This window comes from Miscanthus floridulus, chromosome 15 (genome assembly GCF_019320115.1).
Source record: "Miscanthus floridulus cultivar M001 chromosome 15, ASM1932011v1, whole genome shotgun sequence".
In the NCBI taxonomy this organism is placed as follows: domain Eukaryota; kingdom Viridiplantae; phylum Streptophyta; class Magnoliopsida; order Poales; family Poaceae; genus Miscanthus; species Miscanthus floridulus.
Genome location: NC_089594.1, coordinates 27,616,176 through 27,688,264, shown reverse-complemented (window position 1 = coordinate 27,688,264; position 72,089 = coordinate 27,616,176). Strand labels below are relative to the sequence as shown.

Sequence of the window (72,089 nt, the reverse complement as noted above, 5' to 3'; positions counted from 1 at the left end):
TTCTTCTCCCCGGCGCTCTCTGTTCTTAGCAACCGCTCGAGGGCAGAAAGGTCGAACGTATGCAGGCAAGGTAAGGAGGGGAGGGGCGAGGCTCATCACATATTTATGAGGGAAGGGGGTGAAATGGATGGGCAATGAAACTAGGAAAGTTTCCATTAGATCTAGCGCAGTTAATCTAGATCCGATTAAACCACCCACGCATCCACCTTTTCCTTATTAACCGCGCGCGCACAGTAACGTCTCATCCGCAGACATTACGTCGCATCCAACCACAGCGATGGCAGGCGTCATTCTGTCTCCCCGAGAAACCGCCTCAAAAGGCGCACCCGTCGTTGTCAGTCGATGGGAGGGGAATATCCCCCACCTGATTCCTTTCAGACTAAGGAACTGGGCACCAAGCCCGTTACGGTCCAGGGGTTCGAAGGCTGGGCCCCTGAGGGTCTCGACAGCCGCCCTAGGACAAACAGAGTCAGGGATGACTATGGGTGAGCCCGTACATGGCCAAGGCCCAAGCAAGCGACTGCTTGGGATGCCCTAAGTCATGTCCAAGACCGGCAGGGAAGTCTCTGAATGGGATCCCACCGTAGGGAGGCACCGAGCCCCCGAGGCCAATTGAACGACCCTAGGACCCACTAGAGAAGCCCTCTGGTACTTTTGGAGTGCGTCTCTGAACCACCAGCTGACCCCTATCGAATGGGGCACGGGCCTCCACTCGGACTTACCCGATAACAGCTCACCGGAGGTGTCACTGCTCGCGCCCACCGAGGGTAGCCTGGCATACTCCACCCCTCCTTTCGAATGAAAAGGATGTGCGAGGGCCGCACAAAAAAGACAGGGAAACTCCTGATCGCCCTCTTGCTCCACACAGAGGCTTGGGGGCTCTTCCTGCATACCCGCCGAGGCCCAGCAACCCGAACTCGCACTCGAGGGCTCAGCAAAATGCGATAAAGGGCATCGAGCTCGTTACGGTCCAGGGGTTCAAAGGCTGGGCCCCCAAGGGTCTCGATAGCCGCCCTAGGACAAACAGAGTCAGGGATGACTATGGGCGAGCCCGTACATGGCCAAGGCCCAAGCAAGCGACTGCTTGGGATGCCCTAAGTCGTGTCTGAGACTGGCAGGGAAGTCTCTGAATGGGATCCCACCGTAGGGAGGCACCGAGCCCCTAGGGCCAATCGAACGACCCTAGGACCCACTAGAGAAGCCCTCTGATACTTTTGGAGTGTGTCTCTGGACCACCAGCTGACCCCTATCGAATGGGGCATGGGCCTCCACTTGGACTTACCCGATAACAGCTCACCGGAGGTGTCACTGCTCGCGCCCACCGAGGGTAGCCTGGCATACTCCACCCCTCCTTCCGAATAAAAAGGATGCGTGAGGGCCACACAAAAAAGATAGGGAAACTCCTGATCGCCCTCTTGCTCCACGCAGAGGCCCGGGGGCTCTTCCTGCAAATAAGCCAAAACCCCGCGACCCAAACTCGCACTCATGGGCTCGGCAAACGTGATAAAATCCCTCGCTCAACATGAGAAAAGCCCCTAGAGGAATAAATCCACTCCTCTAGGGCCTCGGGGGCTACACCCGACGGGTACACTCGTGCGCACCCACCGAGGCCTCGAGTACGAAACACCATCCCGCCAGGAGCTGCCGCAAGCCAAGTCTCGTCAAAACCTCAGGGAGAGCGCTCACACTCTCCCTGAGGCTCAGGGGCTACTGTCGGGTACCATAAAAAGGGGTCCCCTAAGCAAGAACCAAAAAATCGCTTAGACCTTGTAAAAATCAAAGCCAAGAGACAACTACCGGCAAACCCCCACCTTATCCGAGGTTGGGCTGGGTCACCCGGCCCACCTCAGACAGTATCCCGCCTCGTCCAAGGCCCCGCATGTAAGGCCTTGGATGAGGTACCAATTCTCCGCCTCGCCCGAGGCCCCGCCCGTAAGGCCTCGGACGAGGTGCCGATTCTCCACCTCGCTCGAGGTCCCGCCCGTAAGGCCTCGGACGAGGTACCAATTCTCCGCCTCGCTCGAGGCCCCGCCCGTAAGGCCTCGGATGAGGTACCGATTCTCTACCTCACTCGAGGCCCCGCCCGTAAGGCCTCAGATGAGGTACCGATTCTCTGCCTCGCTCGAGGCCCCGCACATAAGGCCTCGGATGAGGTACTGATTCTCTGTCTCGCTCGAGACCCCGCACGTAAGGCCTCAGACGAGGTACCGATTCTCCGCCTCGCTCGAGGCCCCGCATGTAAGGCCTCGAATGAGGTACTGATTCTCCGCCTCGCTCGAGACCTCGCACGTAAGGCCTCAAACGAGGGACCAATTCTCTGCCTCGCTCGAGGCCAGCTCGATAGCTACCCCATCATCGCCGCCTCGATCGGGACGTCACGTCCAACTAACACGACCAACCACTCCCACGACGTCAGCCGAACGATGACTTGACACAACGGAGTGACCGACGAGATGGGAGTCGCATCAACGCCTTGCCATCTAGGGTAGGATAGGGTAGGGGTTACTGGCCGCTGTGCTCAGCACTGTGCCCACGACTAACACCCATGTGGCACTGTGCTGCCTAACCCCACCTGCTCCGAGGACAGTGCGGCGTGGGGAGTCATGTCCAGGTCCCTGTAGCCTTGGAATCAGCATAAAAGACCAACTGCTCCCTCCGAGCCTTGGCTACCCGCCTCCACACCCCTATAGCCTTGGGATTCGCACCCACCGAGCCCCCCCATAATGGTTCAGCCTCTGCACCGATGGGGCCTCGACTCTCTACGCTATCGACATACAGCGACTGGCACGTCGTCCACAGTCTGCACCATGCCCTGCGTCAAGCCATCATAGGATCCCCCCATGTCGCACAGGATCGAGCGTGACCAGCGCGTCGCTCCAGTGCACCGAGGACAAGACCGCTCCATTGACCATGCTGCTACAGTGACAAGCACAGGGCTCAGGCATACCGCCTCCGCTCACAAAATGCCATGTAGTGAACACATGTATCACTCCTGTCCCCCCCCTTCAACTATAAAAGGGAGTGACCGAGCCATTTCTAGACAGGTGAACGCACAGATAGGCACAGACGGACATAGACTCACACACACACACACGCTCCAGCGACGCTCAACACTCTGTAATACACGCGCTCCCTCACTACAAGAGATCAACATCTCAAGCAACTCACGCCACTCTACGCAGAGACCTGGGACAAGCTCCCTCTCTCGCCCAGCTTGTAAACCCCTACTACAAGCACCTCGGTGCAAGGAATACAAGATCGATCTCTCAGACTGGACGTAGGGCACCTATTGCCTAAACCAGTATAAACCTTGTGTCTCTTTGCATCACCATCCAGGATTAGGGGCACATAGTACACTTTCACTAGTCGGTTGAGGGCCTGCCGGTCCAAAACACCGACAATATCTCTCTATATTCTCTTGATAGTCAAGTTTTGTTTTGTAGACCCATTTACAGCCTACTGTTTTGGCTCCTTTAGGAATTATTTCCAAGTCCCAAACTTTATTGGCATTCATAGATTTCATTTCATCTTCCATGGCCTCAAGCCACTTTGATGAATGATCACTTCTCTTGGCTTCTTCAAATGAGGTGGGATCATCCTCCATTTGAAATTTCTCAGTGTTGTATACTTCATAGTAGTAGGAATAGCTTATTTTCTAACTCTTTGAGACCTTCTAGGGGCCTCCACATTTGGCACATCTTCTATTTGAGGCTGTTGTTGCTCCCCCTCATGTGTGACAATAGGTTCTATAGGATCCTGAAGAACATGTTCCTCATCATCATTCATTGTTGCCACAGGCGGAATAACAACAGGTGCTGGCACCACAGTATCTTGCACTGTCGATGCAGCGACAACAGGTAGTGAGAAAAATAGCTCATGAATCATCGGAGTGGGCGTATACACCTACTTCTCTTCAAGGTCAATTTCTCGAGCTACCATGCTCCCCCTCATCATTTCATCCTCTAGGAAGACAGTGTGTCTCATTTCCACAAACTTTGTATGTCTATCTGGACAGTAGAAACGAAAACCTTTTGACTTTTCTAGGTAGCCAATGAAATGGCAACTTACTGTTTTGGGATCTAGTTTCCCAATGTTTGGGTTAAATACTTTAGCCTCAGCAGGACTCCCCCACACACGTAAGTGGTTTAGTGAGGGTACTCTTTCTATCCACAACTCATACGGTGTTTTGGGCATCGACTTACTTGGTACTCTATTGAGAATATGAATGGCGGTTTTCAACGCCTCCATCCACAAGCTCAATAGTAAGGTGGAGTAACTTATCATACTGCGCACCATATCCATTAGGGAACGATTGCGCCTTTCAGCTACTCCATTTTGCTGAGGTTCACCCGGTGTAGAATACTAGGCTACTATGCCATTCTCCTGTAAGAACCTTGCAAAAGGTCTAGAAACTTGGCCATATGGGGTATGCCGACCGTAGTACTCCCCCCATGGTCGGATCTGACTATCTTAATCTTTAAATTGTGATGGTTTTCAACTTCTGCCTTAAATATCTTAAATGTATCCAATGCTTCTATTCTTTCTTTAATTGGATAAATGTAGCCATAACGGGAGTAATCATCTGTGAATGTTATGAATGAATCATAACCATCCACACTCTTTACAGAAAATGGACCACAGATGTCTGTGTGAATAATCTGTAAAATTTCTGCGCTTCGTTTGGCATCTTTCTTAATTTCCTTTACATACTTTTCTTTTATGTATTCTCTGCATTGTTCTAAATCTGAGAGCTTTAATGGAGGAAGAATATCATTCTCAACTAGTCTTTCTATTCTCCCCCTCGAAATATGGCCTAAACGATAGTGCCATAATTTCGACAACGCATCGTGAGCTCTCTTTCGTTTTCTGTTTACATCCGCAGACGAGGATACATTCTCATTGTCGCACGCAACGTTCCCATCATCGCATACAACATTTACATCATCACGTAGTGATAACAAATAAAGCTCATTTTGTAAGATAGCAAGACCAACACATGCATTATTAAATGTTATCTTACATTTGCCATTTCCAAAATGACAATCATATCCATCATTGTCCAAACATGAAACACTAATCAAGTTTCTCTGTAACGAGGGAACATAAAGAACATCTCTAAGTATAAGTGTGAAGCCATCAGCAAGCTCTAAAGAAAGATTGCCAACGGCTTCAACATCTGCTCAGACTCCATTTGCAACGTTAACGTGTCTTTCGCTTCTTTGCGTAATCCTCGTCGAACAGAATTCCTGTAAAGAATTAGCAACATGAACAGTTGCACCTGAGTCAATCCACCAAGTAGATTTCAAATACTGTACATACAGGGATTCATTTATGAATGTAATAATGTTCTCACCTTTCTTTGCCATGATCATCTTTAAGTAATCGGGACAATCTTTCTTATAATGTCTTGTCTTTTTGCAATAGAGACATTGATCTTTCTCTGTTGTGAACTTGTTTTGCTGAGGCTGATGCAGAGTATTTTTTTTTCTTATTGTCTTTCAAATAATTGATAGTGCCACCATTGGCAGCTTTCATTCTCTTCACCTCTTGCACACATATAGCCATGAGCCTTTCCATGTCCTATTTCTCGGGATGTATATTGTAGTTGACAACAAAAGTGTCAAACTCTTTTGGCAAGGAAGCAAAAATCAGATGGATAAGGAACTCTTCCTTGAGAGCCAGATCCATTGGTTTTAGCTTGGATGCCAAATTGCTCATCCTTAGTATGTGCTCTTTTATGCCACCATTACCTGAGTACCTCTCTGTCATTAGCTGCTTTATCAGCTAGGTAGCATATGTCTTTGAAGAGCCAGTGAACTGACTCTTTATTCTTTCGAGGTACTCGGTGATGGTGTCACACTCTGGGATTGAGCCCACAATTGCAGGCTCAATTATGTTCTTTATCACAGCCAAATATTTCTTGTTGGTAGTGACCCACTTCCTATGCTCAAGGTCATAAGACATTCTTTGGGATGCAAAATCCCTCTCTTTGGTTGCCCAGGCGGCATCAGCCTCATTTGTCTCCCTCACCGGTGCCACAGGTTCAGTGGGACACGGTGAGGTGACTACCCAGTCCACCTCAGCCAAGATGAAAATCAGGTCAATCTTTTTCTTCCACTCCGTGTAGTTATCACCTTTGAGAGTGGGGATCTCTTTGATACAACCCATCAAGTTGTATCTGCCTTAAAACACAATTCATATAGAGTGAGAACATAAATAATAACAATAACAATTGCATGCCTTAGTTCCAACGTTGGTCAAAATTAAAACATACAATTGTCTTCTACACTAATTCTACATCACCATTGGGCAGAAATAGAATTAATGCTTGACAAAACTCATCATAATATTGCCATTAATCAACGTTGGTTAGAATAATAATAATATTATAATAAGCTAAAAACATATTTATTTTTCAAAATTAAATTCTCCCGTTGGTTCGAATTTAATGATGAAAATAACAACTTTAAATACGCAGTGGAAAAATGAACTCATTTTCTTGAATTTTACCCACAGGGAAAATTTTTTTTTTCTATTTTCTTTTGAGCCATTTCCATTTTTTAATTTTTTCTGGAAAAAGAAAATTGGAAAATGCGGGCTCATTCTGCCTCTCTCGGCCCAAAAACGGCAAAAGCCGGCTCGGCCCATTGCCTCCGCGCCCGCGAGCTGCCGCCCAGGCCACAATGTGGGCCTGGGCCGGCAAAGCGCCGTGGCGCCCTCGCCCGCCTGGGCCACGATGCGGCCCGTGCATTCGGCGTCGTTGGATTCAATCGGATGACCGAGCGGTGAGATCGGGTGAACAAAAACCACGCTCGCCGGCCTCCTCCCGAACCCTAACCCTCATTCGCGCCTCTCCTTCTCTCTCTCACTCTCTCAGCCGCATTGAGCGCACCGAGCGAGTGAAGCAGTGGAGCGGGCAGCCATGGCGCTGTCGCCGGCCCCCTCGCCGGCGTGCGCGCTCCCCAATGGGTGAGCGCGCCGCCGTCGAGCAGCCTGGCTGCGGCGCCCCCTTGGCCGAGCCCGGCGAGCAGCTCCCCGGCTCGGCCCTTTCTTCTCCTCGTGCGCCGGCGAGGCAGCAGCACTGCGCAGCGGCGAGGTAACCAAAACGGCTCTTCCTCTTCTCCTTTTCCCCTTCTTTCTTCTGGGATTAACCCGATTTGGGGATGGGGTCAAAAATTAGGGTTAGGGTTTTGGGATGGGCACTGTTCTTCTTCCCCTGAGGGACTCTATGGATTTTAGGGTTCGGCATCGTGTACCGAGCCCTCCTGCTCTTCTTTCTTTTACCCAGTTAGGGTTAGGGTTAGGAAAACCCACTTTCTTCTCAGATCCGAACTGGATCTGATCGGTTCTTTTCTTTCTAGTCTGATTCTAGACCCTGTCGTGATCTACACCTAGCAGAACGGCTCCGATACCATTGTTGTGTCTATAGTATCACTAGGATCATAGATCTAGCCGGTAGAGTGATTCTATTCGGGATAAAAGACGCAGTACATCCTAATACATGTAGAACTTGAGAGACGGAGAGGGAAGGGAGAAGGTGTTGCACCTGACACTGCAGAGGGGGAGAGTTCAGAGGACGCCATCACGTTCGTCGGTGTAGTCTGCGCATGGGCAGTGGCGGTCGGTGAATAGGGCGGTGAAGATCTCGACGTCGATGGAGCGGGCGGCGCGGCGGGTGGCTTCCCGTCACTGGCTACGCCCCTTTCTAGATCGGGTTAGGGTTTGGGTGTCAGTGAGAAGCTCAGCTCAGACGAACCTCGTAACTTGAGCCGCCGGCCCCTACCTCTATTTATTACGCAGTGTGATAGGGGGCCTCCAGCCATAGTGGGCTGGGCGCCCCCGATCAGGGCGTGGATCAAAGGCCCAACTGGGCCGTTGGGCCCAGTTTGGAATTGAGATCAATCTAACCTGAGGATCTGCAACTAAGGATCATGTGGCTTAAATACAAGAAGGCCCTGGGGATCTTACTAAACTGGGAGAGAGGTAGATATCGACACGTTATTTGTTCCTATAGAAAATTGCAGCTTTGCATGCGCCATGCGGTAGGTGTTTACACAGAGAGGATTGGTTTGGTTTCAGTTGTTTATGGACTATGGTGAGCAAGAGTCAGTTTGTGGGCAGGGGCGAAGCCAGTGATGAAATGACCCTGGTGCACAGCTCAAATGGCATATATAACTCTCTTGAAATATATGATAAATTTGAAGCTGTTTAGTGGTAAAACTTTTTTTTACCCTGGTGCCTGGGCACTCGGCAAGCTGAGCCTGGCATAGCCCCTGTTTGTGGGCCTTATCCACATTTGTCTTGCTCTGTTAAAAAAACAATCTACCTCCAGTGGATCGAGTTCACCTATGGTGAATGTCCGGTCTCCGGTGCTGTTTTCCCTGCGTGCTCGTTTCTCTGGCCTCGAGATTGCCTATCCTGTTATGAGTCAAGAACAGGCAGTAATAATTAAAAACCGTCCAGGCAAAATCCTCAAAATGCTAGCTCAATGATCCAATAGGATTGTTCTAGATGGTCCAGAACTCAGATCGATGGTTTTGGTAACCGCTAGCGCTGCTTTATTTTTCCTCACCAGCCGTTCACTTCCTTCAGAAATGTCATTTCAATTGTTGGATAACCTGGGCTAAACAGTACATTTTGGCCCAAAATGTACTCATATAGTACTATATATATATATATATATCAGCCACTCCAAAATAATGCTAGGTCACCCTTCTTCTTTCTTCTTTGATGTTTTAGGGGCATGCAATCTTGGAAAAGGGCATGATGTATGGCATCCTCAATGTTCTGATTTACTTGACGGTTCTGATCCACCACAGGTACTAGTGCCTCCTGCAAACACCTACAGTGATCAATATATATTTGGCAATTGCTACCTTTTATTCTAAATTATAAGATGTTTTGACTTTTCTAGATACATGGTTTTTGTTATGTATTTAGTTTTTTTTTACTATATATGCAGACATATCTAGTACATAGAAAAACTATGTAGCTAGAAATACCAAAACGTCTTATAATTTGGAACGGAGAAAGTAACAATAAATAAAGGAGAAGAAAACTTCCCTGTCATCAGTTACCGACAGAAATAATTTCCTTAACCGTGAACTGATTGGGAAATATCGACCAGACTAGCTCAGACTGGGAAAGTACACCAACAAACTAGTTACCCACTCCGCAGTATTAACCAAAGCAACTGCAAACAATATATTGACCATATTTGCCTGTAACTGTTGAAAATTGTTTAGCCTTGTGCTATGCTAGACCACCTTGATATCATATAACGTATAGAACAAGAAATGTAACATCTCAATACTGGAAACCGAAATATAGAGAAAACTATGGCGTGTGTTGAATTAATCGGATATACTTGGACAAAAAACTCAAACCTCCAAAAGGGATAGCATCCCGTAGTGGAAAACAAAGCACGGAGTATCTACTGCGTGGCTGTGAGGCACAAGGTGATGGAAACAGACAGCAATAATGGAGCCTGAGCCTACGTGGTGGCAGCTAAGGAAAATTCTCCTCAGAGCGATGAGCATGAGGGGGTTCAGTTCAGATGCGTGCACGTACGGTGATCTGAGCGATCACGATCGAGTTTCCTTTGTGTCCCCTCGTGAACACGGGCAACCCTAGCTAGCCAGCTCGCGTATTCACGGCAATGGTTTTCCTTTTGATTTGGTCATCGAGTTTGTTCGTTTATGCCGTAGTCTGTTGTTAGTTTACCATTGGCCAAGCTCATACTAACAATTGCCCGGGTGAAAAAAGTCCATCCTACGTCTGAATTTTGCGACCATGTTATAAAAAAAATCCGGATGTTTTAGATCAGTTTCACACCCAAATTAGATGTGTGTGTGGTAAGAATCAGGTGAAATGTTCCTTTCCTACGCCTAAATTTTTAGTTACACCAGTCCCATCTAGAAAGGGGAGAAGATTTTTATTTGGGGTACGGAGTAAACAAACCCATATCAATTCAAATCCAGAATTGCTCAAAAGAAGATGATCTACACCTTATCTATCTGAATATTATGTAGAGAGAGTGCTCTCCGTCATTAGACTTTTTTCACCTGTCGTATTTACCTTATCTCTCACATGCAAGCCAACATATCGAAGCACATTCCTTATATCCACACATGCACTCTCCACTGCAGCTAGCCGTTGCCCGTCACATCCACCGTTAGGGGCACACTACTACAGGAATCAATTTGCGCAGTGTGGCCAAAATGCGCTCCGTGGCGGGCACCTCTTTTGCCCGCCACGGTTAACCGGTGGCCGGCCAGCGAGGCCGGCCACCGGGGCGCCCGCTGCGAGAAATTGGTTTACCGCGGCGGGCAACCTTACCTGCCCGTCGCAGGAAATAGTTATTTACCACGGCGGGCGGTATGAATCGCCCGCCGCGGTTAATACGGTTTACCATGGCGGGCTCTTTAAACTGCCCGCCGCGGTAAAGAGTTGATTTACCGAGGCGGGCGTTTTATGTTGCCCGCCGCGGTAAAGCCTGTACAAATACACAGCACAGACCCTCCATCTTCTCCACGGGTCTTTCTCTCTCAAAACTCATGGGGGGAGGCTTTGCCCTAAAATTTTAGGAAACTTTTGATTTGAGTTGAAGGGCTTGGATTTGAGGGAGGAGGACATCATGAGAGGTTCATAAAGGCTCTCCCTCTCTCCTTCCATCCTCTCTCTCTATTTCCATCACCTAGAGTTCTCTTTAGATCTAGATCTAGATCTAGATCAATTTTAATGGAAAAAATGATGTCATGTATTTTTTTAACTTTAGATTCATCATAGATGCGTGCTTCATCTTTCATATCGTCATTTCCTCTCTTTTTCATGATTTTGGACGTAAAAATCATCAATTTCTCCTAATTCTTCTTTATTTAATGTTGATTGTGATGGATAATGTTCGCAGATATGATGGATAGATCGGAATGGATGTACCGGATCGATAGAATGAATGATCCGCGGTACCTCTTTGAATTAAGGAAGTTTATTGCGGTTGGTAAAGCTCACCGTGAGAGACTGAAGCGGATGACAACCATATGTCCATGTTCTCGTTGCAAGAACCTGAAAGCCCACCGAGACAGCGAGGTGCAAACTCATTTGATCATGTATGGTTTCGTCGAGGGCTACACAGTCTGGACATTTCACGGCGAAAGAGTTGGTGCGAGTGGCGGTGCATCTAGAGTGAGCTCTTCGACGCCGACAACGACAGAACCACCGGTGAATAAAGATCCTTCCACAGCAGTTGCGCCAGCCGATAGTGACAACAGTTGTCGTGATTACATCACGGTGGATGATCTAATGCAAGACATGGCCGACGAAGCCGACGACGGTGGTGATGGTCAGGATACTGTGAGCCAACCCGAGGATGTGCAGCTTGTTGAAGATCTAGTCAAACACTTCGATGAAGACGACGTTGTGTTGGGTTACCCAAAGTGGTTGGAGAATTTTAGAGAGTTGAAGCAGGCGGCAGTTGATCCTCTCTATAAGGACGGTGGCGATTGTCCAAAGGAGTGCACGGCGCTCCGTTTTAACCTCCATATGTTGATGTTGAAGGCTCGTCATGGTTGGTCTGACACTAGCTTCAATGAGTTGTTAAGCTACCTTGCCACCACGTACCCAACGGCTAACAAGGTGCCCGCCAATACTTATCGGGCCAAGAAGCTGATCCGGCCAGTGGCGATGAAGCTTAGAAAGTTTGATGCATGCCCTAACCACTGCATCCTGTATCGGGGCAATGAGTATGAGAATTTGACGAGTTGTCCGCACTGCGGCTTTAGTCGGTACAAGAAAAATGCTGGTTGTCGCGTGGATGCAGAAGACGAGGGAGGCTTGCGGGGTGGTCGGAAGAAGAACAAGAAGGGGGCAAAGAAGAGTAGTGTGGCCAAATAGATCTTGGCTCAGCAGGACGATGAAGAAGAGGGTTACACGCACAGGAAAAGTCCAACACTGTCGGTGTGGTACCTACCCGTGACCGATCGCCTGCGTGCAATATTCGGGAACCCAGACGATGCCAAGCTCATGTCCTGGCATGCATCAGCTGACCGCCTGAACGACGATGGCAAGCTACGGCACCCATCCGATGGCAAGCAGTGGAAGGATTTCGACGAGGCCTACCCGGAGTTTGGCAAGGAGCCCAGGCATGTTAGGTTCACGCTAAGTACCGACGGGATGAACCCGTTCGGTGAGCTTAGCAGCTCGCACAGCACTTGGCCCGTCATGCTCACCATGTACAACCTACCTCCCCATCTATGTCAGAAGCGTAGGTACCTTATGCTGACCATGCTTATCTCCGGACCGAAGCAGCCCGGCAACGATATAGATGTGTTCCTGGAGCCGTTCATGGAGGAAATGAAGATACTATTTGATGTTGGGGTCCAGATGGTGGATGCATCCCGCAAGGAGAAGTTCACACTAAAAGCAATCATCTTTGTCACCATCACTGATTACCCCGGTCTCTTCTCACTGTCGGGGCAGATCAAAGGGAAGACCGGCTGCGTAATTTGCATCGACGGGACCTGCTACACTTACCTTAAGGGATCTAATAAGATGGTGTACACGAGGCACAGACGGTTCCTCGCAAAAAATCACAGGTATAGAAGAAGTATTATGAACAAATACTTTGACAATCAGGACGAGCCGCAGCGTGATCAACTGACGCAGACTAGTTGGGGGACAAAGGTGTATGAGATGGTCAAGGACATGGATCAGGTGGAGTTTGGAAAGAAGAAGAAGCCGCCTGAAGAGGGGAGTAAGCAGACAAGGAAGCGAAAGCGGGACCAGACGGAGGAAGTCCCCGCCGCCATTCCTTTCAAGAAGAAGTCAATTTTCTTCAAGTACCTGTCGTATTGGAAATCACTGAATACACCCCATGCCATCGACTGCATGCACCTAGAGAAAAATGTCTTCGAAAGCACGATCGGTGTCCTGCTGGACATCAAGGGCAAGACAAAGGATGGTATCAAGTCACGGACGGATGTTGTCAATCTGGGCATCAGGCCGGACCTTCACCCGGGACCACCTCAGAACGGTAAAGTCGATATCCCGGGTGCGGCCTGCAACCTAACGCAAGACGAGAGGATAGCTTTTCTTAAGTTGCTTAGGGGTATCAAGGTGCCGACTGGTTTCTCTTCCAACATCAAGAGCCTGGTCTCCATGAAAGACCTCATAATGACCGGCTACAACTCACACGACTGCCACATCATGCTAACGGTGTTCCTACCAATTGCGATTAGGGCTATCCATCCAGAGTACATGAAGATGGTCATCACACAGATGTCATACTTCTTTAATCGCATCACCCAGAAGGTCATTGATAAGGCTGAGCTGCCTACCCTGAAGGAGTTCATCACGGAGACCCTTTGCCAGCTCGAGATGTGCTTTCCACCATCTTACTTTGATATTATGCCACACCTAATGATGCATATGGTCGATCAAATCCATCAACTAGGCCCTGTGTACCTACACCAGATGTGGACATACGAGCGGTTCATGTCCACCCTCAACAGATACGTCCATAACCGCGCTTACCCGGAGGGCTCTATAATCGAGGCATACACAATGGAGGAGGCCGTGAACTGGTGTATGAGGTACATAAGAGATGGGAGGGTGATTGGGCTGCCTGTCCATCACCACGAAGGCAAAACCTCAGGGATGGGGTGCACAGGCCGAAAAGTGCGCACCGATGTGGCAAACCGAATGGTGCAAGAAGCTCATTACAGCATCCTTCATTAGTTAGTGAGCATGGAGAAATATATTGAAAAGAACCTAGAAGAGATCCGCGCCGCTAATGATGGACAACGCACGGAGGCATGGGTCTAGAACCATCACAAGAGCAATTTCATAGAGTGGCTCAAAGAGCAACACATACCCCTTGAAGGATGCCCTGATGAAGATACGGAGACCGTTAAGAGGCTTGTGTTAGGCCCATCCAGCCAAATCACCACGTGGCAAGGGTATGACGTCCAGGGCTACAGGTTCCACACGAAAGACAAGGACAAGAAGAGCTCGGCACAGAACTACGGTGTTCGATACGAGGGCGAAGAAGAGTACACGGGCCAGAGGAGGCAATACTATGGGCAAGTCAAAGAAATATGGGAACTTGACTACGGCCAGAACCTACGCATAATCGTCTTCCGTTGCCAGTGGGTCAAACCGAATGCGGTTGCAGTGGACAGTTATGGGCTAACCACCGTGGACCTCAAAAGTATCGGCTACAAAGATGACCCGTGGGTACTAGCAACCAATGTCGCACAAGTGGCCTACTATATATATGCAGAGGACCCAAAAAGGCATGTGGTTGTGTCCGGAAAGCAGCGGATTGTGGGAGCTGATGGGGTGCAGAGTCCCGAACAATACAACAACTACGCAGAGCTCGAGCTTTTTACCGATCATCCAAAGAAGATCAAGGCCGTCGAGGACCGATTCAACAAGTCCAGGATGATGCCGTGGGCCCGCCCCGATGGTGAGAAGAGGACGGTGAAAGCACCTGCACCAAAATGATTTATGTATCCCAGAGACATATATATATATATATGTAATAATATAGTGGACTCTATATGTATCCCAGAGACATATATGTAATAATGTATCCCAGAGACTCTATATGTAACAATCCCAGATACTCTATATGCATGCATCAATCTACTACCACTACTCTACTACTACTACTAGTACTACTACTCGCTCTACTACTACTACTACTCGCTCTACTACTACTACTACTCGCTCTACTACTCTAATACTACAACAATCTACTACTGAATCTACTACTACTACTCAATCTACTACTCTAACTGATGCTACTGAAATCCTGAAATATTGAACTACTACTCAATGCTACTGAACTGCTGCTACTGAAATTCTGAACTGATGCTACTCAATGTTGCTGACAATCTTTACCGCGGCGGGCATATAACAGAGCCCGCCGTGATTAATAGATTAACCGCGGTGGGCAACGTAACCGCCCGCCGCGGTAAACATTTCCCGTGGCGGACTGTTACGTTGCTCGCCGTGGTTAATCGCAACCTATATAAGCCATCCCCACCCTCAAAATTCTAAGTCTTTCGCGCGGTTCAGTTTTACCCCGAAGGGCTGCCAAAATCTCACGCCGTCGTCGCCATCTCCACCGCTAATTGAGCTCCTCCGCACACCGACCCCCGCCCCCGTTCTCCTCCCCGTGCCCGGTCCACGCCCCCATCCTCCTCTCCCTTGCCCGTGCCCCGCCCCCGTGCTCCTCCGGCGCCCCATCACCGGAACCCTAGCGCCGGCCACTGAGAAGTCTCGCGCCGCCGCCGAGCTCCTCCACGCTGGGCCCCGTCCCCGGAACCGTTGCTCCAGCCACTGAGCTCCTCCGCGCTGGGCCCCGTCCTCGGAACCCTAGCGCCGGCCGCCGACACCGAGGGCCACCGTCGCCCCTGCTGACCTTGGTCGACCACACCGATGCATTTTGAGGTTTCAGTTTTTCCCTCATTCTCTCTTGATATTGATTTGTGGGGAACCTTGATTTTCTAGTCATGGACTATGTTGGATTGGGTGATCTAGTCTCTATTTTGCCTTGGTTTGTGGGGAACCTTGATTTTCTGTGTGAGATCACAGGCACAGGCCGTTTGCAGGCTGTCCTCTCCTCTGATAACACATGCATGGTATTGGTATGTATGGTCATGGAGTTGGAGTGGATAGGAGGAGAGTTGTTGAGGGAGGCAAAGCAATCAGTCCTACAGTACAATTTTTAGAGAGAAGGGAAGGGGAAGGAGGGACAAGGACATGCATGAGCTTGCTGCTTTGCCTGCCTCTCTTGCTTGTCATTGGCAGTTTGGCATTGCCAATTGCCATGATGGCCGGGCTAGGGGCATATGAGCAGTCCTTTTACTCACAGCACAGGCCGTGCCATTTGATGTATGCCCCTCATCTGGGGTGAACTTTGCCATCCCCATCGACACTGTGGTACAGTCGGTACCGAGCCTAATAGTATACGGGACCTCTGTGAGCAACAGGTTTTAACTCTACTGTACATTAATCCACTGCCTACACTCTACTACCTACACTCTACTGTCTACTGCCTACACTCTATAGCTTGATGCAAATTTTTTGATTTGTGAAAGTTTTTTGAGATGGCTAGCTACTACTTATCCCCTTACTGGTACTCTACTGCTTGATGCAAAATGGTACTTGTATTACCTATTTCTCTCTACCACTGTTGTCTTACTACTGCTGCTGCTACTCTGAATTCAACTGAACTGCTATACTACACTTGGTGAATTTTGAACTGATATACTACTGATCTATGATGCTTTTGGTGAACTGTAGCATTTGAATTCAATTCTTTTTGCTGCCTATGATGCCAAAGAAATTTATGACAAAGTTCTGAGCATATGCCACTGCCTATGATGCACCTTGCCTTTAAACTAATTCTGAGCTAAATTTGTGAGAATTTTGAGATGAATTGATCACTCTGCTGCAATTTTGCCAAATTTGATATAATTTGTGAGAATTTTGAGATGAATTGGTCACTCCCTCCTATACTACTAGTATACTACTACTACTGCCTACCTCTACTCCCTCCTATACTACTACTAGTATACTACTACTACTGCCTACTACTTTCTAGTAGTATACTACTACTAGTATACTAATACTACTGCCTACTACTACTCCCTCCTCCTCTACTCCTCTACTCCCTCCTATAATACTAGTATACTACTACTACTGCCTACTACTACTCCCTCCTCCTCTACTCCTCTACTCCCTCCTATACTACTAGTATACTACTACTACTGCCTACCTCTACTCCCTCCTATACTACTACTAGTATACTACTACTACTCCCTCCTCCTCTACTCCTCTACTCCCTCCTATACTACTAGTATACTACTAGTACTGCCTACTACTACTCCCTCCTCCTCTACTCCTCTACTCCCTCCTATACTACTATTCTACTACTGCTTCTCCTGTTTTTGATTTATGAAAGGTTTTTGTTTAATGGGGTTGGTTCCTTTTTTGGCATATGCAATGATGAACTTTTAAACTTATTGCTGAGGCAGTGGCATATGCAATGATGTGAACCCTTCTATGCTGAGGCAGCGGCAATGATGATCGAGTGCCCTCGCTAAACTAGGATGGCTTGTATACTAGATACAAGCAACCAGTTTAAAAGCGATGTGATGACAATGGGGCAAATCTGAGCCAACTACTACTACTTTACTACTCTACTACTACTCTACTTTACTACTCTATAACTATGTCTATACAACTCAAATATGTATTCATTGTAGCTTTCCAATGGCGGAGGAACCGATAAGCGAATGGCGTGACCCTACCCCTAGTGCATCATCATCAACTAGCCTCGAGAGCCAAGTGTCCGTGACCCCAAGGCCAACAAAGAAACGTCGTACAGAGGACGAAGATGATCCGACCTACCAACCGAGGGACGACAAAGTTGAAAGTGCGCGGTCTCCAAACCCTGAAGAGATGTCGGTGGTGCCTCGAGAATTGAATTTCGAGAAGGAACAAGTCAGTGACAAAGAACCCCCCGCTCCATCTCCAACCACTTCAGGCAAGTCTAGTGGTCAGAGGACAAAGCTGAGAAGGGGGGAACACGGGAGGCACTGGAGGGAAATCCATGGCGAAGTCCATGTGATCCATGAGGTGGGACCAGAGGGAAACCCGTTGTCGCCACCCACGGTCCTTACCAAGTTCAGCAACCAGGTGGCATGTATAGTCAAGGACAAGGTGGAGATCACTTAGGAGGAGTGGAACAATGTCCCGATCGACTACAAGACACATATCTAGGGTGAGGTGACGAGGAGCTTCCATTATCCCAAGGACGCCGATCTGAACAAGTGCAGGGAGTGGGTCATGCACGTGGTAGGAAGAGCCTTTAGAAACTTCAAGTCCATGCTGACCAAGTACTACCTGAAGCTAGGCAAGTCACCCTGTGTCAAATACACTATGGTGAAGGAACATCACTGGGAAGAGTTCTGCAAACAAAGAACAACAGAAGAAGCAAAGGCAAAGAGCATCAAGTTCAGCGCACTCGCGAAGAAGAACCTGCACCCCCACCACTTGGGCATGACTGGGTTTGCTGGTAAGAGGCCCCAGTGGCAGGAGGAAGAAAGGGCTAGAGCTACCGTCGGGCTTCCTGATCCGTACGACAGTGTAGACTTGAGGGCTAAGGACTTCATTTATGCCTGCAAGCCGAAGAAGCTCAAGGAGGGCGCGAGCAAGTTCAATGAGCCCAAGTTCAAGGAGGTGGAGAGGGCTCTCATCGAGGCCGCTAAATCCAAGGACAGCTTCGAGGTTTGCAGGGGCCAGGACTTGCTGACCCTGGCGCTGGGAACCCCCGAGCACCGTGGCCGTGTCCGTGGCATGTCATCGAAGATGAGCTGGAACTCAGTGAAGTCATGGCAATCCAACGCTGCCACATACCTGTCAAGGCAGAGGTACAAGGAGGGCATCTTTCAGAAGGGCTATGATCAAGGCGTGGCCGAAATGATCAGTCGGTCCATAAAAGAAGCCTTCACGAGCAATGACCCAGATATGGTGTCGATGAGGTCACAGATGCTTCGCTAGGCTGGCGTGGCCGTGCCACAAGTTCCACAAGGGCAGACACAAGGGCAGCCACTGCCGATGATCGAGGATCGCCCAAGGCACCCTATCGACGACATCCGGCAACCCATGCACGTCCACCTCAACATCCCGTTCGGCAGGGCGAAAAAGTTGACCGTGGGTGAGGGTTACATGCACCCCAAAGAAGATATCAAAGATTTCAACCAAGACCAGATCTCTGCCAACTATGCTGCCGTGATACTTACATGGTATGCGACCCAATACGAAGAATTTGAAATGGAATATCCAATTGCACAAGGGGTAATGATCCTTGGAGCTGCCATTGGTTCCGAAGTCCTATGGAACAAGGACGACATAGAGATCATTCTCTCGACGCCGACTTCTACGCTGATGGTGACACCAGCATCACAACCATCTATTGCCGGATCTTGTCCCCCCGATGATCCGGATCACGGCGACGGCGATGGCGAAGGCAATGGCGAGGATGACAAGGGAAGGAAGTCACCTCGAGGCACAAGCCCTCACCCTCGTTCTCCTCCTCCAACAACAAGTCCACCTCCACCTCCCGACAGTCCGTCTAAGGGCACAAGCAAAGGACCGAGAGGCACGGAGGAACCGAGGGCAAAGACACCGCCTGCTGCCATTGCGAGCACAAGCCACTGTCCTCCACCGCTGGCGAAGACTAAAGGCGACCAAGGGCATCTCACATACTCACTTGAGTTCGAAAGGTATGGTAGCGGCGAGCATAATTTGCTAATAACTTTTCTTTGCCATAATATGGTACTAACATTTCTATCCTAGGCCGAGATCACCTTTCCATCTATTTCCTGAATCGGATGACTGCCCTGGCCATTACGAGCATGGGAAGTTCATGATAACCAAGGCCCAGCTCGTCGACGAGGAAAGGTGGGAGACAAGGAGGTTTCATCTCTGGTACATGTGGCAGAACCTCCTAAGTTATAGGGCCCACATGCACCTGTCACTGTCCGACGACCTTTGACAATTATGCATATGTTTCTAATAACTTAAAAAGACTGTCGGGTGTCCTCGGGGAACCCCGAATCATCCACGATTTCCGAGCAGGATCACGTTACAGAGTCATTGCAGTATTACAACATTTATTCAAATATATGCATCAGAGTAAAAACAGCGGAAGTCTTACAATAACATAATTTACAAAACAGTAGTTTCAAACCTCGCAACTAGGTTCGATGTTTATTACAAAACGAAATAGTGGAGTGGCATTATAATATAATACAAAACACACAAGGAGATTGCCCTGCCCAAGGGCCACACATTTACTTCTCATCGTCATCACACGGTACAACTGTCATGCAGCACGATCCAAAACAGATCTGCTCATGAGGCTCACCAGCAACAAGGGTCAACGAACCCTGAGTACAAAAGTACTCAACAAGACTTAACCGAAATAAGAACTGATAACTCAGTAATGCAGGCTCAAGGATTCAAGGTAAGGTTTTAGCAATAATCAAAGTTCTTTTGCGTAAAAGCTCTTTAACAAAAGTCTTTATATAGAAAGCTTCATAAAATCATATACAAAGCTGACACGATCCATGATGAGATCATGAAACTTCATATCCAACACATTCACAAGTTCTAGTTTGAGTTCCAGTTATTAGTACTACGATGATGAACAGTGAGTTGAGTCTCCATAACCGAGGAGCAACGACGATTCGAACCGATTATAAACCCAGCTGGGAATTCCAGACCACACGACATATGTAGGTCCCTGACCTACATATACCAACCTACCCTTGGATCCTCTAAAACAAGAACGGGTCCGCGCCACCCGAGAATACAGTACTCCACCATTCCAGCCCATGGCCACGTGGGTACACGCTATTCCCGCCATCTCTCCACTCCCAGTGCGCGAGTAGCCATTCTCACAACAGAATCGCCAAGTTCAGGCTTACCGGAGTATGTGGTTAGTACTACAAATTCTCACCTCATGCAATTCAACAACGGACGTGCCTTAATCGACACAGGCGGAAAGAACCCGCTCACAAGACCTCCATGTCTTGTGGCTCACACACACCGAGTCCGCCCGGTCTAGATTTATTACTCCACATTCCCATATCACATGATAACATAAGTAACCAATGTTCCATTTAAAACTTGCAGGTGACAGGTAATCACCCGACTTTCATCGTTCTACGCATAGCTAAGCAAAACTAGGCATATACGAGTTTAAAACTGGTAATATGGTAAATATGGAATAACAAGGATGGTAATGCACCAATTAGGCTCTTACTTAACTCCTAATCACTTAATGCAGTAACGGAAAGCAAAAGCGAAATTAATTTGTAAAACACAAGGTAGGGTTGTATGCATCCGGGGCTTGCCTTCGTTGATGGAAAAGTCCGATTCCTGCGACGTCACACAAGTATTCGATCCGATCTCAACAGATGGATTAACCTCCTCAACAGCTTGATTAACTACCACGTGATCACCTTCGTTTACTACACGTAATAACAATGCCATGTTTAACATGATGCGGAATACGAAATATGATGCTCGATGATGGATACAAAAATTACCAATTTGAATACAACTTTCCTTCGCGGTACAGTTGCAAGTCAAACAAACTAAATCTTTTTCGTAACACATACATCAACTGCCAAGGATCATTATCAACAAATGACCCAAGGACATCACCCAATCAAAAATTCAATCAAAACCTAAATCATTAAAGGTTACTATTTGCTTTTATGAATTAATTATTTAATTAAGAATTATGAAATAAATCAACTTATTCCAATTGGGCTCAAAATTTTTGTAAATGTTCATTACATGATAACTAAGTGGCAAAACAATTTTCATAATTTTTGGATAATTAATTAAGCCTAGAAAAATCATGGAAAGTCATTTATTAATTAATTGAGCAATTTTTATCATACCCCAAAAATACTTAAAATCAATATTTCAAATTTTTGTCACATAATATACATCACAAAGAAGTCACACAAAAATTTTCATAATTTTTGGAGCTCTAAATAAATTTACACAAAAATAACAAATTCCAGCACTATTCATATAAATCTGAAAAACAGAAAACTCATTTGAACGCTGAGTCACTGACATCGGACCCCACATGTCATCTTCAACCTTCACGCGTTGACTACGACGACGACGGCGCTGACCGGCGCAAACTCGCCGACGGTGAATCCAAAGGCGACGGTCAAGGTACCAAAATGACCACATCATCACGGCGCATCGATTGAAGGCACTAGCTAGACGAATTACTACGAGCTACGAGCTTGGCATCGGCCATGGCGGACGCGGCGGCTCGGCGGCACTACGCCGGCGACAGGAGCTCGGTAGCGATTAAATAAACGGTACAGGAAGCACCAGTAGCTCACCACGAACATGACGGAGCAGAGAGCAAGGCTGGAGAAGCAGCGTAGACGCGGGTCGACGTGCACAGCAACGGCGGCGGAGCAAGGATCGTCGGTGATGGTGTGCCGGTGACTGTGGTGATCAAAATGAGCAAGCAACAACGGATTAAGCATCACAGCATCGAGACGAAGCTGGAGCTACGCTAATCAGAAGCAACAGCTCACCGGAGGGGCCTGACCACGGTGAAACGGGATCACCGAAGCTGTTGCCGGCCGCGAAGAAGAAGTACGTTGCGCGGCGTTTCCCGGCGAAATCAGACTAAATTGAGGGGTTAGCTGGACGCGCAAGGAGTAGGCGGAGCTGGGACTAGCTTATCAGCGACGGTGGAGCACGACAACGACGGCACGGGCTCGCCGGAGATGGAGCAGCGACGACGGGAAAAACAGAGGGCGAAGAAAGAAGAACGACGGCGGCTCCAGAGCTTTATAGGGCAGCCAAGGAAGCGCAAGGAAGCCACGACGACGCCTTTCCCACGCCAGCGCGAAGCCAAGACCGCCACGCGCGCGCCTGGAACGCCAAAGACGGTCGCCGGCCATGTAGCTTCGGCGGTGGACACTGTTCACTCAATTTACAGAAATGCCATTCGCCAAAATTCACAAATTACTCCCAAATTTGTATAACAACTCAAAATTCTCCAAAGATAAAAGTTGTTCAAAATCAAAAGTTCTACAACTTTGCTTTTATAACCATACCCAAATTCTTTCTACATTTTGAAATGCAACTTTGAATTCAAATAGTGGACATTTAAAGAATCACGCCTTTTCAAATTACTTCAAATTTTTCTAAACAACTTTGAAAACTCCAAAAATAAACTTTGTATAACATGCCAAGCTCTACACTTTTGCTTTAAGGCTCAACCCCAAAATATGCTTAGATTTTGAAATGGATGTTTAGGGTAGGGTCTAAATGTCGAAAAGCGGGGTTTTCTCGAAAAATTCAAAACCCAGACAAACTTTGAACTTGATTCAAACAATACAATTCAACACTCATTACACAAATGTAAACTTGTTTTAGTAGATGCACATCAAGGTTTTCACCAAATGCCAAATGCTTTGCAATGCATATGATGACATGTCAGATTTTAATATTTAAACACCCGAGGTGTTACAATCCTTCCCCCTAAAAGAAATCTCGCCCCGAGATTCAAAGCCATAGGGTAAGTAATGGAAAAGGAAATGTGTCGCAAGAACACATACAAACTATGTCCATAAAACAGCTGAGGTCCCCTTTAACAAAACACAACTTGTACTACCGAGCTCAACTAACATTACTCGATTCTATATTGACGCTAAAAATTCTGGAAACTTTTCTAACAAGTAATCTTCTGATTCCCAAGTAGCTTCCTCTTCTGAATGTTGATTCCATTGTATTTTATAGAACTTGATTGTCCGTCTTCGAGTAACACGATCTTTCTGATCTAACACTCGGATAGGATATTCGGAATAAGTTAAATCCGGTTCTAGTTCTACTCCTTCAACTTCAACTTTCTGTTCAGGCACTCGGAGACACTTCTTCAATTGAGAAACATGGAACACATCATGCACAGCTGCGAGATGTTCAGGTAATTTCAAACGATATGCTACTTTTCCATACCTTTCCAAAATTTGATATGGTCCAATATATCGAGGTGCCAACTTTCCTTTAACACCAAAACGGTTAACTCCCTTCATTGGTGATACTTTTAGATATACAAAATCTCCTTTGTTGAATACCAATGGTCTCCGTCGTCTATCCGCATAACTCTTTTGGCGGGACTGAGCTATCTTCAGATTACTCTGTATTTGCCTAACCTTGTCTTCTGTTTCTTTCACAAGGTCAACTCCAAAGAATCTTCTCTCTCCAGGCTCAGACCAACTTAATGATGTTCTGCATCTACGACCATAGAGTGCTTCAAATGGAGCCATTCTAATGCTTTCCTGATAACTATTGTTGTATGAGAACTCGGCCAAAGGTAAGCACTCATCCCACTTATTGGAATAGTTAAGGACACAACATCTTAACATGTCTTCAAGTACTTGATTGACTCTTTCAGTCTGCCCATCAGTCTGCGGATGATAAGCTGTACTATACAGAAGTTTGGTACCCAATGAAGAATGCAATTGTTTCCAAAAGTTGGAGACAAACTGTGTACCCCTATCTGACACAATAGTTTTGGGTATTCCATGGAGACTCATGATTCTTGCTAAATACATTTTGGCATATTGGATCGCAGGATATATTGTCTTGACTGGAAGAAAATGTGCTGACTTAGTGAGTCGATCTACAATAACCCATACTGAGTCAAATCCCTTTGATGTCTTGGGTAGACCAACAATAAAATCCATACTTATATCCTCCCACTTCCAAGATGGAATAGGTAATGGTTGTAATTCACCAGCAGACCTCAAATGTATAGCTTTCACCTTTTGACAAGTATCACACTTTGCTATATATCTAGCAATCTCTATTTTCATTTTAGTCCACCAGAATCTTTGCTTCAAGTCATGGTACATCTTGTTACTTCCCGGATGGATTGATAACCTAGTTGCATGTGCCTCATCTAGAATCGACTGCCGCAACTCAAGAACTTTTGGTACCACCAGGCGATCCTTGAACCACAACACCTCTTCATTGTCAATACTAAAGCATTCCGCTTTTCCATTCTTGACTCTTTCCTTGATATGGGCTATACCCTTGTTTTCCTTCTGAGCAGCAATAACTTGATCTTGAATAGTGGTTTCAACAATTATGTTGGTCAAACTTCCTTGTTGAATTACTTCCACATTCAACTTTTCCATTTCTTGACATAAATTCAAACCCATTGTTCTCACTGTCAAACAATTGCAATAACTTTTGCGACTGAGGGCATCTGCAACTACATTTGCTTTACCAGGGTGATAATGTACTTCCAAATCATAATCCTTAATCAGTTCTAACCATCTTCTTTGTCGCATGTTCAACTCTGACTGAGTAAAGATATACTTTAAGCTTTTGTGGTCTGTATACATATGACACGTATTACCAAGCAGGTAATGCCGCCAAATCTTCAGAGCATGAACCACCGCTGCTAACTCCAAGTCATGCGTCGGATAGTGTTCTTCATGTTGCTTAAGTTGCCTGGATGCATAGGCAATGACTCGACCTTCTTGCATCAACACACATCCAATACCAATACCTGAAGCATCACAATAAACATCAAACGGCTTCTCGATGTCAGGTTGGGCTAACACTGGTGCAGTAGTCAACAGCCTTTTCAAAGTCTGGAAAGCCTCTTCACAATCTGATGACCAGACAAACTTGACTTGGTTCTTCAACAATTCAGTTATAGGTTTTGATACTTTAGAGAATTCTGGAATAAACCGACGGTAATACCCTGCTAATCCAAGAAAACTCCGAACTTGATGAACTGTGGTTGGCGGTTTCCAATCAAGCACATCCCTCACTTTGCTTGGATCAACTGCAACTCCTTCGGCTGACAAGACATGTCCAAGAAATTGCACTTCCTTAAGCCAAAAATCACACTTGCTGAACTTGGCATATAGTTGATGCTCTCTTAAGCGGGTCAGAACAATTCTGAGGTGTTCTGCATGTTCTGTCTTATCCTTGGAATACACTAGAATGTCATCAATAAACACTACTACAAACTTGTCTAACTCAGGCATGAATACTGAGTTCATCAGATACATGAAATGAGCGGGAGCATTTGTCAAACCAAAAGACATTACCAAGTATTCATATAATCCATATCTTGTGGTAAATGCCGTTTTGGGAATATCTTCAGGCTTTATCTTAATTTGGTGATACCCTGACCTCAAATCTATCTTGGAGAAAACTTTGGCTCCGGCCAATTGATCAAAAAGCAAATCTATCCGAGGTAATGGATACTTATTCTTGATGGTTACTTCATTCAACGGACGATAGTCAACACATAACCTTAGGGTCTCATCTTTCTTTTTCACAAAAATTGCCGGACATCCCCAAGGTGAGGAACTAGGTTGGATAAACCCTTTCTCAATCAATTCTTGTAACTGAGTTTTCAACTCGGCCAATTCCTTAGGTGGCATCCTATAAGCTCTCCGAGAAATCGGAGCTGTTCCAGGTTGTAACTCTATATTGAACTGTACATCCCTATCGGGTGGTAGACCGGGTAAATCTTCAGGAAACACATCCGGAAATTCACACACTACCGGAATATCTCTAATCTCTTTGACAGCAGTTGCACAAATCTTGCCCACTGATCTTCTTAGGGTTGGAAGTTGGATAAGAAGTTGAGAATTACTATCAGGCAAATTTACTCTTAAAGTCCTATTCAAAGCATCTATAACAGCCTTATGCTGATACATCCAATTCATTCCCAAAATTACATCTATATCCTGATCCTTAAGGATAATCATGGTAGTGGGAAAAATATGCCCACCCAGGTTTACGGGTACCTGGTATACCATTTCCTTAGTACACAGACGTCCCCCGGGCGACTGTATAAAGAAACTTTCCTTTGTTGCCCCAATCGAAATTTCATGCTTCACGACAAATGTTCTATTGATGAATGAATGTGATGCGCCAGAATCAAAAAGTATAACTGCAGGGTGATTGGCAACAGGAAACATACCCATCATTACTGGCTCCCCTTCCGGAATTTCTCCAGCTTGAATATAGAACACCCGTCCTGTCTTCCTCTCATCTTTGCCCTTCTGAGCATTCTGATTAGGGTTCTTGTTTGGTGCTTGACCCTGTTGTTGATGAGCAGGGGCCTTCTGATAATTTTGATTAGCCTGCCTAGGATATGGACATTCCCTGGAGAAATGACCAGTCCTTCCACAATTGTAGCACGGATAGTTGTGACCCTGGGATGTTGGAGCATTGCCACCAGGAGCATTGGTTGACTGTGAGTTCGGATAGGTTATAGCAGGACGGACATTTGACTGTTGCCCGGCTTGGAACTGCGGTGGACGATAAGGAGGACGATAATGGTTTACTGGATGATAAATCACTCTCTGCCTCTTTTGGTTTCCACCAAAAGGTCCAGACGACACATTCTTTTTCTTCTTGAGCTCCTTATGCTGCCGATACTTTGCCTCTGAAGCAATTGCAATATTTACGGCCTCATGATAAGTGATATTCGTACAGGCTGTCATCATTGTCTGCAGTTTGGTATTCAGACCTCTCATGAACCATTTCTTTTTCTTGGCATCCGTATTGACATGTTCAGATGCATACTGCGATAGATGATTGAATCTTCCCACATATTGCATAACCGTTTGATCCCCTTGCCTCAAAGCAAGGAATTCATCCAGTTTCATAGACATCACTCCTTCCGGGATATAATGGGCTCTGAAAGCAGTGCGAAATTCTGTCCAAGTTAACGGAACGCCTGCGGGTTGCATGGCCATCAGATTTGCATACCAAGCACCAGCTGCACCTCTAAGTTGCTGGGCAGCAAACACCGGTTTCTGAAACTCTGTGCAGTGAATAAGATCAAATTTCTGCTCCATGGTCCTAAGCCAGTCATCAGCCTCTAGTGGTTCATCTGCCTTGGTGAACACCGGGGGTTTTGTATCCGTGAAATCCACATAGGTAGCCTCATGCCTGTTATGATTGCGGCCACGGTTTCCATGCATCTGATTCTGATTACTTTGAGCCATCTCATGAAGCAAACGAGAATTTTCCACAGTCACATTGACTAATGCAGCGATAGCATCAGCCAGATTGGTCGGCATCGGTGGTGGGTTGGGGATATCATCATCATCTTGTGAAGTACCAGGAATATGCGATCCCCGCGTACGACGCATCTGTTCATAACAAACCAAACTTTATTCACAAGTCTTTATTCCAAGATCAAAGAGCTTACTACCCGCATTACATCGATGCCACCTATTTAACACAAGAACACATCTAAATAAGACTACTATCTTAGCTAGATCTTCTATTACACAACTCTACTCCTTTCCCAGAGCACTTCAAACTTCCGGCTCGGTATCCATTCCGGAATTATTACCGCCTTCATCATCACTTTCGTCTATCATTACTAATTCTTCAGGATCTTCTTCTTCTTCCTCTTCCGATTCATCATCATCGGCAAGGATGACACCGGGGTCCATGGCATCAGCTTGAGGCTCGTGATTCGGATTTAGTAGATTGCTAAGCCTATGAACTTCCTCATGTAGATAAGTATTATGTTCTTCTAAATCTTCTACATAGAATTCTAGCTCATGAGTTCTAGCTCTAGCTACATCTTCCCTGTGCCAAGCTTCATTTCGTCCCTCCACCGTACGAACTAACATGCTTTCGCAGTTCCGGTGTGCGGTGGTGAGACGCCTCAATTGATCCTGTAATTCTCCTACCTGTATAGCATCCAAAGCCCTATCTCTAGTAGCTTGTGCTAACTTGGCAGAAATTCTCTGTATCTCGACTTGGGGATCAGGCCTAGTACTGCTACTGCTAGCACCATCATTTCTAGGGGCAAGTTGGTGACGAGGAACTCCTTTGGGCCCGGTGGACTTACGGGGCGTCATCTTGGCACGAGCCATACTGTAGGAAGCCAATTTAATCCAAGAAAGACCATTAGATCAAAATCTAAAAAGTAGCTAAGATGGATTACATTCCTCAAACCAGACTCACTACTTAACTCCAGACTAAGAGGTGAAGGAAGTAACGAGTGAATTATTCATGATGCATGAATCATTCTTACGAACAAAAACATCAAAGTTTATAATGCATATAAACAACATTTATTTTGTATATAGGGCATAGTAATATTACTACTCCACCACACAAAACATTTTAATCAAATAGGGAATGGTGAGAAAGAAATAAGATAAGTCAGAAGCAATTTGGACCAAATTATCAAGTTAAATTTAGTCATCCAAATTATTTTGAAGTTTTTGTAAAACAATACAACAAAAACCTTGTAACGATCGCTCTGATACCATTCTGTGGCAGAACCTCCTAAGTTATAGGGCCCACATGCACCTGTCACTGTCCGACGACCTTTGACAATTATGCATATGTTTCTAATAACTTAAAAAGACTGTCGGGTGTCCTCGGGGAACCCCGAATCATCCACGATTTCCGAGCAGGATCACGTTACAGAGTCATTGCAGTATTACAACATTTATTCAAATATATGCATCAGAGTAAAAACAGCGGAAGTCTTACAATAACATAATTTACAAAACAGTAGTTTCAAACCTCGCAACTAGGTTCGATGTTTATTACAAAACGAAATAGTGGAGTGGCATTATAATATAATACAAAACACACAAGGAGATTGCCCTGCCCAAGGGCCACACATTTACTTCTCATCGTCATCACACGGTACAACTGTCATGCAGCACGATCCAAAACAGATCTGCTCATGAGGCTCACCAGCAACAAGGGTCAACGAACCCTGAGTACAAAAGTACTCAACAAGACTTAACCGAAATAAGAACTGATAACTCAGTAATGCAGGCTCAAGGATTCAAGGTAAGGTTTTAGCAATAATCAAAGTTCTTTTGCGTAAAAGCTCTTTAACAAAAGTCTTTATATAGAAAGCTTCATAAAATCATATACAAAGCTGACACGATCCATGATGAGATCATGAAACTTCATATCCAACACATTCACAAGTTCTAGTTTGAGTTCCAGTTATTAGTACTACGATGATGAACAGTGAGTTGAGTCTCCATAACCGAGGAGCAACGACGATTCGAACCGATTATAAACCCAGCTGGGAATTCCAGACCACACGACATATGTAGGTCCCTGACCTACATATACCAACCTACCCTTGGATCCTCTAAAACAAGAACGGGTCCGCGCCACCCGAGAATACAGTACTCCACCATTCCAGCCCATGGCCACGTGGGTACACGCTATTCCCGCCATCTCTCCACTCCCAGTGCGCGAGTAGCCATTCTCACAACAGAATCGCCAAGTTCAGGCTTACCGGAGTATGTGGTTAGTACTACAAATTCTCACCTCATGCAATTCAACAACGGACGTGCCTTAATCGACACAGGCGGAAAGAACCCGCTCACAAGACCTCCATGTCTTGTGGCTCACACACACCGAGTCCGCCCGGTCTAGATTTATTACTCCACATTCCCATATCACATGATAACATAAGTAACCAATGTTCCATTTAAAACTTGCAGGTGACAGGTAATCACCCGACTTTCATCGTTCTACGCATAGCTAAGCAAAACTAGGCATATACGAGTTTAAAACTGGTAATATGGTAAATATGGAATAACAAGGATGGTAATGCACCAATTAGGCTCTTACTTAACTCCTAATCACTTAATGCAGTAACGGAAAGCAAAAGCGAAATTAATTTGTAAAACACAAGGTAGGGTTGTATGCATCCGGGGCTTGCCTTCGTTGATGGAAAAGTCCGATTCCTGCGACGTCACACAAGTATTCGATCCGATCTCAACAGATGGATTAACCTCCTCAACAGCTTGATTAACTACCACGTGATCACCTTCGTTTACTACACGTAATAACAATGCCATGTTTAACATGATGCGGAATACGAAATATGATGCTCGATGATGGATACAAAAATTACCAATTTGAATACAACTTTCCTTCGCGGTACAGTTGCAAGTCAAACAAACTAAATCTTTTTCGTAACACATACATCAACTGCCAAGGATCATTATCAACAAATGACCCAAGGACATCACCCAATCAAAAATTCAATCAAAACCTAAATCATTAAAGGTTACTATTTGCTTTTATGAATTAATTATTTAATTAAGAATTATGAAATAAATCAACTTATTCCAATTGGGCTCAAAATTTTTGTAAATGTTCATTACATGATAACTAAGTGGCAAAACAATTTTCATAATTTTTGGATAATTAATTAAGCCTAGAAAAATCATGGAAAGTCATTTATTAATTAATTGAGCAATTTTTATCATACCCCAAAAATACTTAAAATCAATATTTCAAATTTTTGTCACATAATATACATCACAAAGAAGTCACACAAAAATTTTCATAATTTTTGGAGCTCTAAATAAATTTACACAAAAATAACAAATTCCAGCACTATTCATATAAATCTGAAAAACAGAAAACTCATTTGAACGCTGAGTCACTGACATCGGACCCCACATGTCATCTTCAACCTTCACGCGTTGACTACGACGACGACGGCGCTGACCGGCGCAAACTCGCCGACGGTGAATCCAAAGGCGACGGTCAAGGTACCAAAATGACCACATCATCACGGCGCATCGATTGAAGGCACTAGCTAGACGAATTACTACGAGCTACGAGCTTGGCATCGGCCATGGCGGACGCGGCGGCTCGGCGGCACTACGCCGGCGACAGGAGCTCGGTAGCGATTAAATAAACGGTACAGGAAGCACCAGTAGCTCACCACGAACATGACGGAGCAGAGAGCAAGGCTGGAGAAGCAGCGTAGACGCGGGTCGACGTGCACAGCAACGGCGGCGGAGCAAGGATCGTCGGTGATGGTGTGCCGGTGACTGTGGTGATCAAAATGAGCAAGCAACAACGGATTAAGCATCACAGCATCGAGACGAAGCTGGAGCTACGCTAATCAGAAGCAACAGCTCACCGGAGGGGCCTGACCACGGTGAAACGGGATCACCGAAGCTGTTGCCGGCCGCGAAGAAGAAGTACGTTGCGCGGCGTTTCCCGGCGAAATCAGACTAAATTGAGGGGTTAGCTGGACGCGCAAGGAGTAGGCGGAGCTGGGACTAGCTTATCAGCGACGGTGGAGCACGACAACGACGGCACGGGCTCGCCGGAGATGGAGCAGCGACGACGGGAAAAACAGAGGGCGAAGAAAGAAGAACGACGGCGGCTCCAGAGCTTTATAGGGCAGCCAAGGAAGCGCAAGGAAGCCACGACGACGCCTTTCCCACGCCAGCGCGAAGCCAAGACCGCCACGCGCGCGCCTGGAACGCCAAAGACGGTCGCCGGCCATGTAGCTTCGGCGGTGGACACTGTTCACTCAATTTACAGAAATGCCATTCGCCAAAATTCACAAATTACTCCCAAATTTGTATAACAACTCAAAATTCTCCAAAAATAAAAGTTGTTCAAAATCAAAAGTTCTACAACTTTGCTTTTATAACCATACCCAAATTCTTTCTACATTTTGAAATGCAACTTTGAATTCAAATAGTGGACATTTAAAGAATCACGCCTTTTCAAATTACTTCAAATTTTTCTAAACAACTTTGAAAACTCCAAAAATAAACTTTGTATAACATGCCAAGCTCTACACTTTTGCTTTAAGGCTCAACCCCAAAATATGCTTAGATTTTGAAATGGATGTTTAGGGTAGGGTCTAAATGTCGAAAAGCGGGGTTTTCTCGAAAAATTCAAAACCCAGACAAACTTTGAACTTGATTCAAACAATACAATTCAACACTCATTACACAAATGTAAACTTGTTTTAGTAGATGCACATCAAGGTTTTCACCAAATGCCAAATGCTTTGCAATGCATATGATGACATGTCAGATTTTAATATTTAAACACCCGAGGTGTTACAGTACATGGAAGCGGCAAAAGCTGACCTACATGGTTTTCTAGTCAAGGTTGTGGCGGAGTACTTCCACTTGCCCGGCAATGATGTAGAACTCCCCGTGGACTTCCACGACATGTACAGACTACTACGGGAACAAGACCTTGACATCGCCCAAGTCACCTTGTTCTCTATGTAAGTGATGAATTGCGAGTTTCACATATCACCTGCCTTTGAATCGGTCAAGACTACTTATATATGCCACGATGGCTTGTCCTTGCAGGTTGATGGCCTATATATCCAAGGAACTAAAACTTGATGTTATCTATCTATCTCCAATGCATATTGCTCAAAGAGTCATCATTGGTTACCACCTAGATGACAATCATCCAACCATGAAAGACTTGACCAAGCGACAGAGAGAGGCGCACAGGAAGAAACTGATGGACAATGAGAAGTTGAACATTTCAAGGTACATACTAGGAGCAATGAAGAAGATCAGGAGAAATGGGTGTATCGTAGCTGTCTACCACTTTGGGTAAGTCGAAGACATGCCTGTAGAGATAAGTGGGTAGCTAGCTAGTATTATTATTTCTCGTCGTAACCTGTATTTTGTTTCAATGGCGCAGCCAAGGCCTCGAGGGTCACTGGGTTGCATTTATCATCTACCCTCAGGATGGCAGGGCCTGCGTATTTGATTCGTTGAGAATGCCAAACTTAAAAGGGTACAAGGCCTTTGAAGATTGCCTCAAAGTGTAAGTGACTGAACTGTCTTCTCATATGCGTTCTAATGCCCTGCCTAATACTAGTACATTTCGTATAGCGCTTATAAGGAGTACGTGAAGGATCCTGAATGCTATGATCGAAGAACAGAGAATTTTAAGGCTAAGCATAAGAACCGCATCAAAATCAGACACAACTTTCCGGTAAGTATTTGAAAGGTTTAATTGTGCTTTCTGTTCATAAGCGTTCTAATGCCTGTATTCTAATGCTTGTGTATCGATCATGCAGTGTGCCAAACAACCGGTAGGATCACAAACATGTGGCTTCTACGTCTGTGAGTACCTGAGGGAGTGCAAGCAGTACAGCAGCAGTTGGAGGGTGCTCAAGAATGGATTGAACTGGTGGAGAGACATGCAGAGCACCCAACACTCCTTCAAGCAGACAAAGGCGGACATATGTAAGTTTGTCTTAGACAAATGCATGCTTGAAGGGAGCACGTTCTTTAATGAGAACAGCCAGCTAGCGATTTTACCGGAGTACGAGAGGCTGAGGAAATGGCCCACGATGATGCGTCCGCAGGATTACTCCTTAGGGCATGTATAACGACTTTAATATGTAAATGTAATGAATTAACGATGACAAGAACAACTAAGTGAATGTATATATATGTATATTATCTCATGTGTAATGCCTGCATACTTTTTAAGTTTAATCTGTGAAATCTGGATGTGATTTGAATTTGAATTTGAATTTATATGCCTGCTGTATTTTTTTTAATTCAGGAAATAATTTACCGAGGCGGGCAAATAATAATACCCGCCACGGCTAACGAACATAACCGCGGCGGGCCACGAAAGGTGTTCGCCGCGGTAAAATAATTTACCGCGGCGGGCGGTGCAACGTGACCGCCGTGGTAAAAGTATATTTACCGTGGCGGGCACGTTACACCGCCCGCCGCGGTTAAGCCACGATTTACCGTGGCCTCTAGGCCGCGGCGGACGGCTTTGCCCGTCGCGGAAAATCAAAAACGCCCGCCTCCAGTAAAGTTTGTGTAGTAGTGGCAGTGGCGGAGCTGGTGAATCTCGACGCCTAAAACAACGGTCTAAATGCCTATGCAATCTAAGACCCTATCCGGTAGAGCTTTATCAGCTCCAGATCCATTGTGGATCTGGAATTCTAGACAGTGTTTCGTAATTCGTACATCTCCAGCCTTCCCTCTCTTTAACTGCCACCCGAGGCCTGCGTGTTAGCTCTTTGTCCTCTTCCTCCCTTCTACAGTTTGGTGCAACACATCCTCTTTCCTCCCCTTCGCATCTCATGCGCGGAAGGACGTAGAGCGCGGCGAAGCGGGACCGGGCGAGCAGTGTCTACGTGGCCGATGGTGGGTCAGCTCCCATGCGCAAGCCAAGGAGGGCCGCAACGGAGTGGCTCCCACTACTCACAAAATCTTTTAGGCAGCGTTTCCAAATGGGGCTCGGAGACGGGCGGGCTGATTGCCCGCCTCGGTTAATGCCTATCGATTTATGGAGGCGTTAGTTTTTATTAACCGAGGCGGTTTAGCCCACCTACGAAAATACCTCCATTTTCGAATGCGGACCTCTTAAAAGGCTCGCCTCCGTTAATGTGGCTGAGCCCAGTTAGAAGCCAATCTCAGTCCAAAACTCGGTCACGGTATATAACCCAGGTCGAAACCCTAGCTCCCCAGTCCACTCAATCTTATCTCTTCCCACCGCCGCTCCCGACCCTTAGGGCCTGTTTGGAACGGAGGAATACAAAACATAGGAATGGAAAAAAACACAGAAACAAGAAAACACATGAATTGAATGAATGGGTAAAACAGAGGATTGAAAAAACACACGAATTTCATTGGAGTTGTGTTTGGAACACAGGAATTGAAATATCTCAGGAATTTGAGGGAGCTAGAAATAAATCTAAGTGCTCATACTAATGCACAGTGGTTCTACAGGCTAGTTATTAAATGTACAAATATTGTGTTCCACTCATTTCTTGTATTTTTTAATGCCTCGTCGGTGGAATCATGAAAGGTGCCTCTGGCGGCTCAGGTAGGTACTGCTAACGAGGCTCCTAGATCGCTATTAGCAAGTGATCAGGCCATCCTTCACGCGCAGGAAAATTTCCAAGGGATTCAAGTCGATGTTTCCTTTCCTTCATTTTATATAGGAAACGAAGCCTTTCCAGAGGAAAGGGACGTTCGGTTCCTGCAATCCAAACACATGGTGATGTAAGCAAAATGGAGGAATCTTGTTCCTTTGAAATTCCTATGGCAAAACTCCAATCCAAACAGGCCCTTAGCCGCACCGCTCGCGACCCTTAGCAAGCGCCACTCGCAGCCTCTCTCCTTCACCGTCCTTTCTCTTCTCTCCCTCACCGGCCTCCCTCTCTTCTCTCCCTCACCTCTCTTCTCACGCGTCGACGAGGGCTCAGAGGCGAGACCCGGCGGGGGGCGATGGCGGAGCGGCGGCGCGACCTCCTTCAGCGGCCTCTCTCCCTCGCTCGAATCCGGTAGGGGGCACGGTGGCAGAGCGACGATGGGCGAGCGAGGGGCACGGCGGACGGAGCCTCCTCCCCTGCCCGGTGGCTTCCTGGCGGCGGCGGCGCGAGGAAGGGGCCTCCTCCCCTGGCCAGATCTAGTGGCGTCGCGGGGGAGCCCCCTCTCTCCTCCCTCCGGCGATGGTGCGGCACGGGGATGTCGGATCCGGCGACGGCGCGGCGCAGGGACGCCGAATCCGTCAGCGGCTCGGCACGGGACGTCGAATCCAACTCGCGTCGGCGGCGCGCGGGGATGCGGCAACAGTGGCGGTTGCGGGGAGCAGGCGGGCTCGACGGTGGGCTCCAAACAGGCTCGCATGTGGACTTTTGGGGTTTTTTTATTTTTTTAAATGATTTACCGAGGCGGGCAGGAGAACCGCCTCGGTAAAGAAGTGATTTATCGTGACCTTTGTGCCGAGGCGGTTGTGATGTCCGCCTCAGATAATCTGCGCCTCGGTTAAAAAAATTGTAGTAGTGTCCCACGCAGAAGACGGGGCGCACGATGGCAGGACGAGCGTGTCGGAGGAGCCGGTCGAGCTTCATGGCTGCGGCAAGCTAGACGGCGCATGCAAGCGGAATTGAGCCAGAAAGAGAAAGATAAAACAAAGCATTATTTTTGTGATAATTTTTTCCACCTCCACCAATCTTGAGTTTGGTGAAGGTGCTCCACCAATTTGGTAGATCTTGGGACAAATCCATGGTTTTGGTGGAGTAGATCCACGCTGGAGGTGATGGATCTTCAATTGTTTGAGTAGAAAAATTGAATTTGGATCTATTTTTTTTTATCGATGTAGAGCCGGTAAAGCTCTATCAAACAAGCCCTAAATCCAACCCACATGCCAATAGTTCATAAAAGTGAAAAATAAAATGCATAATTGAGCACATATCTCAAATTCACGCTTATTTTTGCATAACAAACTTGGTAAAAAATAATGCAAAATAATATGAGATGGTTTTAGAGACACGGTGGAGATGTACTCACCGGAACTCTCCGTTGCGGCGCTGGACCATAGGCTCTTCAACGGTCGACAATGGACGTCTAAAGGCTAGCTAGTCAACGTGGCACGCACCGGAGCTCTCTCTTGCTCGCTTCTTTTATGCAGTTCAGAGTCATCCAGCGGCTAGTTTTAGAGCTTGAGGCTATATATACCTCTTTGTCCGGCCAAACAAAGTTTGTTAGAGTGTATTAAAGTTGTGAGAGAGTTGAGACTCACAACCAAGTGCTTTAGCCACCAAAAGTGCTTAATAAAACATTAGGTGATTAGCACTACCACAGAAAAAAAGACGAGATAAAAAGATAGAAAATGTTTTGTTTTCAAGATTCGAACTCGACCTCAACACATCATAACAATCTCCAATAAAAAGTTGTTAACTGCGAAGTTGTAGATCTCGTTGAATTCTATAACTTTGATGTTGACTTTGTCTCCGTTTGACATTGTTAATCATGTCAAATCTGATATGAGAACTTACACTAAATATTTGGACTTGTAATCATCTCAAATTAAAAGTTGCCAACTACAAAGTTTTTGATCTCTTTAAAATATACAATTTTAATATCAAATTATCTTAATCCCATCTCATATGAAAAGTTATGTTTTTTTTTTCAAGACAACTACCACTGCCCAGCAGTGATACTCACTGACGGTTCCGATACAACCGGCACAAATAGACCGACAATGAATATTAGTTCCGTAGTAGTGTAGCTTTATGCTTTGTGAAGTGATTAGGCTACATTACACCACACATAACACTTACTTTAGATTTAGGCTTAGTGAGGTTTTGCATACCTCCCTACTATCGGTGCTTGCGTGTACCAACCACGTTTCTGGAATTTTAGATAGGCTACACTGCCATTTAAATAGGCTCCACTGGCAAGTAATTTCATTGCATTTCAGCATCAAAAACTCCTCCATCTTGTGTTAACTAGGTAAAATACATGCTCCATCCAAAGTTTTTCTTTTCGAATTGCTTCATCCTACGATTTTCTCTTTGAATTGCTCCATCCTACGTTATTAGATAGAAAATCCAGTAATTAATCTGCCTTTCTTCTGCTCTGCATATATACCACGATGCATATCTAATGGTTGAGATCAGGACATGTGCCAGTTTACTTTCTCATTAATCTGATAGCGGTTCCGGTACTCCGAGTCACTCTTAATTTTGCGTACCGTTGCAGCTGCAAGCGAGGCATCTGATCCTATGGAGTTTGTCGGCGACCTCCTTCATGGTTGGCCTCTCATCGGCGACCATGCTGAGGCAGCGCATCAGCAGCTCCGTGGCCTCGTCCAGCACCTCCGCTCCGACCTCCTTCACGACCTGCTGGTCCATGATCTCCCGGTGCCGTCCCGCCTGCGCCGCCGTGATGAAGCAGAACGCGAGGCCGCCCTCCTCTTCCTCGTCCTCGTCCTCCACCGGGACGAACGCCTTCCTCCCTGTGAGGAGCTCCAGCACGACCACCGCGAAGCTGTACACGTCGCTCTTGCTGGTGAGCTGGCTCGTCAGCAGGTACTCCGGGTCCAGGTACCCGAGGGTGCCCTGGACCAGCGTGGCCACCGCCGCCTCGCCCGCCGGGGCCAGCCTCGACGCGCCGAAGTCGGACACCTTCGCCGCGAGGCCGCCGTCGAGGAGGATGTTTGCGGACTTGACGTCGCGGTGGAGGATCGGCGGCGACGCCGACGAGTGCATGTACGCGAGCGCGTCCGCGGACTCGGCCGCGATGCGGAGGCGCGCGCCGGGTGGCAGCTGCACCTTGGCCTCGCCGCCGCCGTGGATGTAGCCGTGGAGGCTGCCGTTGGGGACGTACTCATAGACCAGCATGGGCACCTCGACCTCGAGGCAGCAGCCGAGCAGCTTGACCACGTTCCGGTGGTTGATCTGGGAGAGGATCAGCATCTCCCTGGCGAACTCCTTCACCTGCTTCGCGTCGACGACCCTCGACTTCTTCACGGCCACGGCGGAGCCGTCGGCGAGGACGCCCTTGTACACCACGCCTTGCCCTCCGCGGCCGAGGACCCGCGCCTCCTCGAAGCCGTTGGTGGCCCGGCCGATCTCCTCCTCGGAGAAGATCCTGAACGCCACGCCGGAGCTGGCCAACGAGCCCAGCTGCTGCTGCAGGAGGACGCCGCCGTTCTGCTCGAAGAACCGCTGCTTCGCGTGGAGCAGACGCCGCTTCTGAACCCACAGGTGCGACGAGAAGCTCGCCAGCAGCAGCAGCAACACGCCCGCGCTGACACCCGTGACGATTTTCAGTGGCAAACCGAATCTGTTGTCGTCGTCTCGGCGGCAGCCGCCCTGTAGAGTGGCGTTCCCACTGGATCCCTTGGGGCACGTGCAGAGGAAGCTGCCCGGCGTGTTGACGCACACGCCGTAGCATGGGAACTCGTCCCCGTGCCGGCACTCGTCGACGTCCGTGCAGCCGTCGGCCACGTACGGGTTGCCCTGGTACCCGCCGGTGCAGTTGCAGACGTACCCAGGGCCGTTGCTGGAGTCGAGGCAGACGCTGTGCGCGCTGCGGCACGCGTACGTGTCGCCGTCCCGCGCCGCGGCGGCGCAGCTCGGGGCGTCCCTGATGGCCCAGTCCAGGACGACGGACACGGCGAAGTCGCCGGTGCGGTTGAAGTGCGAGCCGGCGAGCCAGAACCACATCGCGTCCACCATGAACGCGTAGGAGCAAGCGGTGGAGTTGGCCAGGAACGTCGCCTCCTGCTCTCTCCCCCGGCCGCCGCCGCGGCGGCGCCGGCCGAAGCTGCCGAGGTAGGGGTGGTAGGAGTTGAGCCCGAGCGGGATGTTGCTCTGGCAGCAGCCGTCGTCGCCGCGGCACGACCCCGGCAGCGCGCGCTCCGAGGGCCGGCACACGGACATGCACCCCGTGACGTAGTACCCGTCGCCGTCGTTGAAGTAGGCGAGGCCGGGGCAGCCGATGGACACGAACTTGCTCTTCATCGACGAGAAGAGGAACGCGCTGCCGTTGAGCGCCATGGGGTGCTCACGCAGGCTGACGACGCGGCCGTCGGGGTCCCCCGGGCGGTCGTAGCACGCGCGGCTCGCGTTGAGGAGCACGGTGGCCTCGGCCGTCGCCAGCGAGATGGCCGCGACCTCGTGGCCGTAGCCGGCCACGGTGAGCCGCGGCGGGCGTCCGCGGCCGCTGGCGGCGGCGTCGCACTGGAGCCGGAAGCCCCCCGTGGTCGAGCCGCGGTGGCAGCCCGCGCCGATGCCGAACGGGTAAGGAACGGTCACGTTGCCGCACTGCTGACGGCATCCCCTCGCCGCCGGCTGCTGCGACGCCGCAGGTGGAGGTGGCAGAAGCACTGCTGCCAATGCCAGCCATGGTAGCAGCCTCAACACTCCGACTGCGTACACCTCCATTCCTGCAGCTCTCAGTCTCCTGTGGATTGATTGGTCGGCAACGGCAATGAAAGAGGTCAAGCCACGGCAATGAAAACGCCGGCGATTACACGGCGGCATCTACTCCTAGTCCTAGGCCAGGCCAAATTATGTTGCACTAACCTACGAGCCACGTCGTTGCCTGGACGATTGACTTGACCTTGAAGCAGCAGTGTCTTTGGCCGGCCGTCGAGTCAATCATTGTACTTGGCATCGTGTCTCATGCGGCCATGCTCTTCCACTGTACTATTTTATTACAGAAAAGCTAAATGTCCTGTTGGTTTGCCTGGCCGAGAATGACTGATTTGTTATGAGAGAAAAATATTATTCGTTGGTTGAAAAAGTACGGCTTATAAGCCAAGCGAATAGGGCGTGTGATTTGGGGCCTGTTTAGTTGCATCCCAAAACGTCAAATTTTTCAAGATTCCCCCATCACATCGAATCTTTGGACGCATGAATGAAGCATTAAATATAAATAAAAAATAAAACTAATTACACAGTTTAGACGAAATCCACGAGACGAATCTTTTAAGCTTAATTAGACTATGATTGGACACTAATTGCCAAATAACAACAAAAATGCTACAGTAGCATTTTGCCAAAAATTTTGACATCCAAACTGGCCCTTGTTTTGTCTCAGTCACACGAATTTGTGTACGTTGGATTTGCCCACCGACTTCATCCGTGCCATTCATAGCACGCCACGCGTCAGTCTCGGATCTTCTCACTTTCTGCCATAGTGCCACTATTTGACCTTTAACTGTTCGAACGGCAGCGTCACCTTTGAAGTATGCTCTGACATACAAATTTACACGCCATCTCAAATTCTCAATGACATTCCATTCCATTCCATTTTGTAGTTTGTATACCTGATGCCGTATGCTTCTAGCCTACACGTACACCAACACAAAAACAGTCTTGCTTTGTCAGGGGACAGTAAGTTCACTCATTGTTACTGTGGACTTTGCCTTTTGCTTTTTAGTTCATGCGTTGAGTTTTTAATTATATATTTTTAATATTTTTCTATTTGTTAGTGTTGTTTATTTTGGCAATAACTCTTGTTTTTTACTTAGGCGGTGGGATCAAATCCTAATCGTCGTCTTTTTTTTCCGAACCAGTAGTATATACGAGGTCAAGCTCAGGTAGCGAGCGCCGGCAGTCGCACGGCGGCTAAGGCCAGAGGAAAAGAAAATGATGCACCAACCGGCACATGTGATCGGCTTGACCGAACTGGAAGAGGTCAGTCTTTCACGAAACGGTCAGGTTTTAGGGCCTGTTTAGAATCCAAAAATTTTTGCGCAGTAACCATCATATCGAATCTTGCGACACATACATGGAGTACTAAATGTAGACGAAAAAAAAACTAATTACACAGTTGGTCGAGAAATCGCGAGACGAAACTTTTAAACCTAATTAGTCTATAATTAGACACTAATTACCAAATACAAACAAAATGCTACAGTGAACCAAAATCCAAAAATTTTTGGATCTAAACGGGCCTTAGGCAGACAAGGCAAGCCGTCCAATCAATCATTGGCACCAGTGACTCACACACTCCCTCTGTTTCCACTTTCTCAGTCCAGAAAATGGCATCGCACCGCAGCTTACCACGGTACTACTGCATTATTCTACATTTCTATTAGACGGCCTGTTCGCTGGTTGGTTTCTGGGCCAGTTTATTGTAAGAGAAAAATATTGTTGGCTAGCTAATTTGAGCTGACTGAAACCAACAAGCGAACAAGCTGAAAATCATCCGGAGAGAAAGATGTTAACATATTATTTCGACAATTTGCAATCTGGGTAAAAAGATTCATCGGCAACACAACACAATTCAAAGACATCAATTCATCATCTGTTCTACTATTATTATTCTAAACAAGCAATGAACAAGACCCTATCAACTTCTCACCATACCTGAAGGTGTGCAATCATCTTCACCTGGCCCTGTCTGTGTGCATCTAGCCAGTGAGCAGGGCAACAGGTAGAGAGGATTAGCTGAAACTATGAGATAACAAGCAGAGCAATTACATGATTCAGCATTCAACAACTCATTACAACACCAACCACGCACCAGCAGGCACACAACACAGGTCATGTTGCAGGCGCTTGATCCATATTCCCCCTGCTGCTCCTGACTTACCATCGACCAGCTGAAGCTTGAATGATGCTAAAATTTTAGTTGCAGAAGCTGGGTATCATGTTCGACAAATATTAAACCTCACATCTAGTTACTGCCAGCACGACATTGTGGACCAAAGATGGGAAGTGTTCCCATATGGAACACTAACAGAGAAGGCCTATCAAGCTGAAAAGATAGCAGCTTCAATCACCATTCTTCCAGCAATCTACTTTGAATGACAGTTCAATATACAACACATGGTATGAATATTTTTGGAGATTAAGAATAATCACTGCAAAGCACGTAAAAGAAAGATAGAAATAGAAGATGCCATATCATCCAACACAATGAATGCAACGATTTGGAGGCTTCGGAACTGACATCCAATTCGTGAGCGACCCACATGTCAATGTGATGTCAAATCTTGAAAGTCTCACAAATTGGGTGTCAAATATCAAAATCTCTCGATGTTTTAATGCTGAACTTCTCTTCTGTCTATGTTGTTTCCCTTTGCCATAGTGAAACAAGACAATCAACTTTGTCCTAAGTCAAGCTTGTCTAACTTTGACCAAGTTTTTATCAAAGTTAGACAAGTTTGACTTATGACAAAACTAAAACGACTTACAATTTAAAACGGAGAGAGTAGTTATATACACAGATTCTATTTTAGTTAAACAGTCCAGTAAGGTTTAGAGTAGCGCATATCATCCTTCAATTTTTTTAAAGATTGCTCTAGAACCAGACACAATAGGTGGCTGAGCTAGACAGGACCCAGACCATATTTTAGTTTCAAGCTTCGGTCATAACATGGGAGATTCTTGTAATGGCCTGTTTGTTTCCATGGAATCAAATTTTACTTTAAGAATCAAGAATCACATTCCATTTCAGATGTTAATTGAAGTGTTGCCGCCTGTGAAAGCTTGATGGTAGCAGTGAGGATACCCTGTTTTGAGTTTTCTTGTGTCCAGTCTCCCGAGAGAGAGTAAAGGTGATAGGGTGACAGGGGTCGATGAATTTCACTTTCCGTTTCTTACCATCTCTCTTTCCATTTTTTACCCTCTATAAATTCGATACAGGTCTGTACTTCAAAATTGGAAAGTGGTGGAATATCAAATTCTAAGCCAAATAGCCTAGTTCATGAAGTAGATTCCAATTCAACCCAAATGGAAGGAACCAAACGGGCCCTAAGTGTTTGACAAGGGGTTCACACTGCTACAATTTGCATGTCCAGAACTCCAGATTCCAGACTTCATGTTACCTAATTGACTAATAGTTATGGTGCTTATGCAAAATGCAATAAAGCTTACAAAGAACAAATAGACAGCCATGGTATCTACACAAATTTAAGTGCAGAGCTCACACATGCAATAGGACGGGAAACATCTAGAATTTTGAGATAGCATCATTTCTTTGTACCCATTATTTTCCTCAGGGATGTGTATTAATGTATGACAGATGGTTTTATGGTTACCAACAACAGGAAAGTCCATTTGTATGCTTTTCTTCTACTTAAAAACATGAACTCTCTAGTCCAAAACTGTACACACCTCTAAATTCAAAAGATAAAAGAGAGATGGTGTCAAAAAGTAATAAAGAAATAACTGCGCTATTTCTTTCGACAATGTGAGTGTTTGATCTCCACATGAAAAGCAGTAGGCACTTTTTTCTGAACTGAATACCATGAGCTCTTCGACATACCATTTACATCTATTATGTCCGGATCAAGGTATATAAGCCATACAAAATCACCTAGAATCAAGAAAAGAAAAGGTTATATCAGACAGTGTTAGCAGTAAAGTACAAGTCGAGGGTCTAAGACAGGAGTCAGGACACTGACCGATCAATCACAATGCATCTGCGCTCTTACCACCTCTCTTACTAACTACTTCACAGAGTCGACAAGGCAGTGTGTCGAGGCTCATCTCACGTGCCCTGCCAAAGTTGCCCAATATACCACAACGCCTCCAGGCATGGTATTCAGCATAGGCTACAGGGTCATTTGCCAGCATTTTTAAATATGATGCCAGTTCTTTGAGTGAGCTGAATTTGGAGGCATCTATGATAGAATTAGGAGGAACAAAATCCCAAACATTGGGTGCCCCAAAGTATATTGGCACTGACCCAGCCTCCAAAGCATAGAACAACTTCTCGGTCACATAACTTTCGGTCTTGGTGTTCTCAATTGCAAGAACAAACTTGTAATGTGACATCGCACAATGCAGGTGATCCCACCAGTGTGGTGTGCCATTATCATTGGTGGAACAAACTGGATACATGGATAATGCCATGTCAGGACCACCAACATTGTTCAAACATCTTCCAAAGGAATGGTGAGGCACCAATGAGAGGAAGTCTTTTGCAAGCTTATCTCTATGAGGAAGACACCTTGAAGATGACCAGTAAATAAGTGCATCCTGGTACCAGACAGGAAATCAGCAGTTAAGGTTAAAACAGCACAAGTGAGTATTACTACAGCAGAACTTACTATAGCTGAAACCGTAACATCGATATGGGCAGAAGATATGCGCAAATTCATCTCTAAAAGCACAAACATAAATTATACACAAATGAAAAGGTTTGATGTTGTGGACTGTTAATCATGGCACGTGACCACTCTTCTTTACATGCAGAACCATTTGAGTACAACTTGAGTTGCCCTCAAAGCATTTCCCTATCTTGTGATCACTCTGGTAAGAATAAATTAAAACTATGTATGCCATGTAAGAATATCCTGCCAGGCTTTTACATTTTGTATCAATTCTGTTCCAAATAATGACGGAAAGCAACCATAGAATGATAGAATCATGTGCCATACTCATGTTAAGAGAAACATAGTTGGAGTTAGGTAGTGCACAGATCATCTAATTGATCAGGCATGCAAAATGTTGCCTTGATAATATTATGCTATGGAATTTATAATTTGAGATTTTACACTTACATTTCTCTTTTCAGTTGATATATGGTAACTACGGCTGGTGTGAAATGATTTTCCAGCATATGTTACTTGCAAGTCATCATTGGCATGGTAACCGATAAAAATGTCCTCAAAACCAGTTGGCTTCCTACTAGCCTCCAGATCCAGATAAACACGAAGAGGCAGACCTTTCATTCTCTGCAAAACATATTACAGAACACTTGAAAGTGAGAATGGATATAGAGAATATCAATTGAGAATACAATGAAGTAAAAAACATTATTATTCAAAAGAAGGAAAGTATTTGATTCGTAGGTAAGTCCAATGAAAGCTGGCAAAGTTTGCAAAGCCGTAGCTATGCCACTAACCAAATGCTTAGCTACCAAAATCAAATCACCAATCAGAACAGCCAAATTAACTGACAGAACATTCAGCACTAGTAGTCAAAGTAAGGTGCAATTGGAAAAGGAGGCAATCAATGTACAGTACAGTAACCTCCCAACGCAGAATTTTTATACAGACAGGTTACAGGACCCAACTAACAATCAGACTTCAGAATTTTTCATTAATGAACCGAGGCAATGGGAAGCAATTTCTTCAGTGTTCTTTAGGAGAACTTGGATAAAGAATGCATCCCTCATTTCAACAAGAAACCTAATATCCGCTCCAAAAAAAAATTGCTGAATAGTATTATCAAGCATACACATGACATTTCGAAAACATTTTGTAACCTAACCAACATTTTGAAAAAGTTGAATGAAGGTACCATCCACGTTCGGTAGATACTCCTACCTCATTCACCAAACAGAAATGCTCCCCCAACCCACCCACTTTTTCATCATTTTTTTTTTGGTATACCAATTCTCTGATTCCACCACACAAGCATTACTGCACAAGGATTTGAATTCATAACCAATTCGATCTGTCTAAGTGTTGAGGTACCCCAAATCTACCGGCTATCAGTTCGTCGCAAAGAGCCAGCTCGCAGCTGACGCCTCATTTCAACAACATAACAAATGATATATTCTCATATTGCCAGGACAAGAAAATAGGGAAAGAACTCCGGTACCTGCGGCGGCGGCGTGGCGCCCTCAAAGAGCAGCGCATCGGGGCGATCGACGGCGGCGGCAGACTTGCTCCAGACGCAGCTGACCCCGCACCGGCAGGTGTAGACGCCGTCGAGCGCGTCGGGGACCCACGTCCACCCCTTGACGAGCACGCCGACGTGGCGCGACGCCAGGTCCTCGCACCTACCGGCGGCCGCCCCCCGCCACGCGGCGCCGCCGGTGACGGCCGCCGCCGCAGGGTCCACCGCGGTGTCGTTAGCGCCGGCGCCCGGCGGCGGCAGGTCCAGCCCCAGCCCGGCGGCGGCGGCGAGCTTGGCGCGGATGCGGGGGCAGCCGACGGCGGCGTCCCAGGAGGCGAAGGCCTCGAGGAGGGAGGTGAAGGGGTCCCGGTCGCGGGAGCCGACGGAGTCGAGCGCGGTGGGGAAGCGCGCCGCGAGGAGCGGCGCCGGGGTGGAGAGCGAGGTGGAGGAGATGGACGGGAGCTCGAAGTAGCCCGAGAGGAGGAGCAGCAAGATGGCGGCGGACGCGAGCATCGGGGCCACGTAGTTGATGCGCTTCCGGAAGAGCATCCCCACTTCGCGACCCTTCGAGCGAGGTGCCTCCACCGCGCCCGCTCGCCGGAGCGCGAGATCTCGGAGAGAGGGGAGAGGAGAGGCTGGCAGCCGATCGGTCGGAACACGGAGGAGGGGAGTCGGAAGAAGGGGGGCTTTGTCTGCAAAACTGCCAGGGGAGGGGCTACTTCCGTTTCGTCTTCGGGGGTGCGCCGTTGTTTACCATTTTTCTCGTGACGTCCATCGTAGGACATACAGTACTCGTCTCGTATCGTATCCAACTGACCATTCTTCTTCTTCTTCTTTTAATTTCAGGAGCTGACTATTCTTCTCGGACTTTGACTTTCCGAATTCCGATATAAAAATAATCCATGGCGACTAATTAAAGATGTATACGTAGGGTACAGGTTTTCGCGTCCATTTGTCATTTCTTCTAGACAGAGTTTGCAAACAGCCAAAGTGCCAAACAAACATGTTCGCAATGTTTTGTAAGAAAAGAAGACACGGCACTCGCTCCGTGGCTTACATGGTTTTTAACAAAACCTAAATAACATTGAATTACCAAATCGATCTCCGTTAAATTGTAAGTCGTTGTAATTTTTTTTAAGTAAGCGGTGTATCTTAAAAAAAGTAAGAACGTCTTATAATTTAAAACGTTTGAAACAGAAGTTTTTTTTGTTCTAAATATTTATTATACAGAAGGGCAGGGCTGATGCTGTGAAGAGAGTTGTCTCACTGTGTCGGAGACCTAATACCGGGATACCCAATGAGGTGGAACTAATAAACCATCGAACGTTAACGTTTCCGGTCAGACAAGAACGCTACTACACTTCTTACCTGAACGACGGAAGATTGGTTCCGCCTCGCCCGACCCCTGAGGGCTAGACTCCGCCTCGCCCGACGGCTGAGGGCTGGCTCCGCCTCGCCCGACGGCTAAGGGTTGGCTCCGCCCCGCCCAACGTCCGAGGGCGAGCTCTGCCTCGCTCAACGTCTGAGGACAGGCTCCGCCTCGCCCGACGTCTGAGGACTGGCTCCGCCCCGTCCGACGACTGCAATCTGCTTCTTCATGATGACGAGGACAAGGTACGACAGGGCACTCGAGTCAACCGCAATACTGAGGACCATGCCCTGTGCGCCTGCAGGAAGGTACCATCAGGATACGATGGGACGGGCGCTTTAGGCCCTTCCAAGCGTGGCAGAGCCCGAACAGTGTTGTAGGCGCCGACTTCGGTCTTACAGTGTTGTGGGTGCCGCCATCAGCCCTCGAACACGGATCCTGACACAAGCATACGACAACCACTACAATCCAAAAGAGAACTCACATCGTCTACAGTACGGACGTATGGTCACCTCCCCGGCTCTCCCCACAGGGTCACAGCTCGGCTCCCTGACATGCTGCACCGTCCGCCGGTGTAGGATGGGACGTACCCACTTATTGGATAAAGCTAGGGCACGACCCTATGAGGATCAGCAAACACGCCATTTCTAACACGGTCTGCCATGTTAGCAGGGCAGGCACAGGGGGAAAGGAAGACCCGGCTCCTTCAAAGGACTTTCTCTGCCCTCTTGTTTTTTTCTCTTTCTTCCATCTGTAATCCCTGCTCCCTCCTGGTCTATAAAAGGGGGGACAGGGCACCCCACTAAGGAGGATGGATCGATTCCACACAACATACGGCCAAGCAGCAACCATGCTCTTGGCATCCTTTCGACCTTTCCATTAGAGACTTAGGATTTGTTCCTCTCTCGACCGTTTATACCCCCTACTATGAACCTTTTTCAGTGCTAATAACACGAGCAGCAGCAGACTGGACGTAGGGACATTTAGCCCAAACCAGTATAAATCTTGTGTCCTTTAGCGCACCATCCGAGCCTAACGCGCAACAAATATAAATTTACTAGTTGGTGTTTGTTTGAAACACCGACAGTTGGCGCGCCAGGTAGGGGCCATTGCGCGTTCCAAAACAGGCCTCGGATGGCTAGCTACACAATCAGCTGGGTTCCGGGCGCACACGTGTGTTTCGGTGACCTAGACTTCATCGTCACGGTAGGAGGAGAGTTGGCGTTGGCCCACGCCACCATCCAATCTCTCCCCTCCATCGGCTTCAACTACAGGAGGCTTGAGCACCAGCCCGGTGTCTCCCCTAGACCCCGGCCGTCCAGGGAGGACCCACGCTGCCTCACCCTCTCTCCTAAACATTCCGCACAGAGTGCCCCGACAGCGCTTCCATTCAGTCTCTGCAACGCCACGGCGACTGTTAGCCACCTTGTGGCACAGCGCACGACCCCATCCCCCGTGAACAACGAGTTCATGGGGATGATCGAAAGCATCACGGAATCCCTCCGCAACCTCCTCGCGGAGGAGCCAGGGTTAGATTCTGGCTCTGACTCCAGCAGGGGGAGCCACCACCCCTCCTAGGAATGTTTCATGGTGGGTACCCCAAGGGACACGTCGAAAGCATCTCCGTAGATGAGGCTACCCCAGCAGGCAACCTCGCCGATGGAACCGAAGGGGGGATAGCGACCCCACCTCACGTAGGGGTGGAGCAGCTAAGAGCCTAGAAGCGGGAGATCGACGAAGCCGGACAATAGCTTGTGCGGGAATACGCGGAGGTTGATCGGGAGATCGAACGCCGCGGAGACAGTGGGCACGCACGCGCCGTGGCCCGTGATGTGAACCGAAGAATCATCGCCGATGATGAAACCTTTCCTCACTTTATTCGGGCAAGCCAGAACATCGCTGCCGCAACGGCCTTGCTCCATGGCCTTCTAGAGGCCATAATGCCCGAGGATCGTCGGGCCCACCGTGAAATTCGCACGCTGCTCAAGCGTTCGGCGGTGCAGCAGGCGGAAAGCTCATTGTCTCGGCGACACGAGCTCAACACCAGCCAACGCACGCCCTTGGTGTGTCCCGCTAGGGACGCATCAGTCCACCAGGCACCACAGGGCGGCAGGCGGTGCGCTGTGATCCTAATACATCAATGTCTCAGCCGCAACCGCAACGCACGCAACACCCTCGACGCCCACAGACGCACATACAGCGACCCAAGAGAAGGAGCCCGCTACGGTTATCATCCTCGTCGCAGCAGACGCTACGACAGCGGCGAGGACCAGAGCTCGAGCCTTGGCCTGCTAGGCCCTCAGGTCTTCGGCTAGCACATCCTCAATGCTGCTTTCCCGCCAAGATACCGACCACCTACCAATATCCCTAAGTACTCTGGGGAGACAAACCCTGGACTTTGGCTCGAAGACTATCAGCTTACCTATCAAGCTAGTGGTGCAGATAATGACGACTTCATTATCCGCAACCTTCCACTGTTCTTGGCCAATTCGGCACAAGCGTGGTTGGAACACCTGCCGTCCAACGCGATCCAGAGTTGGGCGGATCTGAAGGAGATCTTTGTGGAAAACTTCTAGGGCACATATAAACACCCTGGGAACCCATGGGACCTCAAGAACTATCATTAGAAGGCCGGTGGAAAACTTCCAAGGCACATACATCTGGTGCTTCTTCTGACAATGCAACGAGCTCCCTAACATCACCGACGCTGACGTGATAGGAGCCTTCTTGTCCGGGATGACCTATGAGTCCTTGGTTCATAAGCTAGGACACAAGGGCCCGCGAACCACCAAGGAACTCCTGGACATCGCCACTAGCCATGCCTCTAGAGAAGAGGCGGTCGAAGCGATCTTCGATCGCCCTGAAGGCAAGGCAAGGCGGGACGAGGGTGTCGGCGAAGGCACCTCTAATCATTCCACCAAAAGGAAGAATAAGAAGCAACGGTGCGAGGACTCGCTCATGGCCGCTGCTGATCGCAAGGATGGTCGAAAGCCTACTGAGGGCACTCCGAACCACTTCAAAAAATTACTTGAGGGGTCATGCCCGAACCACACCTTTCCTGTTATGCATCTACTCAAGGATTGCAGCCTCATGCAGCGATTCTTATCCGGAGGCTCCAACAAAGGGGAGCAGGGGAAGGAACCTACCCCCACTGTAGATGACTCTGAGGAGAAGGACGATGGCTTTCCAATGTCGGATGGCTGCCTTATGATCTTTGGAGGATCAGCGGCCTATGACTCCAAACGCCATCAAAAGGTCGCACGCCGCAAAGTCTACATGGCCCAACCGGCCACACCTACCTTCCTCCGGTGGTCAGAATTCGCCATAACCTTCAATCGGACCGACCATCCAGATATTGTCCCATACCTGAGGAGGTATCCGATTATGGTCAACCCAATTGTTGGCCCAAAGCGACTCACCAAAGTACTGATGGACGGAGGTAGCGGCCTCAACATCATGTACGCCAAGACATTCGATGAGATGGGCGTCGATCGAACACACCTCCACCCATCCCGAGCGCCTTTCCACAGCATTGTGCCCGAGAAGTAGGCCATGCCACTGGGCAGATCGATTTGTCCGTCACCTTCAAGGATCAGTTCAATTACAGGACTAAGACCCTCACCTTCGAGATGGTTGGGTTCCCTAGAACCTTCCACGCCATCCTAGGACGTCCATGCTATGCGAAGTTCATGGCCGTCCCCAACTATACATACCTCAAGCTAAAGATGACAAGCCCCCATGGGGTCATCACTGTTGAAGGGTCGAGATGGCGACTAGAGGGGGGGTGAATAGTCTTTTCTAAAACTTAATCGTGTCGGCTAACCGATACAAATGCGGAATTAAAACTATCGGTTTAGCCAAGACTATACCCCACTATATATGTTCACTAGCACCTTGCAAAGATAACAATTATGCAACAAAGGTGCCGGGCTAGCTAGAGCTCTTCTAAACAATTCTAGGAGCATGGTTACACAAACCAATGCCACTAGTACTTTAAGCAACAAGGGAGCTCCTACACATGCTAGTAAGCAAAAGCACAAAGCTAACGATACTCACTAGCAATGCTCAATAACAAGACAACCAATGCCTAATTAGAGAGCGCAAATACTTAGCTACACAAACTAAGCAATGTGACTAACAAGGTTACTAAAACCAAATTAGCCACGTAAGGGAGCTACTTCTATGCTACACAAGCAAGAAGGTAATTAGCAAGCTACACAAGCTATCTAATTACAAGAGCAACTACACAAGCTTAATATGTATAAAAGTAATTGCAAGCTTGTATAACGGGGATGCAAACCAACGGGAAGAATAAGGTTGACATGATGATTTTTCTCCCGAGGTTCATGTGTTTGCCAACACGCTAGTCCCCGTTGTGTCGACCGCTCACTTGGTGGTTCGGCGGCTAATTAGCATCACCCGCTAAGCCCGCACGTCGGGCGCCACAAGAACCTACCCCTTGAGTGAGGGTAGCTCAATGACACGCTTTACTAGAGTTGCTCTTCGCGACTCCCGCGGGGCGAGCACAATGCCCCTCACAAGCACTTCTCCGGAGCGCCGCACAAGCTTCTTGCGCGCTTTGATGGAGACCACCACCAAGCTATCTAGGAGGTGGCAACCTCCAAGAGTAACAAGCACCACCGGCTTGCAACTCGATCACCTAGTGCCACTCGATGCAACCTCATGATGCAATCGCACTAGAATCGCTCACTCACATAATCGAATGATCACTATCAAGTATATGTGTGATGGAGGGCTCCCAAGCACTCTCAAGCATGGACACAAAGTCCCCCAAGGTGCTCAGCACTAGCCATGGCCGAAGGCCACTTCTATTTATAGCCCCAAGGGCTAAACTAGCCGTTACCCCTTCACTGGGCAATGGTCGGGCCGACCGGACGCTCCGGTCGTGTTGACCGGACACTGGACCTCAGCGTCCGGTCGCTCGCAGACGACCACGTGTCCTGGTTCCAACGGTCATTTGACTTGACTGGACGCAGCAGCACTCAACTGACTGGACGTTGAACCCCCAGCGTTCGGTCATTTCTAGTAAGCTCTCGAGCATGACCGGACGCGTCCGGTCGAACACGATCGGACGCAGCCAGCGTCCGGTCACACTCCAGTTACTGCGTCACCGTACATCAGCCTGACCGGACACAGCCTTCCAGCGTCTGGTGCATTCAGATCCAGCGTCCGGTCAGTTGACCGACGCCAGCATCTTCGCGACCAATTCGTTTTCACTTCTAACTTCTTCACCCTTGCACCAATGTGCTATCCACCAGAATTTGCATCCGGCGCAATAGAAAATAGGCATTCCATTTTTCCGAAAGCGTCGAATAGAGAGGGACCCAAACCCATCTCAACCCTGCAAACACCACCGCCTTTGTAAATGTGCAACACCACCAAGTGTACACCACCATGTGTATGTGTGTTAGCATTTTCACAATCATTTCTCAAAGGATGTTAGCCACTCAACTTGCCACGCCACTCGATCCTAGTGACAATGCAAAGTTAGATCACTTGAGTGGCACTAGATGACCGATATGCAAACAAGTTTGCCCCTCTTGATAGTATGGCCATCTATCCTAAACCTGGTCATAAACTTCTCTACACACCTATGACCGGTGAAATGAAATGCCCTAGGTTATACCTTTGCCTTGCGCATTCCATTCCATCTCCTCCAATGTTGATGCAACACATGCACCAACACGATCAACAATGATATGATCCACTTCATATCATCATATGATCATATTGGTTCATCGATCTTGACTCTACTTGCTCTTCGCCGTTGCCATCGTCCATCGGCACCAAGTCTTGCTCAAGCTTCACCGCCACGCGGTCCATCACTCCAAAGCCTTCGACTTGCCCTTCACGCTTGCAACCGGTCCATCAAGCCAAGTCTTGTCTTGATCTTCTCCACCTTGATCACATGACTCAATGTCATGTCTCATGTGCATTTAAGCTCCTTCATCATCACATGTGTGAGCTTTGCAACATCTCCAAGCCATTTTCACCTTCATGGCATATGTTGTTCACACACATGTACCTATGGACTAATCACCTATGTATCTCACATAAACACAATTAGTCCACCTAAGTTGTCACTCAATTACTAAAACCAAACAAGGACCTTTCAACTGTCGACACCTCCTTCCAGTGTGCCTACGAGTGCGAGGTTGAGTGTTGTGGCCATGCCACAACAATCGTCGCCTCCGGGGAACTCGCAGCCCTCAAGGAGGAGGTCTCCGAAGAAGCGCCCGACGCGAAGAAATCAATAGGGTCGTTCAAATCAGTAGAGGGCTTCAAGGAAGTCCTCATAGATCCTAGTAGCTCCAAGGGTAAAATGGTACGCATCGGTACCATGCTTTTCTCCGAATAGGAAAGCGCGCTCGTCAACTTCCTCCCCGACAACAAAGATATCTTTGTGTGGAAACCCTCAGATATGCCAGGCATTCCAAGAGAGGTCGCCGAGCATACCTTGAAGATCCATCTAGGTCCAAGCCAGTAAAGCAACGCCTGTGTCGCTTCGACGAGGAGAAGCGTAGGGCCATCGGTGAAGAGATAGCAAAACTATCAGCCGTCAGATTCATCAAGGAAGTATACCACCCAGAGTGGTTAGCCAATCCTATTCTTATATGAAAGAAGAGAGGGAAATAGAGAATGTGTGTGGACTATACAGGTCTCAACAAAGCATGCCCAAAGGATCTATTTCCTTTGCCGCGCATAGACCAAATAGTCGACTCTACCTCGGGGTGCAAAATCCTCTACTTCCTTGATGTGTACTCTGGCTACCATAAAATCACGATGAGAGAGTCCGACCAGCTCGCGACATCTTTCATCACCCCCTTTGGATCGTTCTGCTACATCTCAATGTCGTTTGGACTGAAGAATGATGGGGCTACATACCAGCGCTGTATGCTCAAATGCTTCAGCGACCTCATCGGGCAAACCGTTGAGGCCTACGTTGACGACATCGTAGTTAAGTCCAAATGGGCTAACCACCTCATTGTCGATCTTGAGCAGACCTTTGCAAAACTCTAAGCGAATGGCATCAAACTCAACCCCGAGAAGTGTGTTTTCGGGGTCCCAAGGGGCATGCTGCTCGGCTTCATCGTCTCTGAGCGTGGCATCGAAGCCAACTCGGAGAAGATCTCAGCCATCACAGGGATGGGCTCGATTCAGAACATAAAGGGGGTTTAGTGAATCATAGGGTGCCTCGCCACCCTCAGCCGATTCATCTCGTGCCTCGGCGAATGAGGTCTCTCCCTTTATTGACTCTTGAAGAAAGCCAACCGCTTCAAGTGGATATCCGAGGCCCAGGAGGCACTTGACATGGTCAAACTACTTCTGACAAGGGCCCCGATCCTAGTTCCTCCAAACAACGAAGAATCCCTCCTGCTATACATAGCGACCACCATGCAAGTGGTCAGCGCCACCCTGGTAGTAGAGCGGGAGGAAGAGGGGCACACCCTCAAGGTGCAGCACCCTATGTACTTCATCAGCGAGGTACTATCCGACTCTAAAACCCGCTACTCTCAAATCCAGAAGCTCCTATACGCTGTCCTCATCACCAAGAGGAAGCTACGCCACTACTTCAAGTCACATTCTGTGACGGTTGTGACGTCATTCCCCCTCAGTGAGGTCGTCCAGAGCCAGGACGCCATGGGAAGAACCACAAAGTGGGCACTCAAGTTGATGGATCAAGGCATCACATATGCCTTTCGAATGGCAATCAAGTCCCAGGTGTTGGCTGACTTCATCATGGAATGGACCGAGGTCTAGACACCACTAGCGATTGTCGATCAAGAGTACTGGACGATGTACTTTGACGGATCACTAATGAAGAAGGGTGCTGGTGTGGGGCTGGTCTTCGTATCACCCCTCGGGGTCTGCATGAGGTACATGGTTCATCTCCATTTTCCCTCATCAAATAATGTGGCTGAGTATGAAGCACTCATCAACGACCTACGCGTCGCCATTGAGTTAGGCATTCGACGCCTCGACATCTGGGGCGACTCTCAGCTGGCTATCAACCAAGTCATGAAGGAGTCAAGCTGCCATGACGCCAAGATGGTTGTGTATTGCCAAGAAGTCCGATGGCTAGAGGACAAGTTCGATAGCCTCGAACTCAATCACATCCCAAGGCGCCTCAACGAGGCGGCCGATGTGCTTGCGAAAGTAGTGTCTGGTCAAGAGCCAGTGCCAATGGATGTCTTCGTCAGCGACCAACACAAACCCTCGGTGCGCTACGAAGGGTCAAAGTAGGCTGATGATGGCCCGTCTGATCCAGCCCCGGGGGCTAACCAACCGATGGCTCCATTCGGCCCCGAGGTCATGGAGCTTGAAGAGGATCCAGTGATAGAGCCTGACCCTCTGATCGACTGGAGAACACTCTACCTCGACTACCTCCTCAGTGACATGCTACCAACAGATAAGATGGAAGCTCGATGGCTCGCACATCGCGCCAAGTCCTTCATTCTTGTAGAAGGTGAACTCTACAAATGAAGCCATATCGGGATCCTACAGCTCTGTATCCCTGCCGAACAGGGGAAGCTTTTGCTGAGCGATATCCACGGTGGGGTCTACGGTCACCATGCCACACCTAGAACCTTGGTTGGGAACATATTCTGACAGGGCTTCTATTGGCCCACTGTAGTAGCCAATGCCGAGCAGATCGTACGCACCTATGAAGGGTGCCAGTACTATGCTCAACAAACTCACCTCCTAGCCTAGGCACTCTTGATGATCCCCATCACCATCGATCTAGTTGGGCCTCTCAAAAAGGCACCCAGAGGCTACACTCACTAGCTTGTCACCATAGACAAGTTCACAAAATGGATCAAAGCTCAGCTGATCTCCGTGATCAAGTCCGAGCAAGCCATGCTATTCTTCCTCGACATCATCCATCGCTTTGGAGTACCGAACTCCATCACCACGAACAATGGCACACAGTTCACCGGTAAGAAATTCCTTTGATTCTATGATGAACAACACATCCGGGTCGATTGGGCCACCATCGCGCGCCCCCGAATGAACGGGCAGGTCGAGCGTGCAAACGGCATGCTCCTATAGGGCCTCAAACCTAGGATCTTCAACCAGTTGAACAAGTTCAGTGTGCGCTGGGTTGCCGAGCTCCCTGTGGTGCTCTAGAGCCTAAGGACGACTCCTAGCCGAGCCATCAGCTACATGCCTTTCTTCATGGTCTACGGTTCTGAGACCGTCCTCCCAACCGACCTCAACTATGGAGCGCTAAGAATCAGAGCATACGACAAACAGGGAGCCGAGGCATCCCACGAAGACGCCATGGACTAGCTAGACAAAGCTTGCGACATCGCCCTCCTCCATTCGGCCAAGTACCAGCAGGTGCTGCATTAGTACCACAACCGATGGGTGCGGGACCGAGCCTTCAACATCGGGGACCTAGTTCTCCACCTCGTGCAGAGCAACAAGGACCGTCACAAGCTCTCTCTACCCTAGGAGGGGACATACATCATCATAGAAGTACTCTAGCCAGGCGCCTACTAGTTGAAAACCATCGACGACGAGGTCTTCACCAACGCCTAGAACATTGAGCAGCTACGTCATTTTTACCCTTAAATAAACACATATTTTTCTTATCAGTTTTGTCTTCAAAAATCCCCGATCTTCAGTGACATCCGACCCCTGCAAAGTGCTAGGGGTCGGACCTCACTCGGGGGCTGATATAAGTACATTTATCTTGCAAACACTCTATATGTTATGTTTGCAAACATTCTCTGAGTTTTCCCTCTTTTCTCATGGCAAATCCTAAGGGCTAGGATTTCAGGAACAAAATCTAAGTATAACTGGTAGGACTACGGGAAACCCACGCCCCAATGGCTACGGCCTCCTTGCTCACCAGCGTGATCAGAATTGGCTCACCCACACTCTGAGTTTTTTTGCGACCTTAACTATGGGAAGGGTTGGAAGGCACCAAACCTCTTTTACAAAAAGAGGGAGAAGAGCTGAAAAGTTGTTTTCCGTAACGAAAGTTGACAAACTTGTTCATTTTTTGCACAAATTCATCGCTTACAAAGTGATTTCATCACGAAAAGAACTAATGTATTCATAAATACAAAAGACTATTCACTCGAGGGCTCCCCCACAACTTATTTGATTATAGTTTCTAATTAGTTCTACTATGAGCACTACTACGGTCGCCGCGCCACGCTCTCCATCAGCGATGTCCTACCGCTCCACGGGATCCTCAAGGGCACCATCATCTGCAACATTGAGCACCACATCAGCGACTATGGTGCCTTCGCCACGGCATCCAGGGACTATGCCATCATGATCAGCCATAACCCTGACAACGGCACCTGGACAGGGGGCGCTCCCCATCAAAGAAAGGCCGCCATGGCTGATGGATGTCTCTAACATCTCATCAAGCTTCATGAACTGGGCGATCTGAGTAGCAACAAGGGCATAACCCCCTATTAACACAGTCCTGCGTGGCTTCCCCACCGACAAGACTCGCCCAGAGAATATTCGCTGGAAGAGCTTCCCGTACGGCTCCATCCCGACGAAGGCCTCGCAGATGATGGTAAAGCCGACGATGCTCAGCACCCTCTAGTGCATCTCCTCCTTTAGTGGAAGCGGCCCCTTCTCAGCAAAGGTGGCCAGCACCATCTCCTCTATGTTGGATGACCTCCAGCTCGACATCGCACTCCAAATTCATGAATGGATCTATGAGTTCTCCTCTCCCTGGCATTATCCTCTCTCACTTAGGAACCGCTGCGATACATGAACGCATTCATTAAAAAGGAAGAAGGAGAGAAGGTAGTAGCTCAGGAACAGGCGAAGGAATGGGATGAGAACTCTCCTCCCCTCCCTATTTAAGGAAGAGGTGCAGTAGCTGAGGAAAGGCGAAAGGTTGGGACAAAAAACTAACTCCCTTCCCCTATTCAATGCAGATAGGAAATCGATGTTGACGGAAATCCAAGGGGACGCGCCTGGACTGACGGGACGCACTCTGATCGATGAGACATCGCCTGGTCAAACGGGATGTTGCCTGGGCATGGCCCACCACTACCGCAGGCTGGGCGCGAGAATCAGGGTGCACCCGCATGCAGGCGACTCTCCTCTTCCCTAGGCAAGACCACGAAATGACCTGACGACAGAACCCTCATCCAGGGGGCCCAACAGGCCTCCTGGATCGATCGAACAGCCTAGGTAAAATGACAAACAAATGGCCACTGAAAGATAAGCACCTCTGTTTACTTACTCTACGTGTTAATTTCATTACCGAGATTTCGACCCTAGCAACGGCAGGGACACGGACATCACTCGGGGGCTGCTGAGAGTGTCTACTTGTTTAGACATCCTCTTCACCTGACCCCTCCTTACGTTTAAAACCGGAAACAAGGTGTGTGGGTGCAAAACTTTGAGTAAAACTGGACGACCCACTAGACCCTATGCCTCGGCGCCTACGGTGTTTTTTGTTCACCAGCATAATCGAATTCATAGTTCCCTGTACCCCAAGCCTTAGCATCCGCCTTCTCGAGAAGGGTTCGGAGGGGTCCGCCTACAGAATCTCCTTTAGGGAGAAGCTGTCAGATCACCTAAGTCAATCGAATGGCTCGAATCACCGTCAAGAGACAGAAATGAAAAATTGTGATACTCGTGCAGGTCACGTCGGCCCCGTCACAAAACGTCGGACCTGAACCCCACACAGACTTGTCCGGTATGAGCTTCTCGTCGCTCATGCCACCAAGGTAACATTACTGACCCCCGCTTTCATTCCAATTAAATCATACATTAATCCCATACATCCAAAACGCTGCATATGCAATCGCTGCATCTCAACGCTTCATGTCATGTCACGAAGTAGCAGTCGCCTCATTCAATATGAGCGACAAATGACCAAGGTTTGAAGGCCGGCCTGCAAAGGGCTCGAGGCCGCCTTGCGTCAAATAGAGCCAGGGGAGAAAAACCAAGATGAGCCCCAGCGACCTTGCCCGACCCCGCTCAGAGGTGGACAGGGACATCTCGACCTTTCTCGTTCGATTCTAACCTCAAGCCAAACCCATAGAATCTCCATCGAGGAGAGGCCAACGGGCCACCTAAGCCTACCGAACGGCTCGAGCATCTACCGGGAGGCGGGTTAAGAAGTAGTGGAATGCCACATGAGGGCTCTGCCGACCCTGTTAGCGAATGATGGACCCGGATTCCACACGAACATACCCATTAGCGAGATCATTGAGCATGACACTCGAGCCATCGAGGCAAGTGTTGTCAACTCAGCCCCTCCGGTTATAGAAACCGAGGACAGAGTCATACGCGAAACATGGCCGACCCCTATCAGACCCCAAGGGGCTCGGGGGCTTGAGCCTCTTGATCTGAGACCAAGAGACCGAGGTTCAAAGGCTGACCCACGAAGGGTCTGAGGCCACCTCGCATCAAACAAGAGCCAGGGGAGAAAACACAGATGAGCCTCGGCGGCCTTTGCCCAACCCATATTGAGGCGGATAGGGTCATCTCAACCTTCTAGTTCAATCCAGCCTTTAGCTGAGCCCATAGAATCCCCATTGAGGGGGGAATCTATTGGAAGGCAGGTCAAGGAGCAATGGAATGCCACCCAAGGGCTCTCCCAACCCTGTCGTAAAGCAACAGGATCAGGTTTCGTTCGAACATCCCTATTAGCAAGCTCATCAAACACGTCACTCGAGCCGTCAAGGCAAGTGATGTCTCCTTAACCCCTCTAGTTGTGGAAACCGTGGATGGGGCAACAGTCACAAAATGAGCCGACCCTTGACCAAATCCCCGCCACACACGGGGGCTCGGGGAAGGCTAGGCCAGCACAGCAATGAGACCAAATGCACGATCATGGAACGATCGCCAAAATCCTAAGTATGGGGTATGTGTGAATACAAGAGTAAGTTTGCTACCCTCGCTTCGGTCTCTAGTAACATCCGGTCCCAGTGACCACAAGGGGTTAGATCTCACTTGGGGGCTGATAAAGGTATAAATACCCCACCTTTTTTGAAACAGTCGTTGCATCAGACCTCTTCCTCGCATTAAGGTTAGCGGCAAGGTTTCTAGGAGCAGATAAACGAGCATGCCTAGTAAGATTGCAAAAACCCCATGCCCCAACGTCTATGGTAACTCTGCTCACCAGCAAAATCAAAATTTTCCCCTTATACACCTCGAGCCCTATGGTCTTAACGAACGGAAGGGTCAGATCGCATAAACCTTTTTTCTCGATTGCAAAAGGGAAGAAAGTAAGCTCAAACGAACGAAACAAAATTACTAAATGAAATCATGAATCTATTCTCGGACACAAAAGTACCAATACTTGTCCACATATTATAGATAAATGTTTATCAAATTTATTCAACTAACTACTTCCTCGGAGGGAGAACTATGTCTTTCAACCTGTTCGCCAGGTTCCACGCAATAGGAGCCACCGCCTTCTCAATCTCATCCAGCTCGGAGTTTGCGTAGCTAGGCGTGAAGCCAAGGCTCATTGCCTCCAAGTTGATTTCCTGATCATAATGAGAGCAGGCAACAGCAAAGGCTTGGGTGATCCCGGCATGAAAGGCATTCTCCTCAAGCTAGCGCACCCACGCCGTGATATCCATGGCACGGGCCACAAGTGAGCCAGTTTCCTTCGGCCATGCCACCCCCAGGTCATTGAAGACCACCCCAATGGCGGTGCGCAGAAGATCATGCTCGTCACGCTCGGCTTGAAGAATCCCCCGCACCTCGGCAAGCTCCATGCCCAGCCTAGCTGAGATGCTCTCGGCCTCCAACCTTCGGGCCACCATGGCTCCATGATCCGCTCAGAGGGAGCTGACCCTCTGACACGCCTCATCGCGCTCTCGGATGGCCCGGTCGTGCTCCTCGCGGACCATGCCGTGCTCCCAGCAGAGTCTTTCCGTAGTCTGACATAACTCGTCTCACTCTCTGTGCAATCGGGAAATCACCTCGGCATCCTAATTCACCCTCTGCTACAGTGCCATGGACCTATCCTCGGCTTCCAACTTGAGATTCCGCTCCATCTCTAGCTCATCCAAGAGTTCGATGGCCCGCTGGCTAGCCTCGACATCCTTCTAGAGTAGCTCATCCTGCTCCTTTCAGATTTAGGTGGCCATCTCCTCATCCTGCTACACCATCACCGATAGATCCTAGAACATCCCATGGACCTCCTCCACATCCTGACGCGCCTTAGCTTCCCGCTTGTCGGTGTTTCGTACAAGCACCGGCAAGTAAATTTATAGTAATGCGCGTTAGGCTCGGATGATGCGCTAAAGGACACAAGATTTATACTGGTTCGGGCGGAATGTCCCTACGTCCAGTTTGCTGCTGCTTGTGTTATTAGCACCGTGAACGATCTGTAGTAAGGGGTACAAACTATCGAGAGAGGGACTGGTCCCAAGTCTCTGATGGAAGGGTTGAAAGGTGGTCAAGAGCTTCGTAGCCGCTTGACTGTGCGTATGAGTGCGTTCTCTTGTTCGGTCTTCTTTTTCGGTCCCCTCTCGATGGAGGAAGCGCATCCCCTTTTATAGATGAAGGGGCTGGCTTTACAAGGGTGAGGGCTCTAGGACGCGTATTCTACTTAGTCTTGTGGCTTACGTCTATCCGATCAGGTCCTCCATTCTGATGAGTGTGAAGGAAGATAAGTGCTTTCAATATTGTTGATGTCTCCGTAGGATGTCAGGTTAGTCACAGAACGCTGCCCTGCGCAGGGTATGGGCTGTAGTACGGTGGTTTTGACTTATGAGCCTCTCCCAGCCTCGCTCCGTGCGCCTTCTGGTTCCCATGATTCCTTGTTGGGAGAGTTCGGGGTCGGGGTCCGGTGTGGCATCGTGGCCAAGGCCTTCCGACTGGGGGGACCTGAGGGGTCGGGAAGCGGGCGCCGCTCCCTCAGGTCCACAGCGTGGTGACGGAATACCCGTCGTCCGTGGAGATAGCAAATCCGTCCTTGGAGCGTAGCGGTTGTCGTATATCTTCGTTGGGTTCCGTGTCCCAGAGCTGAAGGCGGCGCCTACAACTCTACAGGGTGAGGCGTACACACCTGTAATACCTTTTGGGCTCTGTGGCGCCCGGAAGGGTCTAAAGCATCAGTCCTGTCGTTCCCTGGCAGTCTTTTTCCTGCCAGGGCACAGGGTATGGTCGTTGGAGCCATGGTTGACCCGAATGTCTTGTCTCGTCCTGTACCCATCATTATGAGGGATAGATATCGATCAGGGCGAGGCTCGTTCTGGGCCGTCGGGTGAGGCGGAGATCAATCCCTATCTCTTGGGCGAGACTAACCCTATCCCTCTGGGATCGGGCGAGGCGGAATCCATCCCTTAGCCCTTGGGCGAGACCGAGCCCGCCCTATAAGCGTCGGGCGAGACGGAGTTTGGCTTTGAGCCTTTGGGCGAGACAGGGTTATCCCACAAAGGCGTCGGGTGAGGCTGACCCTGCCCCTCCGGGATCGGGCGAGACGGAACTCATCCCTTAGCCCTCGGGCGAGACCGAGCCCGCCCTCAAGGCGTCGGGCGAGACGGAGTTTATCCCTCGGCCCTCGGGCGAGACCGAGCCTGTCCCAAAGGTGTCGGGCGAGGCGGAACCAAACTCCTGTTACTCGAACAAGGGATGACATGACGCCTTTATGCGTCTGGAAGTTTTTTACGTTTGGTGGTTATCGGTTCCGCCTTCTGGGGTACCCCGGTATTAGGTCCCCGACACCGCTGCTGGGCGGCGGCAAGCTGGGCACTCAAATCTCTATGCAGCCGGGCCTCCTCAGTGAGGCGGTCCCATTCCACCTTCTGCTCGTGGAGGAACTAAGATTTCTCCCAGCTACGAGTAATGAGGGACTAAAAAGAAGACCAGTGTCAAAAATATGAAAATACATGAAGGAAGAAGAAAGCAAAAGGAAAGATCAAATGGATACCCGACCATTGGGAATGATGATGTCATGCAGGATGACCCTGGCCTGATCCAGAACATCCATCATTGCCAAGATCCCTTTGTTGAGACTCCCCCGCTCTATGCTCTCAGTAGCATCGACGAGCGAGAGGAGAGTCGATGTTGGGTCTTGGGGATCCATCCACTAGAGCAGTGACTCACCCTGCGCGAGCGAGTGGCTGCCCCCGACATCAGGGTCGAGGACAACCTCCCGCTGGTCCTCTCCACCACCGCCACAGCGCTCGAGGACCCTCCAGCCGTGTCCCCCTCCGACTAGCCCACCTCGGGCGCCGTCGCCTGGGCCACCGAAAGCGCGGATTGCGCCGCCCCCTCGGACACCACCGTGGCTGGGTCCGACTGCTCTTAGCTTGGCGCGATCGTGGCCACCTCCACTTGCGCCGCCCCCTCAGACACCACCATGGCTGCATTCGGCTGCTCCTGGCTTGGCGCGGTCACAGCCACCTCCACTTGCGACGTCGGGCCCTCGGCTTGCGGCGCCGTGCCCACCACGGAGGGTGCCACAAGCACGGGCGGCAGCTCCATCCGCTCCAACGTAGGTGGTGGAGTCACCTCCATCGTCGTCTGCTCAGCAACCCCTGAGGGTGCTTCTTCAGCCCCGGCGCCTGCTTGACCCATCGAGGGCATGGGCGCCACCGCAGGCGGCGCCAGACTGGCCGATGAGGCCACAACATTGGCTCCGCTCCTGCCTAAAACAGGAGCAACGTCAGGCGATGGCACCCATTCTACCTGAAGAGCAACACTCTTCTTGGGCGCCATCGCCAAAGAATGGCCCCATCGCAAGACTCTGTAAGAATTAAAAGGCATAAGGTCACGCAAAAAATAGAGAAATAGGAAAAAATAGAGGAATCGGTGACTTACGCCGATGCTATTGGGCGGTAGGAACATTTTGGGGATGACCCCCCAATTTCCTACTCCAAATCATCTGGGCGGGACCATTTTGAGCCTACCCCCTGCTCCTGGGCAGAGGGGCTTGTCTCCCTTACCTCTGAGGGCACGGCGGCGGAGCCACCCCTCTCTATCGGCACCTCGGGTGCGGCAGCAGATTCGCCTCCCCCCATCCACCGGTCCTCCACCGGCACCCTAGGTGTGGCAGCAGATCCACCCACTCCCACCGGTCTAGAGGACGGGCCAATGGTTTGGCCCGCCTCCACCGGCCTCACGGACTCACTTCCCTCCGCATGGAACGAGAAGGGTCCCCGCGTGGACGAGGGGGTACCTGTCAGCATATCCTCGCTCTCCAGAATGCCCCACTCAATGTTAGCAACTGCCTTATCAAACTCCTCGTCATTGTCATCATCGTCATCATCATTGCTTGTCTCCTCTCCTCGCTCCCATGCTTGATGCTTCTATAGCATCTTCTTCCTCTTGAGCTCCTTTGTCTTCCTATCCTACTCGGTCGTGGTGCGATTCGCCGTCGCCACGATCCGATCCTTCGGCAACGAAGCCAGGCTATTCCCGAAGATGAGTCTCTTCGGCTGGTCCCGCTATCCCGAGGTCAGCATCAAGGGGCCAAGAATTCAAGAAAAAAGGAGGCACGGGGAAAAAGAACTTATGAAATCGATGAACCCTGGTTTTGACCGCATTGGGGGATGCCCCGGCACTAGATACACGAAATCAAGGACAACACCGGTGTTGTCCTTTAAAGGCTCCATCGCCTCCTTGATGCGCTGCGCCACTTTGGTGGGGGAGCGCTTTGTTGATAAGCGTCGTCCCTTCGAGCGACGCCTCGGGCGTCATCAGGTACAGGGGAAGCGCGCGGCTCATCAGCGCGCCACCCTCCGCGTATGGTAGGTGCTGATGATCCCCGATCCCTTCACGCCCCTCTCCTTTAGAATTTGGAGGGCGGCGAGATGGTCCTTGATCTTCTTCTTGTCTTTGTCCGGGACACCCCACTTCCACGGCCCCGGACCTTTTCGATGATGCGCCCGAAGAACACTGGCAAAGGGGCGGCAACGTCGTCCTTGACGTAAAACCAATGCGAATGCCACCCCTTGTTGGAGGTCAACAGACACATTGATGGGTATTCGTTCACCTGGTTGTTGTGGAGATGAATGCTGGCACATCCCATCAGCACGCTCAGCTCTTGCTTCCTAACCCGCTTCTTCGACAGGTTGACGGCGAAGAGAAACCGCCACAGGTTGAAGTGGGGACTAATCCCTAGGAACCCCTCACATAGGGCGACAAACGCCATAATGTGCTAGACCCCATTGGGAGTAAGGTGCTGCAACTCCACTTGGTAGTAATCCAATATCCCCCGAAGGAACTTGTGAGCAGGTATGGCGAATCCCCGCTCGTGGAAGTGAGCGAAGGACACGACATACCCTTCGGGCGGCGACGACTCGTCCTCATCACCGGGCAGCCGCCACTCCTCAACGGCGGTCAGCGGGCAAAGGAGGCCACAGCGAACGAGGCCCTCCAGGCGCTGAGGGGTGACATTGGATATGCACCATGGCTCCATTGAAATGATTGGGAAGGGGGTGGATGCAAGCTTAACGGTGGCTATGATGCAGATGCGAGCTTGACGACGGCTACGATGCGGGTGCGGGAGGATCAGGCGATTAGCGACAGAGGTTGTAGATGCGAAGGCGATGAGGCAAAGTACGGAACCCTAGGGGTGAACCCTGTGGTTTTATAGGGGCGACGGATGCAAGAAGAGCAACCGCCCACCTCGGTCTCTGAGCCTACCATGATACACCACCATGTCACATCGCGGGATATGCGCCCGCGACCCCTATCCTTTCCCACCAAAATCGCGCCGGGTGTTTCACCTTCCCAAGCAGACTAGGACTCTTTTCCCGTAGAGGGGATACGGATCAAAAAGCTTTTCTCTGGCCCACCTAGGCCTAGGAGTTTGAGGGCTGGCCCAATAGTTTCGACAGTCGTCCCAACAAGGGATGGGCTCGCGAACGGCCAAAACTCAGGCGCACGAACCTCAAAGGAGTCTCAACCCATAAACAAGTCTCAACCGGGCTAACCCTGGATGAATCCCCGTGAACAGGATACCAGGGTTCTCTTTAAACTGTCTAGTTGACAAAAAACAAATCTCACATCCATAACCCGTGAAGGGTTCGAAATTACCCCCCGGGGCAATTCTGTCCGAATCACCCGGGGGCTACACCCGATGGGTGGGCTCACGCGCATCGTCTGGCGAATCAAAATACCCCTTGGTGATTCGGCCCGAATCACCCGAGGGCTACACCCGTCAGGTGCGCTCGCGCGCACCCTCTAGCGAATCGAAATACCCCCGGGCGATTCTATCCGAATCACCTAGGAGCTCATGGGCTACTGTCGGGGACCTAATACTGGGGTACCCAATGAGGTAGAACTAATAAACCATCGAACGTTGATGCTTCCGGTCAGACAAGAACGCTTCTACATTTTTTGCCCGAACGACGATAGATTGGTTCCACCTCGCCCGACCCCCAAGGGCTAGACTCCGCCTCGCTCGATGGCTGAGGGTTGGCTCTGCCTCGCCCGACGGTTGAGGGCGGGCTCTGCCCCGCCCGACGGCTGAGGGCGGGCTTCGCCTCGCCCAACGTCTAAGGGCTAGCTCTGGCCCGCTCGACGACTGCACTCTGCTCCTTCATGATAACGAGCATAGGGTACGACAGGACATTCGAGTCAACCGCAGTATCGAGGACCATGCCCTGCGCGCCTACAAGAAGGTACCATCAGGATACGATGGGATGGGCGCTTTAGGCCCTTCCAGGCGTGGCAGAGCCCGAACAGTGTTGTATGCGTCGATTTCGGTCTTACAGTGTTGTGGGCGCCGCCATCAGCCCTCGGATGTGAATCCTGACACAAGCATATGATAACCACTACAATCCAAAAGAGAACTCACATCGTCTACAGTGCAGACGTATGGTCACCTCCCCAGCTACTCCCCACAAGGTCACAACTCGGTTCCCTGACATGCCGCACTGTCCGCCGGTGTAGGATGGGACGTACCCACTTACTGGATAAAGCCAGGGCACGACCCTATGAGGATCAGCAAACACACCATCCCTGACACGGTCTGCCATGTTAGCAGGGCAGGCACAGGGGGAAAGGAAGACCCGGTTCCTTCAAAGGACCTTCTCTGCCCTCTTGTTTTTTTCTCTTTCTCCCATCTGTAATCCCTGCTCTCTCTTGGTCTATAAAAGGGGGAATAGAGCACCCCACTAAGGAGGACGGATCGATTCCACACAACATACGACCAAGCAGCAGCCATGCTCTTGGCATCCTTTCGACCTTTCCATCAGAGACTTGGGATCTGTCCCTCTCTCGACCGTTTATACCCCCTACTATAAACCTTTTTCGGTGCTAATAACACGAGCAGCAGCAGATTGGACGTAGGGACATTCAGGCCAAACTAGTATAAACCTTGTATCCTTTAGCGCACCATCCGAGCCTAATACGTAATAAATATAAATTTACTAGTTGGTGTTTGTTCGAAACACTGACACACTGAGTCACCAGGTCGTGGGTTCAAAGCAGCCTCTTCGCAGATTTTGTAGGGGAAGGCTTGTCTCGGGTTTTTCCTTTCCCAGACCCACTCACGTGGGAGCCTCCGGCACTGGTCCCCCCACCCCTACAACTAAAAAAAGGAGAAAAAATCTAGTTTCTTATCAAAGATAGAATGAACTCAAATGCACCCTATGACCCCATCTTCCTCCTTTGGTCCTTAGCCCTCTACTTCTGCTAAGCCGAGCGTCGACCGCCATGGCTTGAAGATGAGGACAAGCGAGCACGAGAAGATAGCGTGTGTTGTCGGCTGGGCGCCAAGGCCAGATGTTGCGTTGGGCTACCCAACAACAACCCATATGTGAAAGATGTCAAACAGCTAATGAAAATCATTCCCAAATTTGTGTCCAATTCATTCCGCTGACAGTGCCCCGCTTCTCAATAATCCTAGCAGAGCTGGCGACGCGCCAAAGATGACGCGTGGGGCATGGTGTAGTGATGAGGGCAAGAGCGCATGGAGTAGGAGTGGCGGCCGGCGACACAAACGCATGGAGCAGGAACGACGTTCAACGGCCTAAGCGCATGGAGGCGGAGTAGGAGGGCAATCGGTGGCGCAAGAATGCCTAATGGAAGGAGGATATATAGGAGCAAGAGCGACCTAATGAACACTAGGTACAATTTGGCAGAGGCGGAGCTTGACAAAGCAAATAGGAGGGTCCGGTCTTGCTAAGCTAAAGCTATAATCACCATAAATAGGTGCTAAAATTACTATTTATTTAGTGGAGCCTCTACAAACCGGTGAGCAGGCATGCTTGTTTCCTGTTTTGCATCGCCCTAGGGTGATTCTGCGTCTCTGTGGTTTGTGTATAGAGTTAAATTCTCCCTGGCTAATAAAAATTCCGGCTCCTTAATGTCTCGGAATTGCAAGCTTTTTATATATAAAAGAGAGGGGCATAATAGTTTTAAAGTTTGTAATGCAAATTCCACCACAAAAGGAGAGCCACAAAAGGAGAGTCTTTAACATTAGTTGTGGAATATATGTGAATTCTAGCTTTACACGTGTTTTGTGCACAATGCTGGGGGATGCCCCTTCCCTGAAAGAGTACAAGGCACTGCAGGTGCGATGAAGTCCTCTTGAACTTTTTCCTTCAAAAAAAAAAAGTCCTCTTGAACTTGAATGAAAAAAAGTGTCGTACGCAATCGTTTAACCTTTTGTTTATTTTGTTCGGGGTCAGTTTGGACGTCGCCATAGGCCGCAGCCCGCAGGTGAGGGCGACGAGTCGTCCGCCCGCCAACTACACTCTTGGCGTGCTGTAGTGCGAAAAAATGAAATGTGGGGCCCTTTGACAAGTTCTGGCGGTGCTATCTCAAGACTCCAGCAGCCAGCCAAACGTCTGCCGAAACAAGGGCGTCCAAGTCGTCCTACAGTTTAGCAATGAACCAAATATAGAAGCTAAAGCCTGTTTGGTTGATGTAATGATGTCGTGGTTTGCCGCTTCTAATCTTAGCAAATTGCGGCCACCACAAAACATGTAGCGAGCAAAATTGAAGATACAGTTATGGTAAATTTACACAAAGATGATTCTATGACGTGAACAGTGTGCTAAGAAAGTGTGGTGTACCAGATTTGTGGCAAAGAACCAAACAACTGCCAAAAAATTTATGACATGATTGATTTTTAGTGTGACAAGTTTTGGTCACAAACCAAACAGACCCTTTAATCGTGCTTGCTTTAAATTTTCAATGCTATGATTATATGACATCATGTTAGCTCTAAGATAACAATTTTTAAAGCCACTCTTCCATAAATTCTAGCAACTAGCTTGGATGTAATACAAACACTAAGATCTTGTTTTGATGCACATGTATGTGTTGAAGTGGGTTATGTTGGAATTTAGTTTAATCTCCACCTACACACTCTAGCACATATGTATTAAGGATTTGAAGTGGATACATGTGCATCCAAATAAGCCCTAAATATATGTTTTGATTAGTAGAGCTGGCTAATATTTGAAGCTAAAAGAATACCTTATTAGTTAAGGTTGACCAACTAGTTGAAGTCTTGGCTAAAAATTAGGCCACCAATTAGCTGGATGGACTAGGGTTATTAAAAATTTGTTGTGTCGGGGACCAATATTAGGGTACCCGAAGAGGAGGAGCTAATGACCGTCAGCGTTGATTCATCCGCGCGATCAAGAGCGCTACTACACCGCTTGCCGGGTCACTCCTCGTCCGTCCACCAAGACCATGGGCCCCGCCTCAAGCTGAACCCCGAGTGAAAGGATCAAGATGTCCAAGAGGGGGGGTGAATTGGGCTAATTCTAAATTTTTTTGCAATAATCAAATCATACGGATAGCCTAATTAACCCATTGTGCCTAGAAAAGTGTTTCTATCAAATCAACGCACAAATGACTTGCACCCTATGTTTCAAACTTACTCTAGCATAGCAATTCTATGAATGAAAAACAAGTATTGAATTGCTCAAAGTAAATAGTCAAAGTAAGTGCTCAAAGTAAATAGGGAGAGAAAGGAACGCAGCGATGTTTTGCCGAGGTATCGGAGAGTCGTCACTCCCCACTAGTCCTCGTTGGAGCACCCGCGCAAGGGTGTAGCTCCCCCTTGATCCGCGCAAGGATCAAGTGCTCTCTACGGGTTGATTCTTCGACACTCCGTCACGGCGAATCACCCAAAGCCGCTCACAACTTGAGTTGGGTCACCCACAAGCTCCGCCGGATGATCACCAAGCTCCCAATCACCACCAAGCCGTCTAGGTGATGGCGATCACCAAGAGTAACAAGCACGAACTCTCACTTGACCACGCGAAGCCTAATGAGAAGATGGATGCACACTTTGCTACTCTTGATTTGCTAGTGAGGCTACTCTCTTGGATTCTCAAATCACAAACACCTCACTAGGACCTTGCTCTTCTTAGCACTCACAAACGTGTTTCTCAGCTGTTGGAATGAGCAAAAGTTGCTCCACTCACGAGTGGAGCTTCTATTTATAAGGCAGCCTGAAAAACGAACCGTTATGAGCTTCTGCGGGATGACCGGACGCTCCGATCGTTTTGACCGGACGCTCCGGTCAGTTCAACCCGCGAACACTTTTCAAGTGATGACCGGACGCTGACAGGGTCCGGTCAGTACCGACCGGACGCATCTGGTCGCTCTTGGATGCTTACTGTAAACGACCGGACGCTGGATATGCAGGGTCCGGTCACCACTGACCGGACGCGTCCGGTCGCACTTTCTCAAGTCTGGACCCTTACTGGAGTCGACCGGACGCTGGCCCTCAGCGTCCGGTCACACGACCTTCCAGCGTCCGGTCACACCAGACTTGATCTCCACGGTCAAATGAACTGACCGGACCCTGCGGCCAGCGTCCGGTCGCACCGGAGCCAGCGTCTGGTCAGTATTTGACCCTCCATTCACTTCCAACTTTCGATCATATGTGAATAAAGTTTGCTCCAAAGGATCTTAGGCATTCATAGGAGCTACCTAGAGCTAGTTTTAACAAGTGTGCACCACACCTAACTCACTAGACTTAACTAGGTCAAGCTACCCGTTCATACCCCCCTTCATAGTACGGCCAAAGGAAAAACAAAGTCCTAAACTACTATAAGTGTCTCTCCAACTTCAATCGACACTTAGAACTAGTCATCCTTAACCTTGTCGTCCATCCTTTGAAAACCGAAACGATTTCCATCGTAGGGGCATGACAACCTCGATTGCCCAATCGATCTCCATTACCATGACCTAACTTAATTGCCTCTGCAAAACACACGTTAGTCATAGTAATATTGTATTGACATTAATCACCGAAATCCACTTAGGGGCCTAGATGCTTTCACCGAGGACTGGCTCCGCCTCGCTCGACGTCTAAGGGCAGCCTCCACCTCACCCGACGTCCCGGGGCTGGCTCCGCCTCGTCCGACCCCCAAGGGCTGGCTCCGCCTCGTCCGACGTCTGGGGACTGGCTCCGCCTCACCCGACGTCTGAGGGCCGGCTCCGCCTTGCCCGACGTCCGGGGGCTGGCTCCGCCTCGCTCGACGTTCGACGGAAGCATATGACAACCACTAAGGTTCAAGAGGAAACTCACATCATCTATAGTAA

General features: G+C 48.8%; 2 protein-coding genes across 3 annotated transcripts; both read right to left on the bottom strand.

Annotated features, from left to right (window-relative positions):
- Positions 1-37,571: 37,571 nt before the first annotated feature.
- Positions 37,572-40,213, bottom strand: LOC136509060 (wall-associated receptor kinase 3-like). The gene has a single exon (XM_066503863.1). The coding sequence runs from the start codon at positions 40,190-40,192 to the stop codon at positions 37,883-37,885; it is 2,310 nt and encodes a 769-aa protein (XP_066359960.1). The 5' UTR covers positions 40,193-40,213; the 3' UTR covers positions 37,572-37,882.
- A 2,069-nt stretch (positions 40,214-42,282) lies between these two features.
- On the bottom strand, positions 42,283-46,954 carry LOC136509061 (alpha-(1,4)-fucosyltransferase-like). 2 transcript variants are annotated; one of them, XR_010772208.1, is made up of 5 exons: positions 46,214-46,954; positions 45,169-45,342; positions 44,068-44,644; positions 43,929-43,979; positions 42,283-42,416 (listed from the first exon to the last, which is right to left on the bottom strand). XR_010772208.1 is itself a non-coding variant. In XM_066503864.1 (4 exons), the coding sequence occupies exons 1-3, from the start codon at positions 46,778-46,780 to the stop codon at positions 44,075-44,077; spliced, it is 1,311 nt and encodes a 436-aa protein (XP_066359961.1). In that variant the 5' UTR covers positions 46,781-46,954; the 3' UTR covers positions 42,461-43,979; positions 44,068-44,074. The 2 variants fall into 2 exon arrangements, 1 of the variants encoding a protein (XP_066359961.1); XM_066503864.1 differs by lacking the exon at positions 42,283-42,416 and having other exon boundaries at positions 42,461-43,979.
- Positions 46,955-72,089: the final 25,135 nt, after the last annotated feature.

Bases quoted from the DNA above. Each gene is read 5' to 3' on its own strand.
- LOC136509060 (XM_066503863.1), bottom strand. From the start codon at position 40,192: ATGCCGCCGTGTAATCGCCGGCGTTTTCATTGCCGTGGCTTGACCTCT.
- LOC136509061 (XM_066503864.1), bottom strand. From the start codon at position 46,780: ATGCTCTTCCGGAAGCGCATCAACTACGTGGCCCCGATGCTCGCGTCC. The intron at 45,343-46,213 runs GTACCGGAGTTC...TATGTTTTGCAG, and splicing joins GCGCCACGCCGCCGCCGCAG to AGAATGAAAGGTCTGCCTCT. The intron at 44,645-45,168 runs GTAAGTGTAAAA...GTCTGGTACCAG, and splicing joins TATCAACTGAAAAGAGAAAT to GATGCACTTATTTACTGGTC.